Genomic DNA, 72,089 nt, shown 5'->3' on the forward strand with positions numbered 1-72,089 from the left:
CTTTAGTTTTGAAAGTCTTGGTGTTTCGACAAAAATACTTTGTCTTAATTTTTGAATTTCCATGAAAAATACAACCAGTTAATAGAATGCAAGCGCAAATTAAGAGGTTAGCAACAGGCATGTTACTAGTTGACATTTCCACACATTTTCATGTCCGTCCAAACAGTCGTATTTTACCTACACTTTTGTACTTCTTTCTTTTTAGTTTCTTTTACAGTTCCAAGTTCCTAGAAGATAGGTTCCTGCGTACAAGTATCTGTTCCAACGCTTTTGAACTCCACTAATGTGTCTTTAGTTTCTTCTGAAAAAATTTTGTCTTATAAGACTAAACCTTCTTTTTGATCAATTTGAAATTAACAACTGACCTTCATAATGAACTCCTGAAGTGGATGTATCAGTTTGGAGAGAAAAAAGAGCGTAATTTTGTTGAATTACAGGCAAATTAACAGAAGAATCGGTTGTTGCCAACATCCCCAAGATCAGTGTTGGTACAACCCAAAAGTTCAACATAATTCGAGAAAAATTGACGCGATAGTTCTAACTTGAACATCATTCTTTAAGTCAGTTGAATTAGCACCCAAAGCATCTATTTTAGCCAAGGCCGTTTCGAAAATGACTCTTATATCTTCTAGCGCGTGAATTATCCATTTACTTGTCAGCTCAGGATATTTAAATAAACTGGGAATCACGAATAAACTTACATTTTTACATCTTCAATTGCTTTTACAGCCGTTAATAAAACAAATAGGCATATTTTTGCTTTCGAAGCTCAAAGTCAACCTTCAATATATCAAAAAATATCGTCGTCTGCAGTAGAGAAATCTATCTTTCCTATTCGCTAGCCATTTGGCCAATAACGGCGTACGTGCGCCCTTTTCGCGTGACTGTTAAAAAATGGCGCGGCTGCTCTCCTCAATATTAGGGTCAATTAATTAGATTTTAATCGTAATTAGGGAAAGTGTAATTTTTACCTCTCCGAGTGACGTATGTCACGGAGAGGTTCTGTAACGATCGTGTGTGTCTGTCTGTGTGTCTGTGTGTGTCTGTTGTTACACTCACGTGACCGCGTTCGCAGTTTCCAAATCGGAGCAAACGTGTTCGCCATTTCCGAACTGCTTTCACAGTCACGGAAATAGCTCCTCCACTTGAGTTCTCACACCACCATCTTCTGGTCTTTGTCCATCCCACACGGACACCAGTCTGTACTTACTGGCTTCTAATCACCACCATCTTTTGGTCTTCGTCCATCCCACATGGACACCATTCTGTACATACTGGCTTCTAATCACCACCATCTTCTGCTCTTCGTCCATTCCACTTGAACACCAGTCTGTACATACTGGTTTCTAAACACCACCATCTACTGGTGTTCCGTCTATTCCACATAGACACCAATCTGTCTCATTGGCTTCTAACTCCATCGTCATCTTTTGGTTTAAGACATTCGCGGCGATCAGCTACGGTTACGAGAAACGTCTAGCCTCCCTAGGGTGGGTTGTCCACCAAAGGTTTTCGCAATTGCGGTTTGTTCTTGCTCTTAAATGTAGTTCGACACCCTTATATCAAAACTTGCAGAGGTTAACGGTAATAGTTAGTATAGGGCGCTGTAGGTTAGCTGTGGCAAAGGGGCTAGCCACCACCCCTCTATGCATTGTAAAGGGACCCACCTGTAAACAAACCACTGGCTTAGTGTGGAAATCCCTTCATAGACAAAGCTTAGATTATTATTATTATTATTATTATTATTATTATTATTATTATTATTATTATTATTTTTATTATTATTATATACTACCTATTTGAGTAAGGCGAAGCAACCGACGTATGCTTCATTTCAAACGCCAATATTAGTCAAGTCTCTCAAGAAGGTTCAAGTTTAATTGTTCTTTATCAAAACGATGTAACGCTCAATAAGGCGAACAACTAACGAAGAAAATATTTAATATTAATTATATTTATTTTAATATTTAAGATAATCTTGTTTCTCAACTCAAAATTAATACGGAAAGAGTTAAAAAGCAGTCTATGTTTTTGTCTGTGTGTGTCCGTCCATTGTTACACTAGTGCGTCGCGTTAGCAGTTCGCCTTGCGTTGATGTGTTAAGAAATCATACAGAACCTTAATATTCCCTTTTTCCATAATATAAAGTGAATATGTGGAAGTATTTTTCGTAATTACGATGCCTTTAGTAGTTTTGTAACTTAAAGCTCTGTTTCATTTTGATATTCCAAGGACATTTTTTAATATTTAAGCCAGTCGACAGACTGGCTGATATATACGGGTCGTTCGAGTTTCCTGCCTTTCTACGGGCAAATTTTTGGAAAGGGAGAGTAGATAATTTTGACGCCAGAAATGGCAGGCCTATGGCTTCAAGAGAATAAACGCCAATTGGTTTTTAACCGTTGTGCTGCAAACAGGACCCCTCCGCGTAATTTTATTGAGGTGCAGAAATGGCAACGCTACGGCTTCACGCGAATAAACGACAATTCGTTTTTAACCCTCTTTCTGCCTGGAGCGTAGGTCGCGTAAGTCCCGTAGATTTTTCTCGAGGGTGGGCTCTATCTAGCTCTCATCTAGAGGGCTGCAAACTGAAAAAAGTCATTCCCAAAGCCTGCCAACTCCAATGGTAAAATTTTCACAAACGCCACTGCCACCCTAACGCCATTGTTATATTTTCAACTCCTCCCTAACGCCACACTAAAGTTCATTTCATTTTTGAATCCCTGCCAAAGCCAATTGTAAATTTTCACACGAATTCCAATCCCTGCCAAAGCCGATTGACAGATTTAAAAATCTTTCCAATCCCTACCAAAGCCAATTGATAAATTCAATAATATTTCCAATCCGTGCCGAAGCCAATGTGAAATTTGACAATTTTTCCAATCCCTGCCAAAGCCAATGAGAAATCCGACAAGTTTTCTAATAATCCCTGCCAAAGCCAATGAGATATCCGACAAGTTTTCCCATCTCTGCTAAAGCCAATGAGAGCTTCAAAAAAACTTTCTTACTCCAAACACAAAAGCATTTAACCTAACTAATTTTCATTTATATTTACCCCAACGTTTCCCAGCCGGCCGTGTGGTATATTATGAACTTATATATTATGAAGGTTTTCCAACGTTATCCCACTGCGTTTTTTCAATTATTTTTATTATAAACTCAAACATTGTTTATAATTGTAGTTTTCCTTTTTACGTTTAATCTAAAGCGACGGAAAAATTTATGACTCTCTAACTTAAAAAGAACAAATAGTTTTACTTTCGTTTTCTCTCGCACAGCAATGAATTTGGTTTTTATTGCGGAGGGACGGCTGTACCAGCCGCGACCGTCATGTGCCGTCTGTGTGGGGTTGAACTTCATGCATCCCGCTTGCGCCAAACAACCGCGTGGGAAATTCAAAGAGGAAAAATTTACTAATATCAATGCCACCCAACTCCGGTTGAATAAAATAAGGCAGGCTCTCAATGCCACCAACTCCATTTGGATACTATAAATGCCAACGCCAGCCAAAGCCACCTGAATCCAACAATAATCCAGTCCCCACCGACTCCCGTATAATTTTTCGAAATATTTCCACTCCATTCCGACCCCGTTCCATTTCAGAGATAATATTCCCAAAGCCACCCAAAGGCGAATTATTTATTTTACCCAACTCCTACTCCAACTCCGCACGTATCTCTATTATCGACATGCTCGAGTTCAAAATTCTCTTAACTCCAAGGCATTGAGGTTAAAATGCACGTGCCTCCGATTCGTTTATTGAGACTTGGACTCTCTTTGAGTTACAATGCACGTATCTCCGTCGTTATCCGATTCGTTTCATTATCAGTAAGACCAAGCCTTTCATGGATGGGACACATAAATATCCATTCCGTTTGAAATTAATCATTTCATATTTCATTATAAGTAAGACCAAGCCTTTCAAGGAAGGGACACATATTATAAAAAAACCGTTTTACAAACGGAAAAAACCTGATATATACTACATCGTTCATTTTGAGTCGCCACTCACTGTTCTTGTCACGGCTTCTAAGGGACAGATATTACTTATTCTAACCGTTTCATATAACACCACCATTTATTAAAGCGGTAACATTACGTCATGACAATTAATATCACATGTCATGACAGCACCAACTATTAAAGCGGTAATATTACGTCATGACAATTAATTTCACATGTCACAGCCAAAAACTGTCGACTCTTATCAGGGGCGTCAACTTCATTATCTTAACACATTTTCTTTATTTTTTATTTCGGCTGACATTTTTACCATAAATTCGTTGTTATTATAAAAATTATTTATTTTTAGCTTCAAAAACTGTCAGCCGAAATAAAAAGTAAAGAAAATGTGTTAAGATAATGAAGTTGACGCCCCTGATAAAAATCGACAGTTTTAAGCTGTGACATGTGAAATTAATTGTCATGACGTAATATAACCGCTTTAATAGTTGGTGCTGTCATGACACGTGATATTAATTGTCATGACGTAATGTTACCGCTATAATAAATGGTGGTGTTATATGAAACGGTTAGAATAAATAATATCTGTTCCTTAGAAGCCGTGACAAGAACAGTGAGTGGCGACCCAAAATGAACGATGTAGTATACATCAGGTTTTTTCCGTTTGTAAAAACGGTTTTTTTATAATTATTATTTGAAATGGCTGTTTATAAATTACTTAAGCTTTACTACATCTGTATATAGAATAATCCTTGCTTTAGTTATACCAAGAAGAACGCTAAGGATTACACTCTGTCGGTTAAATCAAGTATTACCCGTAATAGGCCTAGTGAACAAAAGAGTAAATAATTGAGGCCCAAGGTGTAGTAAACTATGGGGCTTTGATTTTCGTGTCTGAAATGAAGAGACATCGACGGTTCAGAGTGAGCCGAAAGTTAAATACAAGTTTAAATAATCAGGTGTAGATATTATAATAGAAGAAAAGATCATGGTGGCAATTAGACCAGTGAAAGGGCTAATGGTAAACTGGTATTAGCTACGGAGTTTTCATTCTTTTTATGGTGCGCAAGACTTTCAGTGCGTCTAGCCACAAATCAGCTTTGGTGTTATTTAACCTCAACACGCATGTTGGCAACCTAAGAATATTGTTGAGGTGAGACAAGACGATAGTGTTTACACTGCAAACCAGTTTTGAATGTAGCTATGAGTATATCGGGTAAACAGATGAAGCGTAGACAATTGGGCCTTTACAAACACATAAAGGTTATATCTCTCCAAAATGTTTACACTTCATTTCCTGTTCCTTTCCCCATTGACTGATTTCCATGTGTCCAAGATGTATCCTTGTTTGATGTAAAATGTCGTCTGCTTTACTGTATATTCGCAATGCTTGGAATACTGCTTCAATAATTCGTAAATTTTTACTTCAAAAAAAGAGAAATATTTCCATATCTAGGTAAATAAGTTTGTAGTAGTAGACCTCTTGACTCGGAGAGGTAATATTTTGGTTTTTCCAACTTGTTTATCAATGATTTCGATATCTTCTAAATGAGGCCGTTAATTTAAGGTCTATTGTTAAGTACCCTGAACTTTTCCTTTAAAAAAACGAATGTTTTTATTAAATGACTAATAATTATTGCATCTTTCACTATCACAAATTTGGCTTCTTTATAAAGAGTAGTTGTGGTAATTTTTCTGAGAATTCATCGATGATAATTTGCGTCTGAGTTTCTTTTTAGCCACATCGTATATATACGATGAGGCTATTAGTTTCCTTGGGCCGTAGTAGTAGTGCCACAGTCCCACCTTTGGCAGTATCGTTCGTCATTTTTGAACGACGCTAGAAAAGATTTTCTTCCTTAATGACAATTAAATTTCTAGGTGGACTTCTAAATTTAATTAAATGAAGAATTTTTTTTCGAGGCCGGGTCGGGATTTGAACCCCTTCCCAACCGCCCACACTGCAAGCATGCTATCCAAATAGCCAAGCTTTCATAAAAAATTCAAGATTTTTTCGTTAAGCGAAGAAATGGAGAGAAACCAGTTCTTCGGTACCATAAGTATATGGAGCAGTATATGGTATAAGTTTACATTCGATAATATAAGTAGATTTTACATTCTGTATCATAAGTATATGGTACATGTTTACTTTCGGTATCATAAGTATATGGTATAAGTTTACATTCGGTATCATAAGTATATGGTATAAGTTTACATTCGGTATAATAAGTATATGGTATAGGGAGAGGGCGTTTGTCAGGAAGGGAAAGAACATCCGACGTCATTTTATACCTCTACTTAGGGTAGCTTTTGTAGGCGCGATACTGAAATTCCCCCGCTAGGGGGATGGAATCGAGGTAAGAGATATAAGCCTATGACGTGGCAAGAATGGGTTTGCCCTCTCCCTATAAGTTTACATTCGGTATCATAAGTATATGGTATAAGTTTACATTCGGTATCATAAGTATATGGTATGAGTTTACAATCGGTATCATAAGTATATGGTATAAGTTTACATTCGGTATCATAAGTATATGGTATGAGTTTACAATCGGTATCATAAGTATATGGTATAAATTTACATCCGGTATCATAAGTATATGGTATAAGTTTACATTCGGTATCATAAGTATATGGTATAAGTTTGCATTCGGTATCATAAGTATATGGTATAAGTTTACATTCGGTATCATAAGTATATGGTATAAGTTTACATTCGGCATCATAAGTATATGGTATAAGTTTACATTCGGCATCATAAGTATATGGTATAAATTTACATTCGGTATCATAAGTATATGGTAGAAGTTTACATTCGGTATCATAAGTATATGGTAGAAGTTTACATTCAATATCATAAGTATATGGTAGAAGTTTACATTCGGTATCATAAGTATATGGTAGAAGTTTACATTCGGTATCATAAGTATATGGTATAAGTTTACATCCGGTATCATAAGTATATGGTATAAGTTTATATTCGGTATCATAAGTATATGGTATAAGTTTACATTCGGTATCATAAGTATATGGTATAAGTTTACATTCGGTATCATAAGTATATGGTATAAGTTTACATCCGCTATCATAAGTATATGGTAGAAGTTTACATTCGGTATCATAAGTATATGGTAGAAGTTTACATTCGGTATCATAAGTATATGGTAGAAGTTTACATTCGGTATCATAAGTATATGGTAGAAGTTTACATTCGGTATCATAAGTATATGGTAGAAGTTTACATTCGGTATCATAAGTATATGGTAGAAGTTTACATTCGGTATCATAAGTATATGGTAGAAGTTTACATTCGGTATCATAAGTAGATTTTACATTCAGTATCATAAGTAGATTTTACATTCAGTATCATAAGTAGATTTTACATTCAGTATCATAAGTAGATTTTACATTCAGTATCATAAGTAGATTTTACATTCAGTATCATAAGTAGATTTTACATTCAGTATCATTAGTAGATTTTACATTCAGTATCATAGGTAGATTTTACATTCAGTATCATAAGTAGATTTTACATTCAGTATCATAAGTAGATTTTACATTCAGTATCATAAGTAGATTTTACATTCAGTATCATAAGTAGATTTTACATTCAGTATCATAAGTAGATTTTACATTCAGTATCATAAGTAGATTTTACATTCAGTATCATAAGTAGATTTTACATTCAGTATCATAAGTAGATTTTACATTCAGTATCATAAGTAGATTTTACATTCAGTATCATAAGTAGATTTTACATTCAGTATCATAAGTAGATTTTACATTCAGTATCATAAGTAGATTTTACATTCAGTATCATAAGTATATGGTACAAGTTTATATTCGGTATCATAAGTATATGGTAGAAGTTTACATTCGGTATCATAAGTATATGGTAGAAGTTTACATTCGGTATCATAAGTATATGGTAGAAGTTTACATTCGGTATCATAAGTATATGGTAGAAGTTTACATTCGGTATCATAAGTATATGGTAGAAGTTTACATTCGGTATCATAAGTAGATTTTACATTCAGTATCATAAGTAGATTTTACATTCAGTATCATAAGTAGATTTTACATTCAGTATCATAAGTAGATTTTACATTCAGTATCATAAGTAGATTTTACATTCAGTATCATAAGTAGATTTTACATTCAGTATCATTAGTAGATTTTACATTCAGTATCATAAGTAGATTTTACATTCAGTATCATAAGTAGATTTTACATTCAGTATCATAAGTAGATTTTACATTCAGTATCATAAGTAGATTTTACATTCAGTATCATAAGTAGATTTTACATTCAGTATCATAAGTAGATTTTACATTCAGTATCATAAGTAGATTTTACATTCAGTATCATAAGTAGATTTTACATTCAGTATCATAAGTAGATTTTACATTCAGTATCATAAGTAGATTTTACATTCAGTATCATAAGTAGATTTTACATTCAGTATCATAAGTAGATTTTACATTCAGTATCATAAGTAGATTTTACATTCAGTATCATAAGTAGATTTTACATTCAGTATCATAAGTATATGGTACAAGTTTATATTCGGTATCATAAGTATATTACATTGCTTCCATTTTTTTGTGCCCAATACATTACTTCCATTTTTGTGCCCAATACATGGCTTCCATTTTTTTGTGCCCAATAAATTGCTTCCATTTTTTGTGCCCAAATAAAGAGTGAAAGAAGAAAGCAGTCATTAGTGCTTCAAGTTGGGAAATCGTCCTATGACTCAGAAACATCCACAGTCAACCTTCTCGGTATCTTCCCATTGCGTAGAATTCCATTAGACCGAATCCCGCCAATGTTTTTAATGCATTTAGCCCAACGGCGGGCTAAGTATTTACAATTCAAACGACTCTATTTGTCGTTAACTGCAACCCCAAAGATGCTATTAATTTCTATTAAGGGGGAGGACCACTGACCTAAACTTCGAATATTTTTCAAACGATGGCGCTCAGATCAGCGGGGACAAACACAATTCTATCCCCCGTGTAGTAGGTTTTATAGTGGATATTTAGAAGTTTTCCTTCTATAAACCATCCCTGTACCAGAAATCAACTTACTATTTAGTATGAGTTGACGCTATAGTAACGCCAATGGAAATAACTGTCATGAAGGCTTTAATGTATTGAACATAAGGAAGCCGAAATAAGTTTTAATAACTCGAAAAATTACTTAAGGCATCCTTTCGTTAAATCATTTAAAAGCATTCGTCGCCGAGTTTTGACACCTTATTATAACACTCCAAAGCGTTCGACCCACGGTACATGTTCAACATCGATCCCTAAGGTTTACAACGAAGTACCGGATAAACTGACTAAAAGCGAACTGAAAATAATAGAAGATAATTTTTCAATTACTGAAGCACTACCAGAACTAACCTACCAATTTTATCCTCCGCTTCCAAAGGAAGACAAAAATGCGCAAGAGCTCGAAGGAAGGCGTATTGTGAACATAAAGCACTTCATAAATGAAATCCGAAACCTCGAACTGCATCGTTGCCACAGAGACACTAGAGGCTCTTTCAAGATGGTGACAGAAATAAAAAAAGGATTTTTCTCATATTTTTACTTTGAATGTCCATTTTGTCACGAAAAAACCGAAATTACCACCGACCCCATTAGTCTCAAGCAAAAGGGACCGATAAAAGACTTGACCATTAATGACGCGGTAGTCTGGGGCGCAATGAGCACAGGAGGAGGACACGCAAAAGTGGACGAGCTATTTTCGGTTATCGGCGTTCCAGTAATTTCTAAGAACATTTTCGTGAAATGTGAGGAGAAACTCGCAAAAAACTGGGAACTAGCATTCTACGAAAAAATGTTAGCCGCTGGCAAAGAAGAATTGCGTTTGGCAAGGGAAGCCGGCCACATTCATCAAGGTGTACCATATATTACAGTAATTGTAGACGGCGGATGGTCTCACAGGTGCTATGGCCACCGTTATACTGCTAGCTCTGGAGTAGCTGTAATTATCGGTAAAAGGACCAAAAAACTTTTGTACATCGGAGTTAGAAACAAGTATTGCGCAACTTGTGAGTTTAACAAAAGACACGCTAAAGAATCATCCAATCACGTTTGTTACAAAAACTGGATTGGTCCCTCTGCAAGTATGGAAGGCCACATTCTTGTGGAAGGCTTTCGTCAGAGTGAAGCCATGCACGGATTGCAATATAGAAAGTTTGTTGGTGACGGCAATTCTTCTGTTTACAAGAAAATTTTAGAAAATGTACCATACGGAACCCAGGTGTCAAAAATTGAGTGCTCCAACCACGCTGTAAAATGTTTTACTTCCAATTTATACAAGCACTCTGCCTTGTCTGCTGAGTATAAAAGGGTTTTGAGTGCAGAAAAAATTAGAAAAATGACGATATCGGCAAAAGGTGCTGTTTATCATGCTGCAAAAAATAAGGGAACTGTACAAGACCTGAGACAAGACCTACTCAACATTCCTAGGCACGTCTTTGGAAACCACGAGCGATGCCGAAGCTATTTTTGCAAAAACAAAAATGATAAGAATCCCAAGAAAATTGTGGTTCCACGAAATCTATATATAAAGATTATGTCCGCAATTAATAGTTTGGCGGCGAAGTCGGAAAAACTCATAACTGACGATACAAGCAATCGGGCAGAGAACTATATGTCATTGTTAGCAAAATTCAACGGCGGGAAACAGGCAGACCATGGGAAGAAAAATGGGTTTCAAGGGAGGTGTTTCGGAGCGGCTTGGAGCCAACATCACGGTAGATCATGGCATCGATACCTCTGGAAAAAGCTCACAACCAAGAGTCCGAACTTGTACATGAAAAAGCACATTGCGAAAAACCAAAAAAGTTTAATTACGAAAAAGAGGTGCCTCGCGAAAGAATTCAACCAAGAATCCATAGAGAAAAAGAAAAGAGAAAGAGCTCAAGAAGTTACTCTTGGTCAAGCGGACTACGGCCCTAATTGTGAACAGCCTGATGTTTCCGACGATGAATTTCTAAGGCGGAAGCATGAAATTCTCAAAAGTTTGGAAGTCGATGAAGCCAAGCAAGCCAATATTGAAGAAATTACGAGAGGACAAGCTACGAATGAGACATGGATCGAAGAAAGACGAAATCGGCTTACAGCTTCAAATTTCGGTGCAGTTTGCAAACGAAAAGAAAGTACTGATTGTGACAACCTCGTTAAGCGTCTTTTATACTCTCCACTAGTTAGCACACCAGCTATGGAATACGGAAAGGCTAACGAGGACGTTGCAATCGAGAAGTATATCGAACAAACTGGAATATCCGTTGTTAAAAATGGCATTTTCGTTGATCTGGAGATAGGTTACCTTGCCGCTTCACCTGATGGTCTTATTGGTACAGACGGACTAATTGAAGTTAAGTGTCCCAAGTCCATTGAAAAAATGGAACCAATGGAAGCCCCTGAATTCATCAGTCACTTTTATTGTACTAAAGAAAATAACCAGCTAAAACTGAAGAGGGGGTGTAGTATTTGTTCTCATTACTCTTATGTTTCACTCTATAATTAATAACTCTCTATACTTTTATTAACAATCTTTATTTAGATAAAAACATTACTATCACACTCAAGCTGGAGTCCAAGACTGTCGTTCGCTAGATCCCGATTCCCCACCCCTCTTTAGTTCGATGAATCGGTTCAGTTCAGTTCAAATTTATTATTTCTGATGTCGGCTCACAGAATCCCACATCTCCCCTTCCCCGACTCCTCCAACCACAAACCAGCAATTATTAAATTAAGTGTTTTTTTTTTCTATAATTGTATATATACTAAATATCACGACTTTATACAAGCTAAAATTTTCTATTACTATTTCACGGATATCATTGTGGTTTAGTTCTTGTTCGTCTTGGTCTGTTTGGCAAATTGTCTACGGTGTTGGGTTTTGTACTTCTATACATTTGGTCCGGTTCTCCCACAATGTCTCCTTCATCGGATATGAGTGACTTATATGATAGGTCGGATTCAATTTGTTCCAGTGCTTCTTTTGTTTCCTCTAAAACTTTAAGTTCATCTTCATAATGATCAAGATCGGGCGGTTTAAGCGGTTCTTCTGTTCTTCTCTTATTTGCAAGATCTTGGACTATTCTAGCTTGGCTGGGTGGCGCTGACAAATGTGTCGGGTGTGGAATTCGGCTGCCATTTCTCTTATATTGGCGAGAATTTCCCTGTAGCTGTCGATTACTTGACCGTTCATTCGGGGCTTCTTGTCTACTTATGCTTCCGTTATTCGGACCCGGTTTATCTAGGAGGCTGTGTACATTTTGTGTATTTCTTGCGAGCTCTCTCCTCACTATTCCTAGTGAGGTGCATATTTTGAGGCCTAGGATGGTTAGTGCTGGTATTTTGACAATGTAGAACGTTGTATACACGTAATTCTCTCTAATTCCACACCGTAGCCAGAGTCCTGCACGGGCCGGGCTCAAGCCCGGTCCGGCCCGAGGCCCGGCCCGATCGGGTCGGGCCGAGCCGGGCTTTCCACTTTTGAAAATTGTATCGGGCCGGGCCGGGTCGGGCTTTCAAAATTTTGGAAATTAACGGGCCGGGCCGGGTCGGGCTTTTAAAATTTTGGAAGTTAACGGGCCGGGCCGGGCCGGGCCGAACTTGATTCTCATTTAATCCAAAGTTCAAATGAAAGATTATTTAAATGAGTATAAGCTTCTAAGTACAAATGTGACGAACAATTATCAAAAGAAGTGAATAATACACGACGCTAAAGCAAATATGAATTCAAATCATTGATTTTATGTAAAAAAATATAAAAATTACAACTGAACTACGTGTAACGGGCCGGGCCGGGCCGGGCCGGGCCTGTTCAATTCATTCAATGTGTCGGGCCGGGCCGGGCCGGGCTTGGTTAATGCATGTAACGGGCCGGGCCGGACCGGGCCGAAAAACCAACTATGTACTCGGACTCGGGCCGGGTTTCGGGCTTATTCAAAATTCTAAAACCGGGCCGGGCTTGGGTCGGGCCTGAAAAACTCGGCCCGTGCAGGTCTCTGACCGTAGCTGACATTCTCCGAGCAATTTTAATTCTTCTCCCGTGTAGGTTCTGATCTTAGCTGTGGTGGCCAGTATGGGTGCTCTGTTCTGCTCCGGTATCATTAAATATGTATGATAAGACATTACATTTGCTTGTGCCCCAGTATCAATCTTCACGGGAAGACGTTCCGTTTCAATTTGAATTTCTTCGATCCATTCGTCTAATTCGTTATTGTCCGGGATATTGATGTTAACTTTAAAAAGCGTTCCTAGAAAGAGAGCCTCTTCTTCCACATTAGTGTTTAATTTCATGCTGTGATTTGTTTGGTTCCAGTCTTGTGTTGAAAAAGTCGGGGTCTCCTCAGGTGTGTCTTCTTGTACCAGAAAGTGTACCGATGGAGGTGGCGGGCACATTCTGCTGTAGTGGCCCAATTTACCACAATTATGACATGGTCTACCTTGAGCTGGGCAGAATTGGTGAGGGTGTATTGTGCCGCAGTTAGTACAGCCTTGTATTGTGCCACAGTTAATACAGCCTTGTCTATTATCTTGTTGAGTTGAAAGCCCTCTTCCGATTTCGGTATGCCTTGTCCATGCAGTATTAGGCCTAATTTGAGGCGAATATCCTTGCGATCTTCCACTCTGTCCAAAATATGGTGTTGACTGGAATCTATTTGATTGATGGTACGGCTGTCTTGGCTCTTGTCCTCTATCCCGAACCGTGGGCCTGTAACTCTGACTTGGGTGCTCTTGTTGGTTATGTATGGCGTTAATTACCGGTGTATCTTGTCCATTAACTTGCTGCAAGCCCTTCTTTGAAGATTCCGCTGTTTTACAGATCGAAATTGCCTTCGGTAAATCTAAATCATCCGTGTCAAGCAGTTTCTCCCTTACTGTTTGATCTATAATTCCCAATATTATGCGGTCCATTATCAAACCTTCTTTTAGAGTTCCGAATTCGCAGTTAGCCGCTTTAGTCCTTAGGCTAGTAACATACTCATCGATGGATTGGCTTGGTTCTTGATTCGTTTTATAAAATAAATGTCTTTTGACGGTGAGGCTCATATACGGTTTATAATGGCCGTCGAACGCAGTTAGAACTTCTACTACTGTCGGATTGGTATCGGTCTCAATGTACGCAAAGGAATTGTACAACTCTATTCCTATGTCCCCGATAGTATGGAGTAAAATCGCACGTTGCTGAGCAACTGGTTTAGTATCCAGCCCTATAGCCGCTGCATAGTACTGGAATCGCTGTTTCCAACGACGCCATTCTTGGGCCGGATTATCTTCAGGCGCAAAAGTATGTGGTGGTTGGTAGACAGTTGCCATCATTATGTCGACGTCTGCCGTATGAACAACAGTAATCTGGGCGAGATTTAGTCTTAACCCAGTAATCTGACTCCAAAATCCTCACGTTGACTTCTTAAGCCTCGGTCGGTAGGCGTATTCTTCAAATTATTCTCACTTTACACTGCGTATGACGGGGTTGCTAGGGACTTCTGACACCATGTAGTATTTGTTCTCATTACTCTTATGTTTCACTCTATAATTAATAACTCTCTATACTTTTATTAACAATCTTTATTTAGATAAAAACATTACTATCACACTCAAGCTGGAGTCCAAGACTGTCGTTCGCTAGATCCCGATTCCCCACCCCTCTTTAGTTCGATGAATCGGTTCAGTTCAGTTCAAATTTATTATTTCTGATGTCGGCTCACAGAATCCCACAGGGGGCACGATTATTTTTTCCAAATCCAGGGCCAGCTTCATATAACTCGTAGAAAATACTGCGATTTCATAATCTATAGCCCCAAAGGACTGTCTATTGAGAGGATTTTTGCCGACGAACAGTTTTGGTCAACAAAAATGCGCCCATTTCTTGAACGGTTTTATATTCAGTGCTTGTTGCCAGAAATTATTGATCCACGACAAACCAGAAATATGCCTTATCGAAAACCTGATTATATATTGGAAGCCCAATCAAAGCTAAAGTTGAAGCAGATTTGTAAAAATACCGACGAACCCAGTAAAATCCATTCAAAGAAAAGAAAATGTGAAACCCTTCCAATAACGAAGGATACATTGACAAAGGGCCAAGCAGTATTTAAAAACGAGGCAAAATCAAGCATAAATAATAAAAACATCAAAGAAGTCAAAGACACAAAACCAAATCGAAAACAATTTAAAAACACAAAACCAAATCAAAAACAAGTCAAAAACACAAAACCAAATCAAAAACAAGTCAAAATCACAAAACCAAATCAAAAACAAGTCAAAAACACAAAACCAAAACAAGTCAAAAACACAAAACCAAAACAAGTCAAAATCACAAAAACAAAACAAGTCAAAAACACAAAACCAAAACAAGTCAAAAACACAAAAACAAAGCGAAATCAAGAAAAAGAAATGAAGCCAAAGTGAATGCAAATTAAAAGAAACGAAGCCAAAGTGAAAACGAGTGCCAAAAAACAAATGAAATATTGCAACAAAAAAAAACAAAAAAAAAAACAACTAAACATTGTGCTCTATGAGTCTTAAAAGTCAGATAGTGTAGTCTTCGCACATATTTTAAAATCTTTGTTATTAAATAATTGGGTTTAACTAATAAAATCATAATTTTAAAGGGGAATTTAAATTTATTTATACGCTAGTAATTTATCTAATGAAAATAAATATTGATTCATAAACAAACTTGATAATCTTTGTTAAAAGGGAGAAAAAATTACTAAGCATCCATTTCTTGGCATACATAGTTTCCACTAAAGGGGTATTGCTTTTACCATTGTTGCCAAGCCATTTGTCCGTCAAAGGCTTAGTACAGCCTGTCTAAATAGGAAGATGGACTGCAAAACCGCGTATAGTCAATTCTCACGTCGTTCTCGAACTAGCTCTCATCTCAAGTCTCTTGCATTACGAAGTATAGATAGTGTCAAACTTGTGGAACATAACTTATAAACTTATGTTTAAAGTAATGAAATAACTTCAAATGTATATTAATCTAAATCGATTAAAAATGGCTGCATGACCATTTCAGACAAACTTTAGTCATTAAAAGTCACTTCATACAGTGAATTTTATTGAACTCTACTAATTGAACAGCCAGGAAAGGGTCAGTATAAGGCCTAATTTCAAGCAGGATAAACTAGAAAAACTATAAGTGGGTTCCTGGGCCCTTTCACCTAGACCCGAAATCCACGAGCATCTTCATTCCATTACCGAGGCGAACGAGGTTTTTCTAAATCCCATTCATAGTTTAATCTCACGTAAATATACCTTCCCTTAGTATTGCTGTACAACAAAAGAACTCAAAAATCTCGCCGCGGGAGCCGTACGACCAGTTTACCATTGCCCTTCTATCCGACGGGCTTATATACCAGCATAGGAGGAAAAATTCTACATGATACGAGAGGTTCAGAGTTTAACCTATACCCAGATAGGGCGCCCTCTAGAGATTAAGTATTGAAGCTCGCTAGTTTTTAAGTTTTTCTAGTGCAGCTCTTTTATTAGTGGACGGATTTAATTGAAAATTATTTTAATCGATACAGCTCAAAATTGTCTTTCGAATGACATATTGCACAAAACATTAGGTATTGAATTGTAAAAGTTGGACTCGAATAACTACATCTAAAACTTCACTCGCGGGAAAAAAAATTCTGACTTAAATATTGAGTTAAAAATAATGAAAAATATTTTAATCGTTAGGAGAAGGTTTAAACTATAAGTCAGTAAAATTTTATCCGTCTAGGGCTATTATTTTGGGGACTGGACTCGAACTAAAACGGGCTATTTTGATTAGGCTTCAGTTGTCTTCCCCCTTAAAGTCGTTTTTTAATGAAAGCGTTTTAAATTCATTTTTACTGACTTAGAAACGCCACTATTTCGTTAAGTTAGGTTAGTAATATTTTACATATCTCTTGACAATGTTACGCCTTTTCCAAAATATTGATGTTTATCTTCATAGACTTATGAAGTGATATGCCTTTTCCATAAAAATTACCGTTAGGATAGGTTTGGTTAGGAGGAGCGGTTATACACTTCAATTATATTAAAACGGCTTAAAGTATTTTCATGATGAATATAACATAAAACGCCACTTATTAGTTCAGTATGATTAGTATTTTATGAATCACTTGACAATGTTACGCCTTTTCCATAATATTAATGTTTATCTTCATTGACTTCTCAAATAGTATGCCTTTTCCAAAAAATTACTGTTAAGTTAGGTTTGGCTAGGAGGACGTCTCTTCCTCTTTGGAGCAGTTATACACTTGAAGTATATTAAAACAGCTGGCTTAAAGTATTTTCATGATGAATATAACGTAAAAAAATAAATAAATATAAGCAATTGGTTTTATTATGTCATATTTTGCTGATTTATCACTATTTTGTTCTTACAATCCTTAGTTTTAAAATAATTATTTGGAAAATGTTTGATCTAATGTTTATTTTACGTAGGCCGTAAATGGTTTTAAGTTATTTTCCCGAGATTTTAATTTATTTAAATTCCTTCGGGAAAAACCCGAAGCGCGGGATTTTCGGTGCAATTGGGTTGTCTCATTGGACCGAATCATGAATCCGCCAAAGTGCGGATTTTTCGGTCGAATGGCATTGGGTTCAGTTGATTGGGATTCGGCGCAATGGAAGTGAACCGTTCCGCCAGACACATTGTTCCTGTTATCAATGATAGTATTATTGCTAGTGGAATAATGACCTCCTACACAATGCAAAGAGAAAAATATTTTTTTGAAATGCAAAAAATTCAGTGCGGCCTTTACTTTCGTCCATAAAGCGCAAGTATATCATAATGAGGTATTAAACGGTTATAGTGTACGTGGTAACCATGTGCTATGTGGTGTTATAAGAGGGTTTTTCCTACTATGGCAGATTAAAATTTGAGGGTTTTATGGGGTTCTAATTCTTTAAGGTATGTTGGTAATCCGTAAGGTTGTCTTAAAGATTATATTACTTTCAAAATGGAAGGGCCTATATTTAATTTAATTTTAAATTTAACTGGACATTTGCATCCTCTTTTTAGCCACAAGTCGTTGCAAAAGCACTAGAAGATAGTAACAAGCATTTGCATGCATGCATGAAAGAAATTGAGGAGAAGAGGCGTGATAATATCGCTCGCGATTTTCCCGAAAATACCAGGAACAAATTATGACTTGTATTTAAATAATATAGGCTAAAGCAGTTGCAATGACGAGAACAACGTTCATAGCGATGCTTCCAGTATGTATTTAATTTTGACAAAGAGCCTCTTAAATTAAGAGTGAGAGTATTATTACAGACGCCATATCAAGAGCTCATTCTTGTGAGGATGATGAAAATTACAACCTTGATGGTGAAGAAATATTAGTATGGTTAAAAGATTTATAGAACCATGGGTTTGATGATGGAATTCCTAAATCACTTAAAGGGGTTGCTAAGTAAACAGAGTGAATAATTAATGTAAGACGATAGTTTGGTACATGTTTTTTATTGTGTTTGAAGTGTTGTGAAATCAAAATCGAAAAAGCGTGTCAAAAAGAAATTGAAAGAAATTACACACAGAAAACAACGTTTAGGGTTTAAACACAGCGCAAAAAACTAAACACGCTTCAATTATAAACATTTATTTTAAAGTGTTTAATATTGAAACGATATACTGTTTAAATCCTAAGCACATAAAAGCTGAAAATAAATATATGAAAAAACTCGTCATCATCACGTATAGAACCTAAACACATAGCAAACTAAGCGCACGCTCAACGCTTGTCTAAACAGTGGGGTTTATATAAAATAACTAGAGTGATTTGGAACTGTTTAGATTTTAAATACATGTATATTTTTGGAAAGGAAACAAAGTGCCTTAGAAATAGCAGAAGGCTCTGAGCATTCCTAAATTTTTAAGAAACTTCAACATGAACATCATGTACCATATTTTTATCATACAAATATACATGTTTGACATTTATTATTTAAATATAAAATTTAATTTTTCGTAATTATATATAATGTGTATCTCGCCATGACCTCGCTTTATAGAAATACACAGTTTTCAAACTAGGAGGATTACACCAGGGGGCGTGGTTATTTGGTACTGACCATTGTCCACCAAGTAGCCTGGCCTTCTGGTGTAAATGGTATAAATTCTCCTAGTCTGAAATAACGAAATGCTGGAAATGTAATTTGGCCTAAAATTTTTTTCTTCGAAAATCTATTTTGACACGTGGCATACAAAAAATTGGCCGAAGAGATATATATTAAAAAAAAGTTTTTCCATCTCTGTTCCGTCGTCTTTGTTGCGGTCCCCCATGCTGGTCTGCAACCCCCCCCCCACTCCAATTCCTAAGAACGGGTGAACGAATTAAGGTTCGCGCGCTTCTAGTGGGCAGTAGGAAAAAAAAGGTTCGCGCGCTTTTCCTCTCAAGGAGGGAAAACCCATTGTAGTCGCGCGGTGCCAAGATAATTTGTCGCTATTTTGAAAATTAAGCGTTTTGCAAAGTTTCTGTACGTCAAGTTGGAAGAGAGGCAGTGTCAAGTTCAAGGTAACTCTTTCGCGAAAAAATTCTCCTAAAGAAAGGCTGTCATTCCTGCCTACATTTACACGAGGTCAGGCGACGTGAAGAGTGTAGAAGAATATTAATTGACCAAGGAAGATATTTATTGCTACTTTGGTAAGTAATTATTAATGATAAACCATTAAGTTTAGTAGCATTCTAGATAAGTAAAGGTTACTTTTTAAAATGAAATAGCATCATTTGAATGCTTTTCTGATATTCAAAAACTAAGCCTAACTGGTTTAGTTTAGTCTGGACTCAAGATATTGTTAGATAACTTTTTGTTGAAAAAGAGCTTATCAACGCTAGAAAACTTTAACGAATAGGTAAAATTATTTTTTTTTGTATTTAACGTTATTAAAAATAGATAGTTTTCACTGTTGAGGCTACAGAAAATCCCTCCCCTTCCCGCCCTCTTAGCTTAAAGTCAGTGCAGTGTTGTCAGACCTTTGGTGTAACAGGTTAGTCAAGTACGGAATACTGATTCAATCTGAACTTTTAGCCATCTTTGTTCAGTCTTCTGACTCATCAACGGTCTGGCAACACTGGGGGAAAGGCAAAAATCCCCTTAAGTGGAAACTATGTATATTTTTAAATCAAAAACCTTTCAATTTTAAAATGTTTTTAATTTTCAAATGCTTTTAATATATTCAAAAAAATTTCCTTACAATATTTTGAATGTGTATATTTTTGTAATTTTTCTTAACTTCAAATCTTGGGCATGGAAGGCAGTTGAACAAAAAAGGTAGGATAGTGTATTTATAATTTCATAAAAGATTAAATAGCACAAAGATGTAAGGGTTATTAAAGTGGAAGGTACTCTTGTAAAGGCGGGAAAATTAAAGATTTACGGCAAAGTTGTTAGTCCATACATAGTTTACATACTAGGAGGATTTTACACAGGGAGGCCAGGCTTCAGGGTTTACACAAGGAGGCCTGACTCACTGTGTGAGTCTAAAGCCAGGCCTCCTTGTGTAAATGGTATGGATAATAATAATATAATTCAATAATGATAATTGACTGCTTAATATTATTATTAATATTCACTCCTTCAATTCCACATGATTCCCCAACAACCATTAGCATTCTATTCTAAATGTACAAAAATAGACATACTGGCTTTTAGAGGGAAAATGAAGTTGTAAAGCCAGTAATAGATTAATAAAAACTGTCATTGTACACAAAGACCGGAAAGTGTAAAAGATAAGGCTACAATATTAACTGCCTGAAGTAACAGATATTCAAATTTTCACTTTTGAAGACATGATTATAAAACATCAATTATTTTAAAAAATTCTTATCTTACTTTTTTTCACCGAAATTACTTCGGTAAAGTATTTCAACAATTAGGAACATGCGCGTCATTTAAAAAATACTACGGGCTTACATATTATTTTTTTTCAAAAATTTACAATTAGGTAGTGAATTCAGCCAGATAATCGTTGAGAGCTGATAAAATATAAACCGTATGAAACTTAGCAAAACGCATTCTTCAATTGTAAAGCTTTCGAAGTATTAAATATTAAAGTGCTGTATAGCTCTCAAAGATCACAATCAATCTACAGATCTTTTCGACACAAATAACTAAATCACAATGAAAAGGCCAATGTTATTTTCCGCTTCTCAATATATCCAATTTTAAAATATGAGAATTTAAACTCTTCAAGAGAAATCTTTTCAGATATCCAAGCATTTGAAACTCCTAGAATCAAATCTTAGTCGAAAGTAAAAAGCTAGTATCCCTTAAACCCTTCTAGGTGACATTTTTTCATGAATTACTAATGAGAACAAAATACTTGGGTAAATATTGCTGAAAAATATTTTGGGAAAATTAAATTTTGGTGACAAAAGTAAGATAAGAATTTTTTAAAATAATTGATGTTTTATAATCATGTCTTCAAAAGTGAAAATTTGAATATCTGTTACTTCAGGCAGTTAATATTGTAGCCTTATCTTTTACACTTTCCGGTCTTTGTGTACAATGACAGTTTTTATTAATATCTGTCACTTCAGTCTTCATATTAATAAAAATTGTTTAGAAAATATAGGAGAGAAAAAGTTTTAGGACGTTGCGCGTCCATTGGTAATCTAGCTTAATTACCAGCCGTCGGCAATCCGGCTTAATTACCAGTCGTCGGTAATCCGGCTTAATTACCAGTCGTGGTATTCCTTCTTATTTACCAGCCGTCGGTAATCCGGCTTAATTACCAGCCGTCGGTATTCCTTCTTAATTACCAGCCGTCGGTAATCCGGCTTAATTACCAGCCGTCGGTAATCCGGCTTAATTACCAGCCGTCGGTAATCCGGCTTAATTACCAGCCGTCGGTAATCCGGCTTAATTACCAGCCGTCGATAATCCGGCTAAATTACCAGTCGTCGGTAATCTAGCTTAATTACCAGTCGTCGGTAATCTAGCTTAATTACCAGTCGTCGGTATTCTAGCTTAATTACCAGTCGTCGGTAATCTAGCTTAATTACCAGTCGTCGGTAATCTAGCTTAATTACCAGTGTCGGTAATCTAGTTTAATTACCCTTAATTGGTAATCTAGTGTAATTATCTCTAATTGGTTATCTAGTTTAATAACCTCTAATTGCAGGTCTAGTTTAATTACCTCTAATTGGTAATTTATTTTAAATACGTTTAATTGGTAAACTACTTTAATTACTTCAATTCGTAATCTAGTTTATTGATCTTTAATTGGGAGTCTAGTTTAATTATCTTTAAGTGATAATCTAGTTTAATCATCTTTTATTGGTAATCCAGATTAATTAGCAGGGAAAAGTTAAAATGTCCATTAAGCTAGCTATTTGTTCTATGAATTGGACTATATCCGCGATTATTTCGACCCGGGTGTTTTGACGGCGTCAGTGGCCTCGTTAACGTCACGGCAATATTAAAGCCATCTTATCTCACCATCGATAGGCCATTCCAACCAACAGGCATTAAGAAGAAACAATCGGATTATTATGAGGCAACTATACGTTAAAAAAGGCCAATATTGGTCGCGCTGATATTTCCTAATAAAACATTGTATCCATCTAAATATCGCAGATTGGGGTAGTTTTTAAAATTTAAAATTTAACATACTTAAAATTATTTTTTCTCAAAAACCTTAAAAATGGTCCTAGAAAAAGGTTTAAATTTTGATATAAAACCGTTCCCAAACGTAACAAACGAATATTTCATTTCAAAAGGGTGGCCACAAAATGGCTAAATTTGAAAAAAACTCCATGTTATTTCTATGGGAAAATTTAACTTTTTCACCAAAAGGGCTGAATCATTTTATGCAAATGAAAACCACCCTTAGCAACTTTATTTTTTATAAAATAAACTAATGAGTGGATCTTTTTGAAATTTTAACCACATATTGAGGGCCCGAATTGTAGTTCTGTGGAAATTTTTCAAAGCAGTTAATACGATACAAAAAAGTGATAACCAATCAAAAAACCATCCTTATACATTAAAGTCGGTATGAAGTCTTATCTAAGAGAGCTATCGCTCTCCTAGAAAACTTGGCAGTACTAGGTCACTGAACCTCGCTCTAGCTAGATAAGATACCTAGAGGGGGATCGGAAGACAGGCTGAAATAGCCTCAAACTCAGAAATAAAAAAAAAGAAATACCAGATTGGCGTCAGGGGGCGGAGCTAAGTCCTTATTATAATACCGTTCAGTTAATAAATACAGTACTAGTATTAAAACTGTCTTTAATGCCATTAAGCTAGAGCCTAGGTATTAAAGATTGGGCCCCAACTAAGTTAATCTCATTGATAAACAATAACAAAATAACGTCGAAAAATGTTTTTGTTTAGGCAAATGCCACTTTCTAAATTGTAGAGATGGCACAAATTCTAATTTGTCAATTCTGCAGCTACTACACCCAGGATGATAAACTGCTACTACGACACGTTCTTCGCAGTCACAAACATTCTGCAAAAATATCTTTCCGTTGCAATGCATGTGGGGTAGTGTTCAAAAACCATAACTCTTATCGTACTCATTAGTTCGGAAAACATAAAAATATTGATTTGGGAATTCCGAATAATGTTGAGCAATTTGAAGAGTTTGTACCTAATGATGATGTACCGGTACAAAAGTTTATAGAGGCAAATTATGCTCTAAAACTTAAAGAAAAACACGGTTTCATGATATCATGGCAACTACTGCTGATTTAATTAAAACATACACTATAGAAAACATTAACTTAGACGGTAGACCGTTATTTGATGGGCTTGAAACCGCATATAGGAGGGAAATGTTTTTTAAGACAGAAATGAATTACGTACCTCCCTTACGTATACTGGTGGGACACTACAATCGCAGCAGCCTCACTTAACCAATGGCTAATGCTAATAAAAGTAAAAAAGGCTTTTTCTTATTATGTTCCATTTCTTAAATCATTAAAAAATCCTCTGCAAATGCCAGAACTTGAGGAATATCTATCCAATGTTCCGCTAGAACAGGAAAGTGACATGATGTCAGATATATTTAGTGGGGAAGAAATAACAAGGAAGTGTCCTAATAAGAATAGCGGTAGACCTGAACTTAAAATCATAAACTTGTTAATTACATTATACTTAGATGATTTGGAAATAGCTAATCCGATTGGTGCTCATGCAAAGAAACATAAAGTTACTGTTTTTTACTGGCAAATCCTTAATTTACCTCCTCATTTAAGATCAAAATTAACTTCCATACAGCTACTTGCTGTTGGGAAACAAAAAGACCTTAAAGAATTTGGACTGGATGGTGTGCTCCATGATTTTTTGAAAGAGATGTGCGAATTTAATTTGGGTATTATGTGCGTTGTTAATGGAGTTGAGAAGATAGTAAAGGGTAAATTAGCGTATGTGCTAGGAGACAACCTAGCGGCCCAAGAAATTGGTGGCTATAAAGAAGGTGTTGGTAGCGCTTTCAAGTTTTGCAGAACCTGCGAAATAACTAGACCTAATATAAGACAATGCACCCAAGTAGATTTTCCTTTGCGAAATAACTTAGAACATCATGATAGGCTAGAGTCACTAGATAATTGCTCCAAAAAAACTAGAGTATACTGGTCAAAACAGTGGGGAATTAATAAAAAAAGTCCATTTATTGGAATACCAGACTTTGAAGTCACTAAAGACCTTTTACATGTCCCAATGCACGTACTCCTAGAAGGAGTAGTTAAGTATGAAACGAAACTAATGCTCGACCATTTTATCTATGGATTGAAACTATTTACGCTCGATGAACTTAATTATGCCATTCAATCATTCTCATATCAGAAAAATGAAATGGACGTGAAACCATCTCTAATAGAGAAAAAACATTTAAAGAAGGCAGAATTAAAGCAAACCGCATCGGCTATGAAAACCTTGCTTTTTCTTATGCCTCTGTATATCGGAGAATTAGTGCCGAAACAAAATCCACATTGGAGAAAATTTATAATTTTAACTCAGATAACAAAGATTTGCTTTTCTTCTCTAGCTAATGATAGTACCGCAATGACACTTCAATGTTTAATATCGGAGCACAATGAAAATTTTCAAAAAAATGTTTATCCAGATTCCAACATCATCCCAAAAATGCACTATATGTTACATTTTCCTGATCAAATGATAAAATATGGCCCTTTGAGATTTCATTCGTGTATGCGGATGGAGAGTAAACATTCTTATTTTAAACTTAAACAAGTTGGGAAAACCAAAATATTACCTCTCCGTGTCGAGAAGATTATATAAACAAAATTATCCAATAAAAACACTTTTGCCCTCATCCTTTATATATATAGGAGGCAATGAATGAAATATATCACAATGCACGGGTCTTGATAGATACAGGAGGCAATCAAGGAAATATATCGCATGCACGGGCCTTGGTAGATATAGGAGGCAATGAAGGAAATATATCGCATGCACGGGCCTTGGTTGATACAGGAGGCAGTGATAATCTCTCTTTGTACGAGAGGTTTATCTTTAATATTTAAATAAATATAATTATTTTTAATTATTTTAATCTTCAGTAATTAACATTAATAATAGTTAAATCGTTTAAAATAAAGTTATACCTATTATCATCTCAAACTTTGCTAATATTGACGTTTAATGTGAAGGGTACCCCTCTTGCCCGCTTTCTTCAAATTTTGGGGTATATATACGATTCGATTCCATTATAATAGTAAGGAAAAAGCGCAATAGCCCCTTCCAAAAAGTTTTGAAAAAATGTTCTTAGTCTGAGTCAGTTCAGTTCTTCCTACAAACAGGAAGTAGTTTCCCCGCATAGCCTAGTTCGCAACCTAGATATGACGTTTTTTAGCTCCAAGTGCGCATGCGCGAAGAACTTAAACAACAAGATGCACAAGGCGGTCGAACTTTTTGGAAGGGGCTATTGCGAAAACCTTTGGTGGCGATCCCACCTTAGGGAGGCTAGACGTTTCTCGTAACCCTAGCTGATCGCCGCGTATATCCTAAAACCAAGCGATGATAATGGAGTAGAAGCCAATGATACAGATTGGTGTCTATGTGGAATAGACGGCAGACCAGTGGATGGTGGTGTTAGAAGCCAGTGTAAGTGCAGACTGGTGTCAATGTGGGATTGACAAAGAACAGAAGATGATGGTGTTGGAAGCCAGACAAGTACCAGACTGGTGTTCATGTGGGATGGACAAAGATCAGAAGATGGTGGTGTGAGAACTCAAGTAGAGGAACCATTTCCGTGACTGTGAAAGCAGTTCGGAAATGGCGAACACGTTTGCTCCGTTCCGCAAACTGCGAACGCGGTCACGTGGGTGTAACAACGGACAGACAGACACACACACAGACAGATACGGCCGTTAAAGAACCTCTCCTGGACTACGTCACACGGAGAGGTAAAAATGGAGGTGTTTTAAGGACGTGCCCAAAACTATGGCTTTTAAGCATCAACGTTGGCTTTGCTTACAGCCAAGCAATGGTAGTGGGGGTAAAAATCAAATTTTCTTTGGGGATTTGGATATTGTTAAAGAGGGATATGAGTAGTGGATAAATGCCGGTCCCAGTGCAGGTACAGTGGAAGGCAGGGAGGATTGAGGATTGAGGATCGAGGATATGAGGATTGAGGATTGAGGATATGAGGATTGAGGATTGCAAGATGGCGGGTGAGAAAACGTATGCCTTTTTTGATTGACTCGCCCCTCTCTCAGACCTGCAAGTGGGCGTTTTTTGATTGACTCACCCCTCTCATCCCCGCACCTGCAAGGGGTGTTTTTGATTGACAGGTCAATGAAGCGTGTTCGATTCTCGGATGTAGAAGTACATACATTGGAATATGAAGATAGGGTGAATTATGATTTAAGAAATAAACAGTATTTTAATATGTTAATTAGATTAAAATTTGAACCATTAATTTCCCCGGTATTAATCAAATGGTTAAGGGGCTATGAAACTCCAGATGACGTTGGGGGAAAATAAAGAATCCCCGTAAAAACCCCAGCTCTACCGATTATTCTAGATCATTCTAGAAAAATTAAAATTCGCCCCGTAAAACCCAGGTTAACGTTGTTTAAGGTCATGACGTAAAATGTACAGTCAAAGTTGTAGACTGTTCGAGAATAATCTTCCCGAAAAAACCCACGGCGTAAACACCATTAATGTACAGTCAAAGCTAGGATGATGATCTTATTAAATAGTATAAATAGCCAGGACCCTGAGTTAAACCACCATCACAATCTCTCTAAAGTCCGACGAGGAAGGAAGGACCATCCAACAAGTACAATGTAAGTATAGTTTTTGTGTACTTATTATTTTTTAGAGTTAAAGTTTGAACCGTAAATATCAGTGTTAATGGGAGATTTTTTTACCCTCACCAAGGCTTAAGAAATCTGTGGTCGTTGACTTTGATTTCCTTGACGGGCGCGCTACAAGTGATGGACGGGAAAGAATCGCGAAGGAGGTGGCTGTAACCAGCGTGGAGAAAACCCCGAGAATTGGATCGTGGTCATTCATGGCGCCCTACCCCGAAAAAGAACTAACGCATGATGCCGTACGACAAAACAGGTGGCTTCTAAACAACCTACATGGTCTGGGATGGGATGATGGAGTAACGCCCTACGAAAAACTCGGGGAGTGCCTCCGATCTGCAGTACAAGGCTACGACCGTGTATTTTGTAAGGGAGAGGAAAGGTGTTTATTTTTGCTGAACATTATTAATCGGGAAGTTATAGACTTGAATGGAGTTGGATGCCCAAAAGCTAACGAAATCGATGATGATGGACCGATGATTACATGCATGTTTAATCATAAAAGTGTCCGTAATAGTAGGAAGTATTTATGTGCATTATCTAAATGTATATTATTTTCCGAGTGGATTTATAACCACAAAGAAATTGTAAATACAAATTTAGGAGACGAATAAAAATGAAATTCAAATTGTAACTTTTAATTAATTTACTTTTATTTATTCATAGTTTTTTTTTTAAATTTGGTATGACACTGCGTAATTATCATGTATACTGCGATTGACCGCTATCCCAACATGCTCAATTACCGCCCTGTCGAGCTGGGTGGCGAGCATGTGGTCCTCACCCCCATTATTGCGGGCATCCCGCCTCCTCATCATTAAGGTGAATATGGCGGTTTGAACGCTGATAATAGTAAATAAGAGGAAAAAATTGTTTTAGTGAAAATATACGTATTGTAATTGATGTAAATAGAATTAAATATTTGATAATGTGTCATACCCATATCCATCGCAGTTAGGGGATGGTGATCCCCCGTCCGGGGTGGGGTAAGCCCCATTGGCATCCCTTGTCGGACTAAGCGGAGGGGTAGAAAAATATATTAATAAATAAATGAAATACTAGTAATAATTAATCAATATATTATCTATATCTTCAATACACACCTTGGGCGTATATATCCCGCAATTAAATCCTCTAGTGTAATTAAAAGGTTCCGTATAGAGGGGGTGGCCATGCTGGGGAGTAATAAAACCCGTACGGTATCCATGATGCTAAACGAAATCAATTAGCGCTACAAATGGTGGGGTGTATAAATATGGATGTATTTACCGGTATCCGTCACAGTTTATATTTAAAACTACTTCTTCATCAAAATCACCAAGGTCGGCGCTAATCAAATTAAAACAATCTTAAGTATTGATGCTAAACAACAATAATGGGGGAAAAATGCACTTACATATCCCCGCGATGGATGATTGGGAAAGTGTTTACGGAGTCATCATCACTATCGTTTTCGACGATGAAGTTCATTATCTCATCAGCTCCCTCATCCAACATAAATTCTTCCTCCATTTCCTCAATTATTAGTGGAGGAGTTTCTGGTGCGTAGACCCAAGACATGTCCCCCATAGGGACGCGACCCAGAACCATTTTTTTTATTTTAAATTTAATTTCAAAGTTTTTTAAAAAAATATTTGAACCGACTTGCGTCTTGGACAGAAAAAATCGTTGTGACCAAATTTTAAAAAATTGCCCCTGTACCCACGACCTGGTGTAGTATGAAATCCTCTAACCCTTCCACGGATTTTCACCAAATAAGAATAGAACTTCAAACAGTTAGTATGAATTGTAGGAATAGAAACCATACACACACATGAATCACTGGTTTCATTCGGGATTCCCCCAAAAAACCCAAAAAGCGCGAAGAAATCAAGCCCGATGCTGGGTGGTCAGTTACTAGTTCAAAATGTACTGATAACTTAAAGGACATGGTACATAGAATTAGTACGTATCCGACCCCTCGTTTCGAACCATCTAGAAGGCGAAAACACGAGAGTCTTAACCTAACATGTCAACTTGACGTCTCGGCAAACCCCTCGTGTACGATTGTACCTGCTACTATAGTTTAAGATACCGTTTGGGTTTTCCATCGGAGGAGTAAATTTCTTAGACTCGAGGGAGTCTTCACATCAAAGCGTCATTGTTGACTTTACAATACCTACAATATAAGTCGAATTCGGATGTACAATGAAGTGTCGATCACCTCGGACCATCTAGAATATTCTTTCTGATTCCAGAACATTCCATTGTTTCTAGAAGGTTCTTTTTGGGTCCTCCATATTACACCATCTTAAACCAGGCGCAATTGGATTTATGTACGTTGATGGGTAAACCCCGGAAAATCCAAGTAAAAAGACACCGTTTAAGGCTGACAATATTTTTATCCAATGGTAATCACGGGAAAGGGTGAAACAATATATACGTAGGCCTAAAAATTGTATAAAAGGGAAGGGAAATGGGTGCTATGTCACATTCGATTTCAAGATGTACTCCTGCTCTACTTGTGCCGATGTCTTCACCAACCAGCCGAACCTTAGTCGTCATATGCGGACCAAACACGGTAATATTTCTTTTGCGTGTCCAGTTTGTAATAAGAGTTATGCGCGGAAAGATAATTTAACCCGCCATCAACGGCCGTAAATAAAGTCGTGGAAAATAATACACGTCCAGCGTCCCCGCAACCTGGACCGTCTCACCGCGTCACCCCTCCCAATTCTCCCGTAAAGAAGAAGGGAGAACCGACTACAGAGAAAAGAAAACGAATCAGAGTTGAAAATGGTAAATATTTAGTTTATTGATTTCCCCTGTAAAGTGCCTTACCCGCCGCAAATTGATGTACAGGGTGTAGGTACCCACCAGGGGTTTAGTTGCGCTAGTCGTAAAACTCGACATTTGAATTGGTGTAGGAATTAATTCCTAATTTATATGTAGAAAATGCGCCAATGCCAGATGAGACGTTATCTACCCAAGATATCGAAGGACTTGACGCGTTTATAAAGATGTGGGAGGATAGACACAATCTAGATGGGGGAGGTAGGGAGGACGTAGATGGTGATGTTTTGCTCTCGCAAGATGACGTCGGGTTAAATGAATTTATGGACAATTGGGAGGCCGAACAAAACGCGGTAGAACAACCCGGGAGTCAACAACCGGACATTGAGGAAATTAACGCGCTCGATAACGCGATTTTCTCGGCCAGAATTACCGCCCCAGAAGGTGTGACGGACCCCGTTTTGTTCATAAACAAACACCGGCAAAAACTAGAAACTTACCTCAGAAACAAACTAAGCGTGAAAAAGGGGATTAAATGGTACTTGGTGGTACAAGCGCGGTACACTCGGGAGTTGGCAAATACTGCCACTGAGGCAGAAACTTTACCATTCTTCCGGGGATTTATGCATGTAACAATGACACAGGAAGTTATTCCGGGGCAAATTAACTCGAGTCGGGATAAGATCGCCGAAAGTATGAGCACTTTCGAAGCTATGGGGAGCGGCTGGGTGTTGGATCGAATTATATATTTACAAATTAATATCATCCAATATTTACCCCTCGTTGGAGGTACTTACTTCGAATTGCCGCGTGTGATTGCGAATAAACGGGCTACAGTGAACGTTAACCCGGAAGACCCCCGGGGTAATAAGTGCTTCCTATGGTCGATTTTAGCCAAACTTCACCCGGCATTAATCACGCCAAATCGTGTAACACATTATAGGCCGTACGAGAATGAACTGGATTTATGTGGCATTAAATTCCCCTTTGAACTAGACGCGTTTAAATTAAAACGATTCGAGGAGAAAAACAATTTATCTGTTAATATTTTCGCGTATGAAAAAGGATATTTTCCGCAATATGTAAACGAAAATAAAGTCCACCAATCTAGGGAGATTGATCTCCTCCTAGTCTCAAACGGACAATCAAAACATTTCGTATTAATTCGCCACTTAAGTCGACTGCTTAGCGGTTTCACCAAGCACTTTCATCAATCATTTTACTGTCGGTATTGTTTAAAAAGAAGCGCGTCAATTCGTACCCACGAAGAACACGTGCGTGAGTGTAACGTGCATGACCCGCAGCGAGTTATAATGCCACACGATGAGCCTATTCTGAAATTCAAAAATTTCGGATGGAATCAAATGGTAATTTGTTAACAATATGATAGTTTTGATAGAACTCTATAATAGCTTCTCTTATAGGTTCCATACATAATAGTTGCGGATTTCGAGTCGTTGTTGACAAAGGTGGCAACGTGTCTACCAGAAACCAGACTATCTTCAACCACAACTTTGGCGCTGCATGTAGCTTGTGGGTTCTCCTACACCATTATTGGTCCAACTGGTAAGTTCAAACCCGTGTAGCACTATGATATTCATCTAACAACCAATTATTTTTTTTTAAGGAAATCTCGTTAAGCACAAGACGTATAGGGGTCGTGACGGTGGCATAAAATTTTTAAAAATGCTCATGCATGAATCAAAAATGATAACTGGAAAATTGAAGGAAAATATACCGATGCAACTGACGGAAGAGGAGGAGGCCGCGTTTCAATCTTCTCGTTGCTGTTACGTATGTGAAGAACCTTTCTTGGAAACGTCGGTCAAAACACTGGAGCGTATAGGGGAAGCGCCTGTCAGAGTTGTAATTTAAAATTAAAAGCACCAAAATTCATCCCAGTTGTGATGCACAATTTAAGCAGGTTATTATTACGAAAAACAATAAATAAATAATAATAATAATAATAATAATTCATAGTTTGAGAGAGATGTTAACCGAACATTTATATTTCACAGATATGATGCTCATCTCATCATGCAACATATAGCAACAATAAAAAATACAAAAATAGATTGTATTGCGTCTAATAGCGAGACGTATATTTCTTTCTCGCTGGTAATCTTCGCTTCATAGATAGCATCCGTTTTCTTCCGGCGTCACTAGAAACACTAGTTTCAAATTTAGCTAAGGGGGGAGCCCAAAAATTCCCTCTATTGAGATCGGTTTTTAAACCGGAGGAAGTAAAATTACTTCTACGGAAGGGTGTTTACCCATATACATACATGGATTCAGAAGAGCGTTTTAGGGAGGCACAGCTACCACCAATCGAATGCTTCCATAACGACTTAACCGACGAGCCGCTGAGTGCCGATGATTACACCCATGCCCAGAATGTGTGGGAATCGTTTAATAATAAAAACTTGGGTAATACACACATATACACATATTGTAATAGATTAGATAATTTATTTTATTTTTTTTTTCTCCCTCGCTCAAATAGGTGGCTACCACGATTTGTACGTGTTGTCGGACACACTCCTCCTAGCGGACGTGTTTCAGAATTTTCGTCGAATGTGTGTGAGAAATTACCGTCTAGACCCAGCCCACGCCTATACACTACCCGGTTTCGCCTGGAATGCTGCTTTGTGTATGACAAAGGTGTCGTTGGACCTATTCCTAGACGGGGACATGCACTTGTTTATCGAAAAGGGGATTCGAGGAGGGGTGTCGATGATTAGCCACCGATTTGCAGAGGCTAACAACAAATATCTAGAAACGTATGACAACACGAAATCAGATAGCTATATATGTTATCTAGGTATGAAATTCAAGAAAACATAATTTCGTACAACGTTTTACTAACGAATATTAACAATAGATTGTAACAATCTCTACGGGACCGTAATGTGTGACGCCCTACCGATGAAACAATTTCGGTGGATTGAACCCGCCCACAACTCCGAACGCGAGATTTTGGACTGTCCTGACGTTGCACCGGAGGGATTTATTGTCGAGGTTGATCTAGAGTACCCTGAGAACCTTCACGATACTCACAACTGCTATCCTCTTGCGCCGGAATCAATGAGGATAAAACCGGAATACCTCTCCGAATATTCCAAAGAACAGATGACTTCACTTAAAATCCCCATCAAGGAGTCATTACCCAAACTCGTCCCCAACTTCCTTAAAAAAGAACGATACGTTGTACACTATCGTAATTTGAAATATTACGTAGCAAAAGGGTTGAAAATAACCAATATTCACCGAATATTGAAATTTGAGCAAGGGGCTTGGTTGAAACCCTACATTGAATTCAACACAGAGAAGAGAACCAAGGCGACGGACGATTTTGAAAAGGATCTCTTTAAACTCATGAACAACGCGGTATTCGGTACGTAGTAAAATTAATCACTATTATTTTAAGCTCTCTCATAATATTTCCTTTCTCTCTCTTTTCCAGGCAAAACCATGGAGAACCTTAGGAATCGCCAAGATTTCAAATTGGTGACCACCCCCGAAAAGGCGGTTAAAAAAGCCAGTTCCCCGCCTTTGAGAAATTCACAATTTTCAACAATCTTGTTGGAATTCATTCCACCAAGAAGAAGTTGGTGTTAAACCGTCCAATATACACTGGGTTTGCCATCTTGGATCTCTCAAAACTCCTGATGTATCAATTTCACTACGACGTAATTAGAAAGGAGTATGGTGATAGGGCGAAACTCCTCTTTACCGATACCGGTATGTTTTAGGTCGATATGCAAGGCTTACGTGTACTAACCTTTTGTAAAATTACAGACAGTCTCACCTATCACATTGAGACGGGGGATCTGTACGCGGACTTCGCCGCTCAAGCGGACAAGTACGATTTCTCGGGGTATCCACATGACCATCCTCTCCACAGTGACGTGAATAAAAAGCGTCTAGGGAAATTCAAGGATGAACTAGATGGGACACCGATCCAGGAATTTTGCGGGCTTAGACCGAAAATGTATAGTATTCTGTCGGCCAAAGGAGAAAAGAAGACGTGCAAGGGCGTGTGCAAGCGCGTCGTGAAGAAACGCGCACTACCGCGAGTGTCTCTTCAACCGCGAGCTGACCACCGCGGAAATGGTTAGAATCGTGAGTGCTAAGCACATTTTAAAAACTGTGAGGCAGAGTAAACTCTGTCTCAATCCCTGCGACGATAAGCGTCATATTTTAAATGATGGCATTACCACACTAGCGCACGGGCATATTAAAACAAAATAAAATGAAAAATTATGACAAATTTATTGAGTAATTCTTATACATATATTCAGATATCATACGATCATTAACATTTTTATTTTTAGTAAATCGTTTTATTATATCAAACATTTTAACACCCCTACATCTATACAACGAGAAATAGACACAATACCCACCACAAGTTTGACTTAATTCCCCCTGTAGTTGGCGTGAATTAAAAGTAACAGTTAGGCTGTTTCGCTCTACAAAATCGTTAAATTTAAATAAATCCGGAGGATTTCCATAGCTTTCAAAGAATTCAGTATTCTTTTTCCTCGAAATGTATATAGCCGTCCAATGTTCTCCTCCCCCTTTAGACGTATCAGTGTTCACAATGTACAGCGATGGAAATGTTTTAACAGTTAGTGGTAGTTTATCCGCCGAAAATATTCCCCGGAACAAATTTCTAGTGTATGGATCGCGCCTTAATATTCTCTCAAGTTGTCGAGAGTCCATTATGAGCTTTGATCGAATAAAACGGCTCGGTTTTTGTCAATTTCAATCAAAGATTGGAATTCGGAATAGTAAACGACGGCAATTGTAGCCGGTAGCGCTTCGCCAAATATTAACTCCAATCGGACACTACCGTTCTTTATAAAGTTGAAACTTTCAGTCGAACTGCCATTCAGGTCGGGGGTCAAGTCGAATACGAAAAGAGCATTACCATTGGCGAACTTGTCACGGTCAATGAAATTACCCTCGTCGATATTCCATTGTCCGGTTTGAAGAAAGAGATTGGCGTACGATCTCATACATAGGTTATCCTTAAAGTTGGGGTTTAAGGGTTTATGGGGTACGCTAACCCCATCAACGGATAATGTGATTTGAGTCACCGCTTCATTTTTAAAATTAAAAGGCGGCATTTTATAATCACCCAAAAACGCGTTCTGGTCTACAAATCCAATTACAACTTTATTCGGTTGTTGACCGCTAAATAAGTTGTCATTGACTGCTATTTTACTTCCTTGAGATATGGAAAACGTATTACATTCCGTACGTGTTATGGGGTATTTCATCGTGGCCAATTCCAGGGTTTTGGCGTATATCATAATCTCGGGGGTTAGTTTAACTCTTCTTATGAATAACGAAGCGTGGGTAAATATAACTTTCGCTTTATTTCCATCCGCATGTAAGCAGAATTCGTTGGGACTTTTGATAAATTTAAAATTCACTACGACCAGATTGGGGATAAAGCGATTTTGCTGACATATATCGGCGTGTACGACGCCAATCAAGTCTATAACCCCATTTTGGGCGAATTCACTCCGTTTCAAAAACCCTTCATTTTCGGAAAAGTCGTCAAAATGTCCCGCCGTATATTTGTAGAATAGTGCCCCGGTCAAAAAACTCTTTTTCGCTGGACCACCATGTGTCAATAGCGTTTGAATCATGCTCTTGAATGCGTATTGTTGAGGACATGATGTAACTGATCTATCATTCAACGATACGTGTAGTTCACTTAAAAAGACTGGAGAGTAATAGGTTTTCGGGTCCAACTTTATCCGCCTGAGTAGTTATATCACCATTCGCATCGTACACAGCGGCTTTAGGTAGAGACCCATCAGCTTTAACCACTTTTACTTGTAAATGCAGGAGCGTGTTTTTCAAGTCCATGTATGTCTCGGAGTTCCCGGTGACGGGAAATATAATAGCCTGATTTTCATCCACATTGGAGGTAGAGTTATACTCCACCCATTGACTTCCTACTATCCCAGTTTGGGTATAGGGTACGTGAAAAACATTTAGTTCCGAGCTGACGCTGTTCATAGAGTTTGGGTGTGCGAGCGACATTATGAAAATATATCCGGGTGTAAAGATGACGACCTTCTCTTCTTCTTAGCTCGAACAGAACTGATGATGGGTGACACTTTGCGTTTCCTTTTACGTCCGTTTCCAGTTAGCTTGGTCACTTCTTCGGCGGCCCTTCTCAATGTTTCCTTACCCGCTTCTTTACCCCTAGTTCTCAATGCTTGTTTAATGGGTACACCGCTTGTATAATCCGTCGCAATTTTCGCGCCAGTGTTTAAAAACTTTCGACCTAGGAACGTGGCACCCCTTTTAAGTAATGGCATGGCCGATCTGAACGCCGAGGAGATAATTGACCCCAGGCCATAACCACGTTGCACGGCCAAACCTCTATATACTGGGATGGATCAATGTCCAATTTGATTTAGATAATAGTCCTCATAATCCTTAACAGAAACGTGACCCGTATTATATGGAGACATCCTTACACTTTGACAATCACGTCATAAATGGGGCGGAGATTGAATTCAACGTAGTTCTTATAACAAGTGCCAAGTTCTTCTGGGCCTGAAATGTAGAGTGACGTGAACTTTCCCACGTTCGAACTTAACCGGTTTACCCATTTCACTCATAATGTTTATTTCAATTGTTTGGAAGTTGTTTTTCGCTATGGGCATGTAATGGGGTTTAGCAAACTCTTTTTCCACCGTGTCACTATCTTTCCCGTTGATACTTATAATTCTTAAGAGAGGGACGTCAGAGTCTCCTACCGATCGAGACTGAATTATATCAGAGTATACGAATAAGGAGTGCATTCCAGCATCCATATCACAACTGAATGGGGCCGTCATAGAGGCGACCACAGTGAAGTCATTTTTGGAATTCCTCGTGAACCCTAATATAATGGCAATTTCGCTTGGGATATAAAGTTGGTTCGTCCCTTTTAACTCAACCATCACCCGTCGATTTGGTTTGTTGTATGAAAACTCAATCCTAGATTTTATTTTTTCAGTAGCACCAGCATCGTCGTCGGCTGACAATATTTCGAGTAATTCCTCTACAGAACCGTAATATCCGGGAGGTATAATTATCGATATACCCCGGTTTTCATTCACTCCGTTAATTGTCTGTCCACTTTCACCAAAACCAGATCCCTCTTCTGGGAATTCATCCATTTTATCCGAAGCAACACCTACGAACGAATTATCCCAAATGCGAACTGCGCATTCCCTTTTTACATTATTCCAAGTTCTAGGATAGCTTATTTCAGCCAGAGCAACCTCGTGAGATCCCTCTAGAATTATAGGTTCTGGTAGATACGTTCTGAACTTGCTTATAGTATTTCCTTTGAAATATTGAATTGACGAGTCAGAGGGTAGTGTGATGTAGAAACTCATTTTACGTCGATTTCTTGCACTCAGGAATCAAATTCGGAACTATACCCTCTCCACCGTACGAGGAGTTCTTTAGTACCGTCAGGTTTTTTACGTTTTCGTAATACTTTTTACCTCTCCGTGTGACGTAGTCCAGGAGAGGTTCTGTAACGGCCGTACTGTGTGTGTGTCTGTGTGTGTGTGTGTCTGTGTGACTGTCCGTTGTTATTACCTCTCCGTGTGTCGTAGTCCAGGAGAGGTTCTGTAACGGCCGTGTCTGTGTGTGTGTGTGTTTGTCTGTGTGTGTCCGTCCGTTGATACAATAGTGCGCCGCGTTAGCAGTTCGCCTTGAGTTGATGTGTAAAGAAATCCTACGGAACCTTAATATTCCCTTTGTCCATAATATAAAGTGAACATGTGGAAATATTTTTCGTAAATACGATGCCTTTAGTAGTTTTGTAGCTTTAAATCTCTGTTTCATTTTGATATTCCAAGGATATTTTTTAATATTATTAATTGAAGTGGCTGTTTATGAATTAATGAATGAATGCGTTTATTTTGAAATCCTATATTACAACATGACAAAGTCACTTTTTATGGTAGTACAGGATTTTTTATATAAATCATTTCACCGTACACTTATAGATAAAAATTAAAAATTAAAAACACGAAATATATATCCAAAATCAACATTATAGGGATATCTCTCCAATATCCAAATAACCCGTCACATTAACCATGTCCAGAAGACATACGATGAACATGCAAATACCAACATCCAAATTATAATATACATTAGTGGTCCATATGATATTTAAATTACGTGATTTAAGTGCGCGCCTTCAAGTGGTCATCTATGTCAGTTTAAATATGAAATTATTTAAAAAACTAATTTTCTATTGAATTTATGAATTTATGTGTAATTATAATCAATATTATTATTGACTTAAATTATTATGTAATTTGTTATTATTTTAAATTATCAAGTGAAACCGAAAAGAATTAGTAACTAGGTGGGGTAAAGGCTCAAAAAAAGAACCGCGTGATAACGGGTTTGACGTCACGGGTCTAGGCGAGGCGAGGCGCTTCCAGCAAATTGTTTCGGAAACTCGGAAAGTTTGTCAACGTGTTCAGTTCATCGGTTGATTAGATCGCCCCTCTCTCTCTGCCTCTACGCGCCTTTCATACCGCGCGCCGGGAAAAATTTACGTTCGCCAGTCCACGGCTCCGCGCTTTGCCGCTTTCATTGTTCGACGCCATATTTATTTATTCATCATTAATTATACGTATTTATCCAACTTTAATTATACGTATTTATTCAACTTTAATTATACGTAATTACTCAACTTTAATTATACGTAATTATTCAACTTTAATTGCACTTCGAGGATCTAAAAATTCAGGTAAGAAGTGAATATTTTATACTTATTATTTATATGGTTAAGTCGAAATTGATATGGTGTAGATACACGAGGCTTAACAATTTTTACCGCTGATTCTGGTTCAGGCTCAGTAAATTTTCAAAAGTGTTTTTATTAATTTCAAATGTATTCCTAGATATTTAAATTTCCTATATAAATACTTTAATTCTGCTTACAAGCTAACCGATTTTGATATTTGATCACATATGTAGGACTAGGCCTTAGCCTAAAGCTAAGTGCATAATTTATGAGCGGCTAAATGTGCGCCTGTTTTTGTTATTATAAAGGCATATCAAGGTAATAATAAAATTAAACTACCCTCTTTTCCAAATATTACTAAATTGGGTTGTTTTTACCCCAAAATAATGCTACTTTTCCCAATTATTGTTATTAAGCCTTTCTATTGTCAACGTTTTCCACATTGTTATTTTACTTTATATCTTCTCTAAAAAATGGCGCACTTTTAGCCACTCGTCAAAATTTAGCTGTCTTCAAAGACTATCTAAAGCGACCTTTAACATTTTTAAACATTTAAATACAATGGAAAGGCTTCAGGTTTATGGTGACAATATGTGTTTGTGTTAAGCAGGATTAAAATGCCGAAAGGACGATATAAGCCGTTATCTTCACTGTCTTCTAGACAACGATTCAGACTAATTAATTCGGCAACTAATGGCATTCAATCCGATATATCAGAATGTAACTTGCCTGATGGAGAACCTATTGACAGTGTCGATGCTATGGGGGAGGGAGATGAACATGAGAGTGATGGTGGTGGAAATATAGGGATAGTAGATAACGAGAGACAGATAAACGTTTCAGAACCAGAGTTTAGCAATAACTCTGAAGATGAAAACCACTTTGACGTAGATTTTAATTCTAAAATTGACTTGGAAAGTCTTCAAGGAACGGATGTACAAAATGTTTCAGCTAGTCTAGCTCGGTGGGTTACGTGCCATGGAATCTCTAAAAATGCAGTTAATGGCCTATTGAAAATAATGAGAACGCACAAATGCTTCGAAGAACTTCCAAAAGACTCACGAACCCTCTTACAAACACCTAGATCTTCTGTACTTGAAGAAATCACCCCAGGACACTATTTTCACTTCGGACTTGAAGCAGGCATTAGATTTGCGGCTAGTCGTGAAACTAATCCGGCTGTAGAAGTTCCAGTATTAAAAATTTTAATCAACATTGATGGTTTACCAATCGGAACCAGTAACACAAGCAGCTTTTGGCCTATATTGGGTACAATAGCGTCTTTCGAAAACTCTAAGCCCTTCGTGATTGGATTGTATCATGGATATAGCAAACCAAATTCTTCTGATCAGTACTTGGCCTCATTTGTGACAGAAGCTTCGTATTTGGTAGAAGAAGGACTTTTCATAGATGGGAAAGATAAAATTGTTCAAATTTTCGGATTTATTTGCGACACTCCTGCAAGGGCATTTGTTCGTAAAGTTAAGGGGCATAATGGCTACTTTGGCTGTGACAAGTGTACTCAACCTGGCATAAGGCGAAGGGGACGGTTGTGTTTTCCAGATGTTAATGCACAATTACGAACTGACGAAAACTTTAGAAACAAAAGTCAAGCAGCTCATCATCACGGTACCAGCATATTAGAAACTTTAACAAACATCGATATTATTACTGACTTTCCATTGGATTATATGCATTTAGTTTGCTTGGGCGTTATGAAAAAAACATTGAAATTGTGGATGGGAGCCGAGGGTAAAAATTCAACTTATAAACTTAGAGCTCATGAGATAATGGCAATATCAGAGCGCCTGGAATCGTTATCGTCGGTAACATGTTCGGAATTTGTTAGGAAACCTCGGTCATTGAAAGATGTCGATAGATATAAGGCAACAGAGTTTCGACAGATTGTGCTTTATTCGGGTATTGTTGTTCTACGAGGGATTCTCCCTAAGTCCCATTATGAGCTATTTCGGGCATTGCATGTCGCCATTCGCATTCTCGCTACACCGAAGCAAACAGTGGGAATGATCGAATTTGCAGAGAAGCTCTTAAAGTACTACGTTAAAAAATATGCTGTACACTATGGTCAACATTTAGTTTCTTATAATGTGCACGGTTTAATCCACCTACCCACTGACTGTTTAGAGTATGGACATTTAGATACTTTCAGTGCATTTCAATTTGAAAACTATTTATTTACCTTGAAAAATAAACTATCCAACAGCGGTCATCCTTTGAAACAAGCCATAAACCGTCTTAGTGAAGAAAGAAAATTAGATAGGTCATTTAAGGTGGGAATCGGAGTTTCCTTTCACATGACTCACGAAGATGGGCCCCTCTTAGTGGGCTGTACTGACCCACAATTTAAAAAAATCATAAAATCAGAATCTCAACTAACAGTCGGGAAACGCGACAACTGTTGCTTTTTAAATGATTCATCAATCGTTGTTATTGAAAACTTTGCTACATCAGATGAGGACTCTTCAAGTATTTTGCTAGTAGGAAGAAAATTTACCCGTGTGAACAACTATTTTACTTCGCCATGCCAATCATCATTAACTGGAATTTTCCGCGTATCTAATTTATCTTCCTTAATGAAGTGGCCACTTCAGGAAGTTTTGGGCAAGGCCATGAAATACCCAGTTGACAACGATAACGAATTTGTTATATTCAAACTTCTACACTGTCTTTCTGAGTAAAAGGTAGAGAGTACATTTTGTAATATTGCATTACTGCTAAAGTGACTGTTAATAATCTTGCTATGATGATATTTAATTGCCTGTTGCAGTAGAAGCATGTTTTTAGAAGTAATAACTGTACATGGTTTTAATTATACTAATTTTTTTTCAGTTTAAAATGGACTTCAAGATAGTAGAGTTTATTCATGGTGGAGTAGCTGTAATACCCAGTTCTTGGGTTTATGAAGACTTGGAGAAAACCAAATGTTATTGGCCGGGTGATAAAAATGCAACTCGCCAGGCAAAAAAGCTAACAGCTCCGATGGACGATTGGGAGTCATACGAAATGAACATTCTTCAAAGCTGCAGTACGTATTTTAAGTCTATATTGTAAAATTTTTGGATTCTAAAAGTTTTGTTGCTTTTTCCAGATACTTTTGAAGAAGCATGGAAGAAAATGGTCAAGTACGTAAGAGATACTGATGTATCTAGTAGTGAAAATGAAAAAGGTCGTGGAAAACGGAAGAAAAGGCTAAACAAGGAAGTCAGTTTTCCGGAAAGAATTGACTCAGAATCGGAAAGTGAAAATGATAACCTACCAGTTGAAGATACTACTGAAATTCCTTCGTTATTTAACGTAGCTTCTGTCCAAGGTATACAATCTTTATGTAGCTCATTTATTAAATTACTACTGTTAATTGATTTATGGGGAAAATTTAAAGTAATTTAACTTGTCTTAGGTCCTGGTTTGACCAGCGCACTGAACAAGGAAAAGAATTCACAAAATAATTCATTAAAGAGACTTAATAAAGTTGCCAGCCGTGAATCTTTGATTTTTGATGAATCTTTTGTGAATGATGATCTTTCGGATATTGGTAAATATTTGAATTTCATTTAAGCTTTTAATGAAACATTCAGCCATATTTTATAAAGTTTAATCGATTGGTATTATTTATGAAATGTTTTAAATATAAAAAATAATAGCTTCCATTGATAATTTGTCACCAGAAAGACCCGAAAACCATACAAAGGATGATGATGAAGTTATTGGTAATGATGAACTTGGTAGTAATGATGAAGGTTTGTTTAATTATTGATTAACGTTTTGTAATTTAAAACTGGCATCCTTTCGTTGCAATAATTAATGTGAAGCCCTAGCTCAATTTTATGTTCCATTAGGATTTTATAATACTTAGATATATGTTCAGTATTTATATATATGATTTTAAAAACTTATATTAACAGCAGATGAGGATGAAATGGATAGCTTTTGTGTTGGACCACGCCCCATTTTCAAAAGTAAGAAATGGTCCTTAAATTCTTATTCCTGGAAGCTTTAAACGTTTTACATTTTCAGAGCTATTTGAGAAAACTAAACTGTCATCAGTTGCGGAAAAAAAAATGGCAATATTTCTTCAAGAGGGATAAATACGTCACACGAACGTAATAAAACGTCTGCTCGGCCATGCTCTTTTAACACTTCCAGAAATGGAAGTCCAAGTTCCATTTCAAGGATCAGTCCGTCGTCAAATTTGTCACAGAGAATTAACAGTAAGATTATATTCGTATGTCACTAATATCTAGAAATTCACGTCTTATTTCTACTTCCTTCAGATGAAAGAAATTCATCATTGCGAACAAATAAAGATGGCTCAAATTCAACCTGTAAACTAACTGTACTTTAATTGTAATTCAGCAAAAAATTAAATATGATATTTTTTCAGGTTTAACTCAAGGTTCTGTGAAAACTGCCGGTATAATTTCAATTAGCGAAGGTATGTAATTTTATGCTTTGCTAAAGACCTTTCATCGAATATATTTGTTAAACTATTTGTCTCTTTTTAGCTTGGTACCGCAGTATAAATAGGAATCAGGAAATTATAAAAAGCAATCAAAGACATATGTTGGAGACTTTAGAAGCCTTACTGAAAAATAGTCAAACGAGTGGCCAACGCAATGTATCAACTGAAGAAATTACTGAACTCCAAGACGTTTTTGGCTTCACACTAAATAACGAAGGAGAGCTAAATTTATTAGAAGATTCCCTAAGCAATCTAGAAAACATCACGAAATTAGTACGGTTTATATTTTAATCGAAGTATCACAAATTAATAATATTTCCTTTTTAGAGAGCGTATCTGAAACAATTTGGTGGCTCAACTTTATACGATTGTTTAAAAAGGATTTTAGTCCATATCTTTACGGACAAATTGGCAAGTGAATACAGCTGGGAGGGTAGAAAAGGAAAGAAACCTTTAAGTAATTTACGGTTAATGAAAATAATAATTGGTAAGAAATTCACGGTTTAACACTAGTTTTCAACTTTTCATTGCTCACTAAACTATGTGTCTCTTTTATTCCTTTTACAGAGACTGTTCGTAGCTCAAAAAATTTTAAAGATGCAACTATTGCAGAAATTGAAAAGCGCATAAAATCGTGGTTTACGCATGCTTCTGATAGAATTAAGTCCAAAGAAATGACTGCCGCCAAAAGACAGAAAACGTAGGCTAAAATGTAAAAATTAAGATATTGCGATTTTTTGCTTTTTCAAATTTAAATCATGGCACAAAAGAAAAAAAGGTATTTTTAAAAAATCCATCAAAATATGATATGATAATTAGAAAAAAAAATATATATGACTATTGAATTTTTCAAAATAAAAATTTTTAAAAATCAACTAAACTTTGCTATTTTTCCTACAAATATTAACACATGCTGTAATTAGGGAACAAACGGGTTTTCTATGATGCAACCTCTTAAAAACATTCCATGCATCACAGTTCAAATGTTCCTGGGGTGTCTCTTAGACATTTCAAACTATATAATCTTACATCCCAAGAATATTTTTCGGGTGCAAAATGTTCAGTACGGAATATTCATGGTAGTTGCTTCGGTTGTATTGGACATCTCTAGAATGTCTTTGGAATATACCTAGAATGTTATAAAATAAACTCGTACAAAACTAATGAACACAGGATGTTCAACGGAGGTAATTGGGTTAAAATGGACATTCTTTGAATGTCCATGTTAGGTCCTATGAACATCTTCATGTATATATTTAGAATGTCTTATTGATCAACATAATGGTGACATTTGGTTATCCATGGAACATCTAATATAACTCAAGTCAGGTTATTTGGATATCTTTCGGATCTATTGAATATATATATATATATATATATATATATATATATATATATATATATATATATATATATATATATATATATATATATATATATATATATATATATATATATATACTAGCTTTTAACCCGCGGCGTCGCTCGCGTGTAATAAGAACTCGGCGTTGCCCGTCAGCCCGTCGGGACAGTTTTCATTACTTTTCATGCGGACATTATTCCATATAGAAGGGTTTTTAAATTTTAGGCCACCATTTAAACAGATGGCAACAAATCGAACCCGAAAGACCATTCAGCCCGTCTATAGGTTAATTCGCAGACTGAACATACTGTCGGTGCTATCATATAAGTAGTCCTTTAGACTGTATTGAATATTATTTGCAGCCAAAGGTTCGGTAAATTTAGACTTGAACAATTTGGCAACCTCCAGTGTGTCAGTGATTAGTATATTATTATTATCTAGGACGGTTTGTACTACTACTTTGGGTTTAAGTCGTGGTTTCATATAGTCCCATAACTTGGCCGGTTTGTGAGAGAGGTCAGCAACTATTTTCTTGCCGTAGTCTTTTCGATCACGTGCAAGCAGCTTCTGGCATAATTTTCGTAGGTTTTACAAGTTTTCAAGATCAGCATTGTTTTTAGGTTTTTTAAATTTGCGGTGAAAGTAGTGCTTCCGCGATAGTGCTTTTCTAAGCTCGCAAGAGAACCACGGGGGATATTTTGTGCAGGTCCTGCCCTTCTTTGCAAGTTTTCTAGTGATATAGGTGTCCATACATTTACGCATAATCCGTGATAGAAAATCAACTGCGTCATCAACATTTTTTGTTTTGTCTAAATATGTCCAATCAGTATTCCGTAGTTCGAGGTAGAACTCTCGAAATTTTCCCTCTGAGAAATTGTACTGTGGGTAAGTAGTTGCACCATGGACTTTACGGTTTGTCACTTCAATTTCTCCAAATTGTGTAATTATTAGAGGCGGATGATAAGTGTCAATGGGAACGAGATGCGTATCATCCTTCAGGACTTCCACTTCAGTATTTGCGGTAAGAACTAGATCCAGTACGTTGCCTTTATTGTTTGATAATTTGATGATTTGTGATAGACCCAGATCTGAGGAGAGTTCAATAACAACTGACCCAATTAATTTCCTAGCCGACGTACAATTAGAGGTGTCTTCTAGTTCCCAGTTTATTCCAGGTAGATTGAAGTCTCCTACAATTAATATGTCTTTGTTTCTCAGTATTAGCTTTTGGGAAACGGACACAAGGTATTCTTTGACCGTGTCTAATTTACTCCTTGGCGAGAATATAGTGGTTGCCCACCAGTAAGCTGCGTCCTTTTCCTACCGAAATTTCCAGCCATACGCACTCATCTACAAGTTCGAGGTCATGACGTCTGATGGGTTTAAGCCCATTAGTTCCATTTACAAGTATTAATGACCCTCCACCCCTTCCACAACCATTAATTTGAGGTCTGTCTGCTCTAAAGCATGAGAAACTAGCCGGAATAAAATCCACGTCGAAAAATATTGGACTAAGCCATGTCTCTGTTAGGCAGATTATATCTGCATTGGTTGTTAACAGACCAAAGTGAAGAAGATCCAGCTTGGTCCATAGGCCTCGTACGTTCTGGTACTTAATGATTAGTTTTCTATTATTATGGTTCTTTCTCATAGTTGGATAATGTTGTGTTCATGTTAGAGGTGAAATATTGGAGAGGATCACTAAACGACATTGGTATCGTTGGAACTGGAGGCTCGAGCCTAGCAGATCCACGTTGATCGTGGCATTTTTAGGGTTATTTCCCAGTTCGCTCACTCCATTTATTTCACTCCGATTGGCGCACGGAGAGGCTTCGAAAACTAGATTATCGCCAGCTTCACGCCAGACATGCGAACTATATAGTCTGCCCCGAAATTCCTTAACTATGATGTTGGTTGGCCAAGTACTAGCTTTTAACAGGGTGGGGAATTCCGAACTATTAGCTATTAGTGCCTAACTTTCATTTTGAGGCAGGTGATCGATTTGAGGCCATGCACACTATTTAACCAATTTTGTAGTACGGAAGCTTTGGTGTCCGTGTGAAAGCGAGTCGCAAAGACCGCTTTTTTCTTTAAAATCGTGATTTTGGACCTTTCTACCGCAAGAAATGGTGGAGATTCCAGCGTCCCGGTTAATGGCGTGTTATTACGACTAACAATTTGTGTATTAAGATTTCCGCTTCTACTTGAGTTTTTTTTGGTTTTTCTGACGGCTAACGGGTTTTCCGGACTTGCCAGCAATAGTCCACTCATCATTTCGGTGATTGCTGCCTGCAGCAGGTGTCTGGGGGTTAAGCGCAGGAAAGGCCTCCATAACGCAGGTTTGGGATGTATCAGGAGCGTTGTTTTCTATATTGGGGGCTTTTTGATTGTCAGCCAGTTCTAAGGTGACGTCAGTAAGTCTAGAGTTTTCAACTCGTAAGTCCCTTAGCTCGGTCGCCATGGTGTTTATCGTTGCTTGCATTTCCTCGAGCGCTTTACACATAACGTCAATTATTGAGGTGGAGCCCCGAGTAGCCCCCTCGATATTCATGTATGTTTTTAGCGTTTGCATTAAATTAACTTGATCAGCAACTCTATGGTTTTTAAGAATATTTTCTAGCTCTTTTAGAAATAGGAGCTTGTCCTCAGGATTGTCAAAATTTGTATTTTCACTGGTTGAGGTGTTAAGTTTGGAGTCAATGCTTATCTCCAGCTTAAGTATCTACTCCCTAACGGTACTCAAAATACTAGTTTGCTCACACTTGCAGCTATTTGTCAGTAGGGTTTCCAGCTTATCATTAACTAGAGATATGTGCCCATCAGAGAGATTACTCTTTAAATGTATATTATTAGATAAAACCTCAAACTTCATCTGCATTTTATCGTCAAATGTTGCCATCTCATCCCTTATTAATTTAGCAATTTCTGATTTTAACTCTAAGGTGGTAGGTTTAACAAAAGCAGCGAGATCTAGTTCCTGATCCTCCGATGTGTTATGATCAATGTTCAACAGCTGAGATACGGAGCTTGGGAGAGGACTCGATATCACCGAGTCTTGATTTCTTTTTAATTTGCACAATGAGCACACATGTTTGCTAGTTTTTCTATCCTGTCCGTCCCAAAAAGATTGGCTCTCTACACGAGTAACATTCAAACATTTCCCATGAATTCTACCGAGACACTCTCGACAGGGAATATAGTGCTCTTGTCCATAAAATGGCTTTTCACATTTGTGGCACTTATCTTTACTTGGGGCCATAATTATTTTTAGGCGCAAGCGGTATGAAAACCAGCGGAGGTCGGTGGAAATCCAACGGTAGTCGATAGCGGTTCTTAAGCCTTGGTTACGACTGGGTAATTAATTGCAAACAACGCTCAGTTTTATCCAATTCGCAATGAATACTTTAACTTTAACCAGAAGTTCTTGAATTTGACAATGACGTACGCAACTGGCTTCTTGCGTTACTTGGAACTCGTCAAAATCCGACTTGCAAAAACAAAAATTGTAACCGAAACTAATCGTTACAATTCTTAGGAACCTTGGGCCGTGTTTAACTCTTACATGGAAAAGTATCTTGAATCGCCAAACAAGCGATATGCTAATATCTGTGGATTCAATTCAGCAAAGGTTCCACGCAGAAACGAAGGACGCTAGCCAAGGTGTTATAAAACGTTAAGGCGAAATGGTTTCACTTTTCCCGTTGTTGACACAAATGTCGGCACTAGATGTAGCTGCAACGAATGGACAGGAAACGCCAACGGTCACGCTTCTATTTCTCACTTTCTTACAGTCTGGCAGGGACTGTTTGGAAACTCGAAACTAATGTTTTGCGTTACACGCGGGAACGTGGCGTGGGAACCTTTTTCTGCCAGAGAGAAACATTTCTGGAACACGCGTGGGCCGAGAAAGCTTGGGGGCGCTTGATAAGACCGTCCTGTCCGACTTTTAATTTCCCTTTTTTATATATATATTTCTTAAACTATACTACATCTGTATATAGAATAATCCCAACTTTAATGATCCCAAGAAGAAAGCTAAGGCCTTGACTGTTTCAAATAAATCAAGTATTATCCGTAATAGGCCTAGTGAACCAAATAGTAAATAATTGAGACCTGAGGTGAAGTAAACTATGGGTTTTGATTTTCGTGTCTGTATTGAAAGGACATTAATGGTTCACGTTTAAATAATCAGGTTTAGATTTTATAATAGAAGAAAGCATCATGGTGATAATTAAATCAGTGAAAGGGCTAATCGTAATCGGGTTATAGCTTCGGAGTTTTTATTCTTGTTATGGTGCGCATTAACTTTCAGTGCGTCTAACCACAAGTCAGCTTTTCTGATATTTAACGTTAATACTCATTTTGGCAAGAATATCGTTGAGGTGAAACGAGACATAGTGTTTATACTGTGAACCAGTTGTGAATGTAGCTATGAGAATATAGGTTTAACAATTGAGGCGTAGACAATTAGGCCTTTTCAAACACATAATGGTTATATCTCTCCAAAATTTATACACTTCATTTCCTGTTTTTTCCCCCATTTACTGATTTCCATGTGTCTAAGACATATCTTTATTGGATGTAAATGTCGTCTGCTTTACTGTATATTCGCTATGCTTGGAATACTGCTTTAATAATTCGTAAATTTTTACTTCAAAGAAATATAATTCTATATTTAGGTTAATAAGTTTGTAGTAGTAGTCGACCTCTTGACTCGGAGAGGTAATATTTTGGTTTTTCCAACTTGTTTGAAACTTTAAGTGGACAAAATGAATTGGCTGAAGTTCGGATATTCCAATTTCAACAAGAAAACATCTTAGTTTTTATTAAAAATATTACATTTAAAATGTTTTTGACCTACTTCCAAATTTCATGAAAGCAAAAACCATAGATATAATTGTTTTGTTTATGCTCTAGAGTGGCTAATAAGCCTTTAGCGGATTAGATAAATAAGCGTTCACGATGTGGCAAAAAGGGGAAAGAAATCAGGTTTACTTGGGAGGTAATGGAAATAGTGCAGACACCGGTTAGGTAGCACCTACCTATAAGTTAAGTTCGCCGATTTGTCTTATTCCCCCAAAATTCGTAGGCCAGAAACTAGGTTTACAGGATTGCGCCACACTCGCGACGTTTTCGAAGATAGTTTGTATTCTGCAATTTCAACCTTAGGTATATTTGTTTTGCGATTGGGCATTGTTTCATTCCAAGACTTCACCAGGTTTCTTTTGGGTGACTTCTTGGGTTAATTTCGGGTTACTAGGTCGAAGCTTTACCTCCTGGATCACGCGACTCGCGGACGCAGGCTGCTCGCGCTATAGAAGCCCGCTCAAAGAATTATTTTCCTATGTTAAAGCGCGTATCGAGGATTTTCGCTCGAAAAATCGAGAATTTTAAGCCGAAAATCCAATCCGTCAGCTTTTAACATGGCCGTCTATGGGGGGAACCATGTTTTGGACAAAACTTTATTAGTACGCGCCATCTACTCATTAGTAACGTTCGTGCAAATTTTCAGCCTTCTAGGGCAAGCGGTTTGGGCTTGGGATTATCAGTCAGTCAGGACTTTGATTTATACAGTGTGGAAGAGATCAGAGCAACACCTACCTTTGTGGAAAACCCCCAAAACCCCTGACGGACTACTTCACTGCATTACATTTTCGAGCTCGTATACAGGGTGTGACATGTGTCATTGTATGCAAATGAGAACGTGCAACAAGTATCATAGTGAATATCGTTTAATGATACGCACTTTGAAACGTTAAAGACCTACGATTAAGCTTAGGAACTAAGGCATCACACTACAAATTAAAGGGCTGTTTGGTAAACCCATCAGCGTAAATGTTCGATGTGCCTACCGTCGTGGTGTAGGCACTCTTCAAGACGATTGTCCATTTTTTACGTTTTCTAGCATTTGAGGAGTGATTCCTTATCTAGTAGGCCAAAGCATAAGGGTTCACCTTATGGTTTGGCCTACTTAGATAAGGAATCCATACGAGGTTACGAAGGTCAGAATTATCCGCGGCACTGAGAATTTGGCACATTATTCAATCAAACGTACGCGTCGTTACTAGTAGCTTAGTTCGTATAAACGTTGTAAGTCCTGTGTCGTAGACGAATGGCAGCCTACTCCAACCGAGAAAAATTGGACATGACGTTTATTTTGGGTGAATGTCGCGGTAACGTTCAACAAGCAGCATTGCTTTATGCCAAACGCTTCCCACACCGACGAAGGCCGGTTCGAAGAACCTTCACGAACATTAGAGACAACCTACGAGATTTCGGGAGTTTCGTCGTGCAAGACCGTCAACGTAGAAGAGACCGTATAATTGGTAATCATGATAGGGAAGTCGACATTCTAGCACGTTTTGAAGCCAATCCTCATACTAGTAGTAGAGCGGTCGGAGAAGAGGTTGGTCTAAGCCATTCAACCGTTCTTGCCATTTTACATCGGCATCACTACCGGCCCTATCATATCCACCTCCATCAAGCCTTAACGGACGATGACTACCTAAGACGTCAAGACTTCTGTCTTACCATGCGCGAGTTAATTGAAGCCGATCCATTGTTCTTAAGAAAGGTTCTTTTTTCTGATGAGGCGACATTTCACAGGGATGGTACGGTAAACCGACATAACTTACATTACTGGACCCAACGAAATCCATACTGGTTACATTACCATTAAATTCGATGGAAGATAAATGTTTGGTGTGGCATTCTGGGGAACAGAATCATCGGACCTTTCTTCTTCGAGGACAACATTACTGGTGACAGGTAATTGCACTTCCTGCGCCACGAGTTTAGTGATGCGATAGACGCATTACCATTAGCAGTGATGCGGGACCTGTGGTTTCAGCAGGATGGTGCGCCACCACATTGGGCGGTCAATGTTCGCCAATGGCTAACTGAGCACTTTCCAAACCGTTGGATCGGTAGAGGTGGACCAATTCCGTGGCCAGCAAGATCCCCTGACCTAACCCCACTTGATTTCTTCTTATGGGGATATGTTAAGGGGGAGGTGTATGCAACAGAACCTTTAAATGTAGACAACTTGAAGGGTAGAATTCGAAGCGCAATTGAACGAATCTTTCGTCAACTGCTAGAATACGTAATACAAGGCATGGACAATCGTCTTGAAGAGTGCCTACACCACGACGGTAGGCACATCGAACATTTACGCTGATGGGTTTACCAAACAGCCCTTTAATTTGTAGTGTGATGCCTTAGTTCCTAAGCTTAATCGTAGGTCTTGAACGTTTCAAAGTGCGTATCATTAAACGATATTCACTATGATACTTGTTGCACGTTCTCATTTGCATACAATGACACATGTCACATTCTGTATACGAGCTCGAAAATGTACTGCAGTGAAGTAGTCCGTCAGGGGTTTTGGGGGTTTTCCACAAAGGTAGGTGTTGCTCTGATCTCTTCCACACTGTATAGATATAGATTGAGCTGAGAAACAAGATTATCTTAAATATTAAAACAAATACATAATTAATATTATATATTTTCCTCGTTAATAATTCACCTCATTGCGCGTTACATCGTTTTAAGAAAGAACAATAGCAAAATGTTGAGCTACGAGACTTCAATTGAAGTTGAAAATGCAGCTTATGCCTGTTGTTTCGCCATACAGAATTCGGTAGTATATGAGGGTTTAGAATCCCATAGATGTCTAAGAACAGCGAAATTGCTTGAACCTTTTAGGAATTACAGAGTGACCATCTCTTCGGCATTTGAAGTCAACTACATAATAAAACATCTATTTAAAAGAACTGCGTCATAACACAACAACTATTCAGATTATATAAAAAGTACTTGGCTTGCCCAAGCCTAAAAAACAAAATGATAAGAGTTTTTCCAGTTGACTGAAGCGCGGATATTTTTTTTCTATATAATTTTAAAGACAATCCGTATTTTACTACTCTTTAGAATTTAATTCAATCTCCTGATTTTACTGGTAATGGATTTATTTCCTATAAATTAATTGAAATAAAAAATTACTTATCTCAGATTTTTCAACAACAATTCCATTTTCCTAAAACATTTTATCGGGTCACAAATCCGCTAATTGTCCACACATTTGCGATATATGCAGAAAATGTCAGAAAAGGGGACATATCGCACCCACTTGTTTACGAGATCACGCACGACAATCTACAGAAACAGGTCACACAAATAACAGGGCTATGCCAGTCATCATATCAAGAAGACGTACCTCTGGCACAGAACGAGAACAACACAGAGTATGATTTTCCTGTTTACAACCTTCAGGGTAGCATAAATCATCAATCACAAGACAACGATGACAACACACCCCCGGCGGAGGTCATTCACTGTAAAGTGAACAACACCATCCTTCCTTTCGACTTGGACAATGGTTCAGGAAATTCTATAATTACTGAAAAATGGTTCAACTGTCTCACACCCAAGCCTGCCTTAGAACCTTTCCAAGGTAATTCACTCCGAGCGTACACGGGTCATGATATACCAATTTTGGGTCAATCTAAAGTGACTGTCACGTATCAAGGCAAAACAGCACTTTTAGCGGTCTTAATGGTCGACACACCAGGACCAAATCTCTGCGGTAGGAAATGGCTATACTCAAGTTTGAACACTCTACCATCTATCTACTCTAACGCCACAGTCAACACACTAAATGATACGGCATCTGCTTACCCTCCATCATTGGAAAGCATTTTGGAGGAAAATAAATAACTGTTTACACCGGGATTAGGCAAACTTAAAGGGGTCAAAGTCCACCTCTATTTGAAGAATAACGCTGTCCCAAAATATTGCAAGGCCAGGACTGTTCCTTACGCAGTAAAAGATTAAGTTGAAGAACTACAACGCATGGTAGACGTGGGCATTTTAGAACCTACGTCATATTCGGATTATGACTCGCCCATTGTACCAGTACAGAAGCATGGCACTGAAGTTAAGAAATCTATCAGAATTTGCGGCGATTATAAAACTACGGTCAATCCAAACCTTGACACGGAAATTTATCCACTTCCGAGAGCGTAGGATATTTTCTCCAAATTGGCTGGATGCAAGTATTTTTCTCGCATAGATATAAAGGAAGCCTATAATCAATTGGAGTTAGATGAAGAGTCGCAAAAGTTCACTGTCATTAACACAACCAAGGGATTGTTTCGTTACAAGAGGTTACCTCAGGGTATATCTTCTTCTTCCGCCATTTTTCAACGCCATATCGAAATGATACTCTATGACCACAAACACGTCTCACCATTCCAAGACGATATTCTAATAGGAAGGCAAACGGAAGCAGAACATCTACAATGTCTCAATGCAGTCCTACGCACGCTACTGAAGCACGGACTAAAGTTGAGATTAGCTAAATGCAAATTTTCACAAGCAAGGGTGGAATTTCTGGGTCATTTGCTAGACGCTAACGGGCTACACCCGCAAGAAAGCAAAATGATAGCCATCAAGGAGGCACCAGCTCCAGATAATGTAGAGCAGCTTCGCTCTTTCTTAGGACTGTTAAATTATTATGCGAAGTTTCTCCCTAACAATTCCACTAAACTCGCACCGTTATACGAATGGACTTAGAAGGACGCTCATCAAACAGCTTTCACGGACGCCAAAGCAACACTTCAAACATCCAACGTTCTCGTTCATTACGATGTCAACAAGGAAGTACATTTGGCCACAGACGCATCTCCAGTCGGGTTGGGAGCAGTAATTTCCCACATAGTTAATGGTATTGAGCAACCTATCTCTTTTGCGTCACGCAGTCTAACCGCTGCTGAACGTAACTACTCCCAATTGGATAAAGAAGCTTTGGGACTCATCTTCGGCATCACAAAATTCCGGGACTACCTGTATGGAAAAAATTTATCCTGCACACATCATCAACCATTGGTCACACTCTTGGCACCACACAAGCCGATACCACCAATGGCAACCGCTAGAATTCAGAGGTGGGCTCTTCTGCTGTCAGCTTACACATACGAAATCAAATTCCGCAAAGGAAGCAATAACAGTAATGCTGATGCTCTGAGTAGACTTCCTCTCCCTCACGCTAATACAACCACACCAGTACCCATGGAGTATGTATTGGTCATCAACGCTTTGAACGATGGTCCGGTTACTGTTCCACAAATGGACAAACACACCACACAGGATCCAATTCTATCCAGAATTTTCCGACACATGCGGAACGGATGGCCTGCCAGAAAAGTTGCACCAGAATTGGAACCATACCATCGAGCACGAAATGAACTTTCCAACTTTGACAACATTCTTTTTCGAGGAAACAAAGTTATTGTCCCACAAGCATGTCAACGAGCTATTTTGGAAGAACTACATAGCTCTCACCAGGGTATAAACGGCATGAAAGCCACTGCCAGATCAAACGTTTGGTGGCCAAGAATCAACGCAGATGTCGAAGCATTAGCCCAAACGTGCGCTATCTGTCAAGAAGCGGCAACAATGCTAAAATCGCAATATCATGCATGGCCAACCGCAACTGAGCCCTGGACCCGAGTCCACGTAGACTTTGCCGGCCCAATAGAAAACAAGTATATCTTGGTAATAGTGGACGCGGTCTCTAAATGGATCGAATTAGAAGTAACATCAAGTACATCTACAGAAGCTGTCATACGGGCTTTACGTCAGAACATCGCTCTATACGGTATAATGACTACCTTAGTCACGGGCAATGGTACCTGTTTTACGAGCGGCAGTTTCCAAGAATCCATCAGACTAAACGGTATAAATCACCTACGAACAGCTCCACATCACCCAGCTAGCAACGGCCAAGCGGAAAGACCCGTACGCACGGTAAAAACCACGCTCAAGAAGATCTCGGGAGGCACAAACGAAGCCATTGACAATATCAATACAGGCCTCCACACTTTCTCAACGGGACATTTAGAAACCAGATTAGCAAGTATCTTGCTAAATTACAGAAGAACACCCAATCACACTGGAAAATCACCCGCTGAACTTATGCTAGGACGCACAATAAGAACAAGGTTAGACGTCTTCAACCCAAGACAAGGAGCAGTAAGCTTCTCCAAGCCCGACCAACGTCTTTGCAAACCACCAAATCTCACGGACTACCAAGTATCAGACTTAGTCTACGCTAGAAATTTTGGTATAGGAGAAAAATGGCTAGAGGCGCAATAACTGCAATACTTGGCAACACCATGTACCAGGTCCAAACAAAACTTGGTATCCTTCGACGTCACGGCAATCAACTTAGACAACGAAAACCGTTCGACACACCGACGGCATTGAACCCTTTAACAACGACCACGTTGCCTCTATTGCCTACCGTACCTGAACCGACAGCAGTATCACTCAATGATTCCGAACAGACCTCCACACCAATGAATGACTTATTGATCTCAGAAGACCCAACCTTCGTTGTTCCTTCAAATAATGTTCCTACAGAATCCAACGTCATTCCCACAAACATTGTTCCTGCACCGATACTACCTCGCTCAATTACTCCAAGTATACCAGCTTCAAGCACAGCACCTACAGCTGAACACGTAACAAGCAAGCACTCACCACAACCAACCAGAAAACAACCTGACCGGGAAAAGAAACTACCTGCTCGCTACCGACACTAAAAAAAGGTATTGTTATACACATAACACAACAACTATTCAAATTACCCGCTCAAACAATACTCAATTCACTAACCGATAGAGGTCGCCACCTCCTTTGTCAATATTCTAGAAAATCAATATTAACGCTAGATAGCAAGGAGGAAAAGCTCCCTCTAATCACTTGTTAGCCTGATCTCAAGCTGTAACCACCGTATTATCATTTTAACCCTTTTATGAATAAATCAACCTGTTATGTTAAGAAATAATAGTTGTTAATTATAGATTAAGCTAAGTCTAATTGACAATAATTAAGTACACAACACGCGCCAAATCTGGAAACAAATGCTGTGATATGAAAATGTACTACGTTTCATACTGTTGTGTATTTAAGTGAGATACATTTACATTTGGTAAAACTAATTTTAATTACACTTATGGCTAGTTCTATTTTACAATTACTACTGTCATTATGCTTCTACTGTCGAGATCCCAAGTGATCCCGCGTTATTCCCGCCGACACTTATATATGTATAAGTCTTGTTTTTAGCCACATCGTAGTATACGATGAGGCTCTTAGTTTGATCCGAGCCGTCGTCGTAGTAGTAGTGGCCGGGGTTGTCGCTTCGTTATCGTTAGATTTTAGCTTAAAAGGAATTCGATAGTACCTCAAACTACCCATAGGGGTAACTGAGCTTGGCTAGAGATTTTATTTTCATTAAAACATTTTTTGGTCGCAGTTGGGATTCGAACCCGGGTCGTTCACGCAGCAGTAAGACACTCTACCACTATACCACGAGGGCTTGTAAATTGGAGCGAGTTTTCTTCCTTTAATTTTTCTCTAAAGGGTCGGGAATGAGGGAGGGCCCTACTTATTTCTGGGGTCGGATACTTATGTATTTTTGAGGTTGGATACTTCTGAATTTGTTTCTTTTGGTCTTTATATTTCTTTTCTTTATATTTTCTGAATCTGTATCTTTGGGGTTTCTGAATTTGTATATTTGGGGTTTCTGCATTGGTATCTTTCGGGTCGGATACTTTCGAATTTGTATCTTTCGGGTCGGATACTTCCGAATTGTATCTTTGGGGTCGTATACTCCACCAGACTTCATTAAAGTGGAAGTGGCGACTTTAATTCTTAAAATAACCATTAATAATCTAAATTTTTTAAAGGTAAATGGAAAGAAAGGTATAGCTTCTTATATTTCCCTTTCGCGCGAGCGCCTTGACTGGCTGAGGCTCCGCTCTGCCTCTACCGGTATTACGGTTATCACTGTTTAGGGTAGGGCATCACTCAGATTTTTATGTACGGTAAATCTAAATCATTTAAGCATTGTAAAAGATAGAGCTTTTTCACTCATTATGGTATGGTATAGAGGGGTTATCCACTCATTAGGGTAGGGTATAGAGTGGCTATTCACTCGTATGATGTGGCTACTATTACGAGCCCTTGGGCCGTCTTGTTTTATCTATTTTATCGCATCTTATCTAGCTCTATTATTGGCCTACTAGATACACAACATTACTTTCCCCTTTTTTTGAAAATGATTTGTGGGAACTCCATCTCATATCTCAGCGGTTCTCTTCGGGTTCTTTTCGGACGTTGATCTTTCAACCTTGTCGCTGCGCTATCTTCATGCGTATCCCGTGTTGATCGTGAATTACTTTCGTCTGGTTGCGTTTGCATTAGGAAACGCTTTGTTGACCAGGTTCCGCTGGTGCTGTTTCTGGCTCGACTGGGTTGGGAGATGCGATGAGGGTTGGTTAGACCGGATTCGCCTTTTGAGAACTGCTGGACTGGATTACGTGTTCTGATGTCGTTTGAACAGGATTCGTCATCTGTGACTTGCTCGACTGGTCTACGTGTTCTGCCGTCGATTGAACAGGATTCGTCATCTGTGACTCGCTCGACGGGTCTACGTGTTCTGCCGTCGATTGAACAGGATTCGTCATCTGTGACTTGCTCGACTGGTCTACGTGTTCTGCTGTCGTCATCTGTGACTTGCTCGACTGTGCTAATTGAATATCTGGAGTCCATGTCAAATCTCTCTTCCTTGTTGTAGTTGCTGGCGTGGTATTTGTCTCCTTCACCAGCAAAGACCGGGGTCGTACTTGATTGCGATGTCTATGAATCGTCGTTGTGGGTGTTCTAATGGCAAACATTTCTTGTCCCTTTTTGGATGCGATGGTTCCTGGCAACCACTTTGGACCATTCCCAAAATTCCTTGCATATACGGCGTCGTTGACTTGATATGACTGCTTAGATTTACTGCCTCGTCTAGTTTCCTCAATGGTTGCTGATTCGGAAATATCTGGACTATGTTGAAATCGACTCCTTGGATGGCATAGATCAATCCGCGATATGATGGATCGTCCAAACGTCATTTCCGCAGGAGATAGACATGTTGCTGTTAGAGTTCTCCGATGATTCATGAGAATTCGTGACAATCTTGTGTGAAGGTTTCCTTTGCGAAAAGTGACCATTCCTTCATTGATAGTGTCTATGGCCGCGCTTGAACCTCCACCGATCTTCTTTAGGCTTGTTTTTATGGTGCGGACTGACCTCTCCGCTTGGCCATTGGACGCTGGGTGGTATGGCGCTGTGCGAAGGTGTTCTATTCCGTTCTGTTTGGTGAACTCTTGAAAGTCGTGGCTTGTAAAACAAGGGCCGTTGTCGGTTACGAGGACCTGCATGATACCATATCTTGCAATATTCTCTCTTAGAGCCGTCGTGGCCGCCTCAGTTGATGTGGTCGATGTTATTTGAACCTCTATCCATTTTGTGAATGAATCAACTATAATGAGCAGGAACTTTCCTTCGACTGGGCCGGCGAAGTCTGCGTGAAACCTCTGCCATGGTTTTGTTGATTCTGGCCACGGTTGATGTTGGGATCGAGGCATGGGAGCCGCTTTTTGGTAGATTGTACATCCCTTGACCATTCTTTCTATGTCATCATTGATCTCAGGCCACCATATTCTTGACCTTGCGACTGCTTTCATCCTAACGATCCCCTGATGAGAACTATGCATCTCTCTCAACTATTCTTGTCGACAAGCACTCGGGACTACAACTCTGTTCCCTCGTAATATGGCTCCATTGTAGTTAGATAGTTCCGAACTCAGCTTCCTGTAGACTTCCAACTCGGGTGACATTTTTCGTGTAGGCCAACCGCTAGACATGTGTTCCCGGACTTGTCGTAGAGCTGCATCCATTCTGGTATGCTGTTCTAATTTTTCCACTGTGATTGGACCATCGTTTAATTCCTTTACTAACAAGGCGTACTCGAAAGGTACAGGCGTTCTTTCAACTGAGCGCGTCAGCATTTCCGTTCAAATTCCCTTTCCGGAAACGTATCTCGTAATTGTATGCCGATACTAGTAACGACCATCGCTGGATTCTTGCTGCCGCGGTCTGGGGAATTGGCTTGCCATTTCCCATCAGCGTTAACAGTGTCTGGTGATCTGTGATAAGGAAGAATTTCTTTCCATATAAGTAGTCCTTAAATTTAGATACCCCAAATATAAAAGCTAGGGCCTCTTTTTTCAGTTGGGAGTAATTCCTTTCTGCCTTTGTGAGACTTCTCGATACAAATGCTATTGGTTTCTCTTCTCCATCTTGCACATGGGAAATGACTGCCCCTATGCCAATTGGTGATGCATCGCAGGCCAGGTGCACATCTTTGGCTACGCCGTAGTGGGTTTGTACTCGTGATTGCAGAATGGATTATTTCGCATCTCTGAATACCGTCTTCTTTGATTCGCCCCATCTCCATGGTGTTGCTTGCTGGAGGAAATCGTAAAGTGGTGTTAACATAGTGGCGTTGTTAGGTAGAAATCGCTGATAATAGTTTAAGAGACCAATGAAAGAGCGCAGCTGAGCGACGTTTTCTGGGTCGGGCGCGTTTCTGATGGCATCCATTTTGTCTTCGAGAGGATGTAGGCCAAGGGCATCTAGCTTGTGTCCCAAGAACTCAACTTCATATTGGAGAAATTTACATTTTTCTTTCCTTAGCTTTAGTCCATTTAAGCAGAGGATACCCAGGACTGAGTCCAAGGTTCGTAAGTTTTCTTCCTTGTCTTTTCCACCCAATAGAATGTCATCCTGGAATGATGATACCCTCTTGTGTCGGCTTAATAACATTTCCATATGTCTTTGGAATATCGCTTATGATGATGAGATTCCCGTTGGAAGACGTTCGTATTGGAACAACCCTTTTGTTGAGTTTATGACTGTCATTTTCTTTGATTCTTCGTCGAGCACTAATTGGTTGTACACCTCCTTCAAATCCAACTGGGAAAACACTGTACAGCCCGCCACCTTGGAGAAAATGTCTTCTGCCCGTGGTAAAGGAAATATCTCTGTGTTGACGACTGGGTTAGCTGTAGTCTTGAAATCTCCGCAGATGCGGATTTCGCCGTTGCTTTTCTTTACCGGTACAATCGGGGATGCAAACTCCGAGAATGGTATACTCTTGATGATTTCTGCTTTATCCATACGTTCTATTTTTGCCTCCACTTTGTCCTTCATGTGGAACGGTAAGCTTCTTGGTTTGCAGAATTTCGGGACAGCATTCTTCTAGTAGTATAGACCCACACTTCGTACCTCCGTAGGTGTAGAATGTCAAGGTCACTGTGTCAATGACCTATGACGTCATTATGCCACGCCCCCCGGGGAAACCCGCGCGCCACCTGGCGGCAGCGCGCCCCCTCGCGGGAAAACTTGCGCGCCCCCTGGCGGGAAAACACTGCGCGGGAATCTGGCAGTCCTGTCTCTTCTACAACTGTATCTGTGACGTCATTGGCGGGAAAACACCGTGCGCCGTCTATTGGGAAACTCCTATCTTCTACAACTGTATCTGTGACGTCATTGAAGAGACGATTGGATAGCTTTAAACGTACATTGACAAGGGTTAAATCTTCTACAATTGTGACGTCATTCGAAGAATTGTTGTATTGCGTAACGTATATTAAGGGGTGGCGGTAAAGTTTTATCATTGTTAAATGAAGATGTGTCAAGTTTATAGCGTAGCGGATAAAGTAGAGGTTTGGATCGATAACGTCTTATCCCCGGAGGTTTACTAAAAAAGGACTGATACGGGTGTAGAGTTATGCTTACAAAAGGAACTATGGTGTAAAGCCGCGTTTTCAAAGCAGCGGGTAGCGGGTAAAATACCAGTGATAGCGCAAAAAAGTTCATAAATCGCGCTCTCGCTTTTGACACTACTGTTTTCATGGAAGCGATTTTAGGCAGCGATAGCTCAAAATCAGTAAAGATCAAGCGCAAAATCGAATATCGCACCCGTCTATCTCAGTTTGATTTTATCGCTCCGTTTTAAAAAATCGCTTGACGTCATTCATTTTTCAGCGAATGAGAAGAAGTCTTCGGTCAATTTTCATTTTTAGATTCTGATATCTGTGAAAGTCGTAAGGCGTATACGCCAAGGCTTAACAACCATGCCTCCAAAATCAAAAATGCTTAATTCCTAGAGACAATTAAAAGTCGAGCGTTTCTGGGTGTATCGTCTTTTAGCGATTCCATAATATTTCAACAAAATATATATACATATTTGTATTAAAAGCAATTTTTAAACTTTAATAACAGGCGCCTTCGCTTGCCTATTACCACCATCTTGATACAAATCGGTCAAACCGCACTGGGCCTATAGAGCAATCGCTTCTTAGAAAACCTTTCAGCGAGAAACAAGGCTTGATTTTTTAGTCGATAGCGACAAACCAATAAATCGCTCCAGCTTTGAAAAATCGCTCGCTCGCATTTTTTTGGCTGAAACCCGCTGCTTTGAAAACGAGGCTTTATATCTTTAAGTATGCCAACGAGATTGATACCTTCTTCGAGGGTAATTCGCCGCGTTTTTCCGCCTGGTTATATCCTTCTACTTCAAATTTGAAATTGGAATGTTTTACCCGTGGAAAGAAACGTATATTGGACATAAGAAAATACACTAGAGGGAAATGTGAAAAATATAACGTCATGTACGCTACTGGCGAGGGAATTTCCCTTAATCATGGTGCTTGGGAACACTTAAAAAAAAATAAGAGGACTGCTTGACAATGAGTTGGTGGAGAAAACGAGAGCCGTGGAATCCATGAGAGAAGCTGTTCTTAAGAATCTGACTGAAATATTATTGGAAATAACCAAATATTGTCAAAACGAGGCCTGTCAAAACCAGATTGCACACGACGTGCAATGTGAATTAGAAGAAAGTGATTGGAATGAAAGAGTGCAAAAAAAACCTCATTAAAGCCTTGAAAAAAATTGATTATGAAAAAGTTTTGGAAAATTATAGAAATTATTTTGGTTCTAACCAGCCAATTGACGAGCCATTTCTTTTTAATTGTATCATAAACGATATTGACTTCTTCAAAACTAAGTTAATCTATACTTGATATTCAAGTAATCTCAATGTTATTTGTTTATGATCTGTATAATTGCTCATTTAAATAAAAAATGTACAAACAACAGACGTACAAGCGTAAATTCATACGCAAAGATAAATTATCACTATGCAGACAAAGGTAGAAAAAACTAGTTGGTTTATATTGAACTAACATTGGGAGAAAAATGTTCAAAAATGATTAATTCATACACCTACTGTTTCAGTTTTGTCGAGACAGATGTTCGTAGAAATGGTAAGTTGATTCAAACGAAAATATCGTAATAATATTGGAGTGAATGTAGGTAAGGAAATTTATTTCGTTTTACTTTAATGTTATAAATACACAATATATAAATTAACTAATAATAATAAACTAAATAAACTAATAATAATAATAAACTAAATAAACTAATAATAATAATAAACTAAATACTTTGTTCCACGTATTATTATGTTCGATATGATATTGAGTCTTACAGAAACTTTGTGAAAATACACATGTACACTACGTATTACGTGATATAGGGAATATTTACAAAAAAAGGATTTTTTTAAATTACACGGGAAATTGGGGGGGGGTAAAGTTTAAATTTATACATTAAAAGTAATATTACAAACGAGGGTATTTTAAGATTTTGAATTCAACGTCTGTTTCATCGAATATTAGGGGACGTTTAACGGCGTGGTAAATATTTTTAAATGTTTCTTTACAAATGGTTTCCGTAAAAATAGTGAATAAGGGGGTAGTGTAACAATTGTTACACCAATTGTTACCCTTATCCAGAACGATATTGTCGTAAATATCGTCCCTTTCCATAATTGAATGATATTTTACACGGGCCACTTGATGAAAGTCTTTCTCAATATTCATATCGATATCATAATAACACGTGAAACAAAGTTTTAATATACGTTTTGAATCGTTTTCGTGACACCTTAAGCAATGTAGGTTTTTGTTGGGGCACGCAAAAACATTTTCTAATTTAAAATAGTCTTTTACAACGTGATTACCGTTACACCATTCGGGAATATTGTGTGGAAATTGTGAGGGGCGCGTTATAACATAATTGTATTGTAGAAATGAAAGTTTATAATGCGCTTTAACTTGAGTGTCGAAACATCTTGTGCCGAAAGATAGTTTAAAATGTTTGAATCGAGACACTGACCGGCGGTAGCGAGTGATTCTTCAAGTTCAGTAGCGATATGATGGGTAAACAACCCGAATAAAGGTCATGCCGAGAAGCGAGTTCATACTCGTATAGTATATTAAAAGTTTCGCGTGACGCTTCTTTAGCCAAGGTATACAGAGAAGGTATATTCGATAAAGACATGACTATTATTATGGCGGGGAGAATTTGATAGTTTTTAGATCTGAATACAGTAACTTATGGCTAGTAGCGAACTTGATTATCCAGCAGATATACTTTTCGTAACGGAGGGGGAAAGAATCATATTATATTAATAAATCCACGGTACTATAGTCATCAACCGAATACACCCTCAAGTAACATTGGCTCGCTCGTTAACGTATCTGCCTTTAAACTCGTTGTTCTATGTATCACGAGTTCGAATACCCTTATCGAGAGTCCTTAACAAACGAACCAAGGTTACTTTTGTAAAGGATATATTTTTATCTCTTATAATAAACAGTTGCTTTTATAAAGCGAAAACAAGGTTGGTTGACGTCAAAGATAATTCGAAATATATTTTTCTCTCTTATAACAGTTGCTTTTATAAAGCAAAGACAAGGTTGGTTGATGTCAAATATAATTTGAAATATACGTATGACGTCAAGGTTAGCCATGATAAAAATTTATTTTGCTCCTTTATAACGAACAGTTGTTGGTTATAGACTTCGTTCCATAAAATACTATCAAACTAGCTAGGACCCGAGGATTCGTTGTACCTGAAGGTGAATAATAAAGCGCCTATACCGTGATAAAAATATATTTTGCTTCGTTATAACTAACAGCTGTTTTTATAAAGCGAAAACAAGGTTGGTTGGCGTCAAAGATAATTTGAAATATACGTATGACGTCAAGGTTATTGACTTCGTTCTACAAAAATCTATGAACCTCGGTTCAGCATACCTTAAAGGACGAGAATCATTCGGACCGAAAAATACTTTACTAACAACTTGCTATAACAAATTTCTATAAAAAGGTGAGTACTTTATACTTTTCAAATGGACTAGAAAATTTAGTAAGAGGGAAATAGTTATTTTATACAGCGAATCAAAGTAAGAGACACGCTCTTGGAAGAAGAAAATATAATAGAATCTCCGAGAAAAAAACAAAAAATAGAAGACGTTAAAGTAACGTCTTTACAAGATATCGCTATAAAAAATTTGATGCATGTTTTTAAATATAAGTTTCATAATGAAAGATATTTTAATTTTAACGACGTAAAAAATTTTATAACGAAAACTTTTTGGTGGCAAATAGGATCAGTCTTTTTTAAAGCCGCCGAAGTAGAGAAACATCGACCACCTGGAACTTTCGAAGATTTGGATATAAGTATATCAAAATCGTCTATAGAGAGAGAAATAGTGTTCGACGAATTCAGTCCCTTAACATTCGAAGAATTTGAACTGGTGCATCGCAATCGGATAGAAACGCCACCATTTATCTTAACAAATGAACAATATCATTTACATTACCAAATATTACGTAAAAATTTGCTATTGTGGTTGCCCACAAAATTATAGACGAATATGTCCCGGTTGCTATTTTCATCATAGTTTAAACGATTGTTTAAACGCTAAATATGAACAGTTAACTGATCACTATCAGGTTAATAGTAAAGACGCGCTACGCTATTATATCTGGAACTATAACAAAAGTTGGTGTTCCAACTGCATTTTACAACCATTATTATCATTAAAAGATGCTGACGATTGCGAACAAACTACTGTCCGTCAAATAATTATCCCTTCGAACACGGTTTTATGGGGGAAGACATTAACCGTAACACTGTTCCAAGACCTACAATAGAAGACGCGTTCTAACAGTTAATTACGTACAGGTGCCGCTACAACTGAATTTTACCATAAATTCTAAATTTCCCCAAGTTTTTTGTCAATTATTTATTTGCCTTAGTTTTCCCAGTTTCCCAGGTTTGTACGAACCCTGAATTCAACCTCGTTCAGATAGGCAGTTCAGCGTTATTATGAAAACTACAGAAATAATGTCCTAATAACTTAATTGATCGGTTAAGAAAATTAAGATTAATAATAAAAAAGTTTAATGGTAACATTTATTTTCTGTTTTTCTTTACAATTAATTGACAAGAGATATTTCATTAAGAGTTTGTTTTTTAAAATGAAGAGCTATTGTTGTTATTTATTTGTCTTTGATATTTCTTTTTTCGTTCCTTTTATTTTTTAATAAAATGAGGGGGCAGGGACTGAAGAAACTATTTCATCTGTTTCTGAGGTTTATTTCAAGTAACGTATTCTAGTCCCTAGATGCACGGACGCGCTGCTGTTTTTCAATTAAATGCAATTTTTGACAATTACTTCTTAACTTCTTCAACGTAATTCGCGGTGAAATATTAACCCTTTTGAAACACTCAACCTCAAACTATACTCCTAATCTAACCTCAAATGCCAACCCGTAACTCGAACTCAAACCCCACCCGTAACCCAAACCCTAACCGTATCCAACCTCAAACCCCACCCGTAACCCAAACCCTAACCGTATCCAACCTCAAACCCTATACCTTACCCGAACTCAACCCTAAGAGATGTTTCATTAAGAGTTTGTTTTTTAAATGAAGAGCTATTGTTGTTATTTATTTGTTTTTGATATTTCTTTTTTCCTTCCTTTTATTTTTTAATAAAATGAAGGGGCAGGGACCCAAGAAACGATTTCATCTGTTTCTGAGGTTTATTTCAAGTAACGTACTCTAGTCTCTAGATGCACACACGCGCTGCTGTTTTTCAATTAATCGCAATTTTTGACAATTACTTCTTAACTTCTTCAACGTAATTCAACGTAATTCGCGGGATAATGGTCCATGCGGTCGTCTGTACGCTCTTTGCACCAAACTTGCTCGTATGTGTACATTAGCGCTTTTCTAAAAAAAGGTTTTATTCACTTATTATAAATTATGGCATGCAGATTAAAATTTATTCATCCGTATCAAATGGTTTGCTCCGGACCAACTATGTCGGGAAAATCGACATTTGTATTTAGATTGTTGGAAAATAGTCGATTAATGATTGAGCCACCTCCAGATCGTATAGTTTATTGTTATTCTATGTATCAACCAAAATTTGACGAATTAAAAAGAAAAATTGGAAATATCGATTTTATAAAAGGTTTACCGCCTAATGACGAAGAATTCTTCGATAGGACTAAAAATAATCTGTTGATTTTCGACGATCTATCATCCGAGTGTAATAGTAGTAGTAAAATTTCTGACTGGTTTGTCAAGGGGTCTCATCATCTCAATACCTCGTTGATTTTAATTACTCAGAACCTCTTCGCTAAGGGGAAAGAGGCCAGGACAATAAGTCTTAATTGTTCTTATATAATTATCTATAAGTCTCCAAGAGATTCGTCCGCTGTTGAATACCTAGGACGGCAAACGTTTCCCAAAAAGAAACATTTTTTAGCTAAAGCCTATGAAATGGCTACGGAGAAACCGCATAGTTATATATTAATTGATTGTAAAAAGGACCAAGATGATAAACTACGTTTAAGGAGCAATGTCCTTCCTTCTGATGGTCTTATGATAGTTTTTGTCGAGGATTAAATTAACGCGAACTTGCCAAAATAAATTATTTACCATAACGATGGTACCCCGATCATTTCGTCCACACTATCCCTTCTTACACGTTTTAAAACATAGTAAACAAAGAAAAAAATTCTTAAAAATAGTAGCAATGCTCAGATAAAAGCTATTTGCAATATTTGTCATAATATTACAACTGGAGGCTTGCCAATCACCAAGGCACAAAAGGCAAAACTTAGGAGTCATAGAATGGTTATAAGAAGATTAGCTCTGAAATCTTTGTCATTAAAAAAGAAACGTCGTTTGATGACGAATCAAACAGGAGGATTCTGGCCTTTACTACTAGGAACATTGGTACCTAGTGTAATTTCGGCGATTAACGCTGCACAATGAAAAAAATGATACTAGTTCCGGCTTCGACAGTTGTGTCGGCCGTAGACAGAGAATTATCTGATTTAGACAAAGAAATGAGTGAAATTCTTGAAAAACCAGGAACATCCGAAACAAAATTGAGAGAATATTTGACAACGTTACAAAAGTTTCTAAACGTTAAGAAATTAGTTGAACCACCGACCGTAAAATTAAGTCAACCCTCTATTGTACAACCATTGTCAGTTCCAATGGTCCCCACATCGACACCAAATCTAATACCTACAATGCCTCCAAATATAATACCATCAACACCTACAAATGTGATGTCACCGGCAGCAACAGCAGCAGCAGCTCCGGCATTTACATTTACTGCTCCTGTATTACCAAATCCTGAAAGGCTTAAAAATAATAGGAAAAACAGTATGGCCCAAGTAATTCACGAATATAAAGAACTGAAAAAATTGTACTCGCCGCTTGAACTAAGAAAGAAAACTAAGACAAAATCCAAACCAAAAGAAGAAGAATCAAACATAACTGAAAGACGACAAAACAAAAAACGAAAGACGGAAAATAAATGGATGGATTTATACGCATAAAGTTTATTGATTACAATACATGTCTTTATGATTTAATAAATGATTACACATAAACAAAAGTACCATTGCTTCGTTATACATTAAATCATGAGGATTATATAAGTCGTGAATAATCATATCTAGGGTATAGCCTTTACACATGTTAAATAAATAGAAAATACAATGTAGTCCACACGTTTCGGACAAAGGATATTGTATAGGTACGTGGTTAAAATACCATTTACTAGCGTAAAGGTTAAGGTCTACAAGATTGTAGTAAAAAGGATCATTTCCGTAAGAATCAAAAAAGGTACCTATTCCATTATCTACGTAGATTGCTAACCAGTGAACGCCTCGGCTTGATTTTGGTTCCGTATTCAAACAAAAACAATATTTTTTCTGTCTGGGTGGTAATGGTTTTTGGTCAAAGGCATAAACACCGAGAAAAAATGGTTTTGTGACGGATTCACACTTTAAAAATTCGTTTATTTCTACGGTGTTCATTCTCCGGAGGGATTGTAAATCACGGTACGATCTTTTGAAATTATTATTTCCGATTCAAATTCCGCGTAAACAACAGCCGTTACATTATGAATCAACGGAGACTTAAATTTCATTGATATTCTCAAGTTTCCTTGTTTATTCCGAGATAGATGGTCAGCACGAGCTTTTTCTTCCAGGGTTAAATCCAATCCGTAGAGAACGTTACCTTCTTTATATTCTTCGTAAAAAATAAAATTTCCTTTATTTTTTTTGAACAAGTCCAAGGCCGTATAATTTGAAAGATACTCTCGGGAATACTCATTAACGTTATAGTTTGGCGTAAGCGGAGGGTTGGGAAATGTTTGGATCCCTATTGTTAACGCCAAGTAGTTTAAATTGAAATGAGCAAATTCGAAACCATTTAAACTCAGATCGCCGTTAAAGGCTGCCGTTCTAACTAAACCAATAATTACCCGGGCTGGCATTTTGTTCATAAATACATTTTCGCGTGTAATATCCGTTAAACCACTGCTAATAGAAAAGTATTTTAACACGGTCCGGTTAATAGGGTAAATAACGTTATGTTTTTCATGAACCATAGCGTGAGCTAACATTATTTCCGCATTTACCTTAACCTTTTTAATTAGTAAAGTTACGTCTAATATTTTAAATATTAAATTTTTGATTTGCTATTGTTGAGATAATAGCAAATTCGTTTACTGACTTTATGAATCGAAACCTAACATCTACGTTATTTAAAAGAAACTTGTCCATTCGACACACATCAAGATGTAAATCACCGATCATATCAACGGGGTTTGAGAGGGCTACGCGATTTTTCCTTTTCAACATACCATTGTTATCATTTTTATTCGCAGCTAAAAACATTTTTGCGGCGTCTACTGGATTATCTTTGTAGTACATTTTTGCAGATAGATAGGAATTTTTTGCACTGTCACCGTAATTTAGATGCGTTTCAAAGAATGCCAAATACGGATAAGCGTTTGTCGAAGTATTAACTTGAGTTTCTCCGAAAAACACATCTACTTGATTAAACAGAGCAGCGTGTAACAAATTCACAGGACCCACATCCGTTTCTAGAGCAGTTAATGCAGAACCATCATCTTTGAGTAATTTTACTCTAACTTGTAACAATGTTTTAGCCAAGTCCGTATAGAGATCATTAGATCCTGGAACAAAGAACTCAATAGGGCCTTGATCCGAAATTGATGCCAAAGGCTTGTAAATTACGTAGTCACTATTTTCAACATTGTAATTCGCCGGTGGTACCGCGAATAAATCCAGTTCTGACATCATACCCTCAACCATGTTTATTGTTTTTTAGTCCAAAAAGTCAGTCTTGGTTCGTTTTTTCTTTATGCTTCGATTTCTAGTCTTCAGCTTTCTACGGCGACCCGAACCAGTTTGCGGTTGTGACAAGTGTTGACTCGCTTTTTGTAATAAATTGGCTCCAGCTTCGCTCAAATTAGATTTCAGAGACTCTTTTAGGTTTCTACCCGCAATGTTATCACCAGCTATTTTGGACCCAGTTCTTAGGGCTTCTCTTCCTAATGCTTTTCCAACGGGCTTAAAAACTGGTGTTATAAATCTTATTAAGCTTTTAAAAATGCTCCCAAGACCATTTCCTCTCTGAAATACTGGTCCACGGAAGTGACTAAGACCACTTCCGGTAAGACCACTTCCGGTTTGGTTCAAGTAGTATTTTAGGTATATGTTACTTCGTGTCATGTTTGAGTATGAAATGAAGTTTTATGACTGATTTGTTTAACTTAAACATAATATTCTCTCCATAATCAGTTCTCATGTCTATTTCTATCATTTCAAATGACGGACATCTTAATGGGTAATAGTCAATGTTTTGAAACCGATGGACGGCTAACGTTGTTGATTTATCATTGACTATAGGCACAACCCTTAGTAACGGAGCATAGACATCACCAACTACTTGAGGTAGTATTAAATTTGTATAAATATATAAAATGGCAGTGCCCTTGTCAATATCCGCTATACTCTTGCTAGTTGAATTTCTAAGAGGATAGTCCATTTGATCCTCGTGAAACCCTAACAATCTTCCAAGACCCGACTTTCCTTTCGTGAACAGTAGATAATAATCATTTACACATTTGATATTTACTTTTCCGTCGGGATTCAGGTTTATTTTAATCATAGATCTATGTTCCGTAGGAATTTCATTGGTCATAGCTTCGATGACGTTTTCAATGCTTGTATATTGCCCCGGTTGTATTTGTAATATCAACTCTCGAGCATTTTTATGACCTATTCTCTTCCTGATGTAGAAAAAATTATTGGAACTATCTAGGACGAGAGGGTCCTCTTTCTTTCTTTTAACGAGTTCTTCGGGAAACGTAAATCTTTCTTTTATCCATTCCATGGAACTCAATCCTAGGATTTTACCCATCTCCTCAGGTATTTGAACTTCATACCCATTTTTAGCCCTCAGGGCGCAAAAAGCTTTTTCATTATCGTCACTATATGCTACAAACATGTATACCGAAGATCGTATTTCCGGTGGTATGGTATTGTTCATAGTTTTTAATAAATTTTTGTACGCGTCGTAACCATCTCCACGTAAAGTTCCGCCGGTAAATTGCACCTTAAATTGATCCCAAATATTGTCCGTATAATCGTAGACTCCGGCCCTAAAATAAAGATAGTCTGCAGACACATTATCCCAAGCTTTAGGTAAAAATGCTTCGGCTAAACCCACATGCCAGTTTCCATTCAAATTCAATGGAGCTGGTAATTGAACTTTAAAATGAGATTGCGTGTTTCCCGGAAACACGTTCATAGAAGCCGTACTCACGAGAGTTACGTAAAATGAATCGTTCGACATGACTCGTTAACTTTAAATGTTTTTTATTTTTCAATTACTATTCTATATATTTTACAAGATAACTTTTTGAAGTTCACATTCGTAAAAAGCCCCCCTTATTTCTTCATCATAAAGTCCTTCACAATATAACAAACGGGGTTTCTGTACAGAATTTTTGAAATGATAAATATTTCCTTGGTCCAGTACCCTTTGTAACCCTTTTCGAACAAAGGTTTGCTTTTTGATAGCCTAACAAGATCACCGGTCTTTAACATTGGTGGTTTTGCACTAGATTGTTTACCATACAGACGTTTCCACACTAAATGCTCATTTTGCATATTGACATCAACAGGAGCGAAACCAGTACTTGAATGTACAGTTGAATTGTAGGCTTTCATTATTTTGGGT

The 72,089-nt window shown here is 37.8% G+C and overlaps 6 protein-coding genes across 6 annotated transcripts; 3 read left to right on the forward strand and 3 right to left on the reverse strand.

The window, feature by feature from the left end:
* Nucleotides 1-32,340: 32,340 nt before the first annotated feature.
* LOC149632448 (uncharacterized) lies at nt 32,341-34,173 on the forward strand. The gene is made up of 5 exons (XM_089851119.1): nt 32,341-32,482; nt 32,559-32,876; nt 32,937-33,449; nt 33,519-33,662; nt 33,854-34,173. Exons 1-5 carry the CDS (start codon nt 32,341-32,343, stop codon nt 34,171-34,173), a joined length of 1,437 nt encoding a protein of 478 aa, XP_089707245.1.
* A 606-nt stretch (nt 34,174-34,779) lies between these two features.
* Nucleotides 34,780-35,715, reverse strand: LOC149632449 (uncharacterized protein F54H12.2-like). The gene has a single exon (XM_089851120.1). It carries the CDS (start codon nt 35,713-35,715, stop codon nt 34,780-34,782), a length of 936 nt encoding a protein of 311 aa, XP_089707246.1.
* Nucleotides 35,716-35,779: 64 nt separating this feature from the next.
* LOC149632450 (uncharacterized) lies at nt 35,780-36,786 on the reverse strand. The gene is made up of 2 exons (XM_089851121.1): nt 36,559-36,786; nt 35,780-36,467 (listed from the first exon to the last, which is right to left on the reverse strand). The coding sequence occupies exon 2, from the start codon at nt 36,113-36,115 to the stop codon at nt 35,780-35,782; it is 336 nt and encodes a 111-aa protein (XP_089707247.1). The 5' UTR covers nt 36,116-36,467; nt 36,559-36,786.
* Nucleotides 36,787-41,421: 4,635 nt separating this feature from the next.
* Nucleotides 41,422-42,861, forward strand: LOC149632451 (uncharacterized). Its single transcript, XM_089851122.1, has 6 exons — nt 41,422-41,545; nt 41,694-41,889; nt 41,953-42,174; nt 42,262-42,396; nt 42,506-42,601; nt 42,770-42,861. The coding sequence occupies exons 2-6, from the start codon at nt 41,700-41,702 to the stop codon at nt 42,859-42,861; spliced, it is 735 nt and encodes a 244-aa protein (XP_089707248.1). The 5' UTR covers nt 41,422-41,545; nt 41,694-41,699.
* Nucleotides 42,862-42,905: 44 nt separating this feature from the next.
* LOC149632452 (uncharacterized) lies at nt 42,906-44,203 on the forward strand. Its single transcript, XM_089851071.1, has 6 exons — nt 42,906-43,072; nt 43,136-43,186; nt 43,246-43,296; nt 43,367-43,596; nt 43,651-43,810; nt 43,891-44,203. Exons 4-6 carry the CDS (start codon nt 43,423-43,425, stop codon nt 44,025-44,027), a joined length of 471 nt encoding a protein of 156 aa, XP_089707197.1. The 5' UTR covers nt 42,906-43,072; nt 43,136-43,186; nt 43,246-43,296; nt 43,367-43,422; the 3' UTR covers nt 44,028-44,203.
* A 24,641-nt stretch (nt 44,204-68,844) lies between these two features.
* On the reverse strand, nt 68,845-70,156 carry LOC149632453 (uncharacterized protein F54H12.2-like). Its single transcript, XM_089851123.1, has 2 exons — nt 69,552-70,156; nt 68,845-69,358 (listed from the first exon to the last, which is right to left on the reverse strand). The coding sequence occupies exons 1-2, from the start codon at nt 70,154-70,156 to the stop codon at nt 68,845-68,847; spliced, it is 1,119 nt and encodes a 372-aa protein (XP_089707249.1).
* Nucleotides 70,157-72,089: the final 1,933 nt, after the last annotated feature.

Source organism: Phalangium opilio, unplaced genomic scaffold, assembly GCF_054372755.1.
Source record: "Phalangium opilio isolate 3A_F unplaced genomic scaffold, DU_Popi_V2 ptg000100l_1, whole genome shotgun sequence".
NCBI classification, from domain to species: Eukaryota; Metazoa; Arthropoda; class Arachnida; order Opiliones; family Phalangiidae; genus Phalangium; species Phalangium opilio.

Excerpts from the sequence above, each read along its gene's own strand:
- LOC149632453 (XM_089851123.1), bottom strand. The coding sequence starts at position 70,156 with ATGGTTGAGGGTATGATGTCAGAACTGGATTTATTCGCGGTACCACCG. Across the intron at positions 69,359-69,551 it reads GTTAGGTTTCGATTCATAAA|CAGTGGTTTAACGGATATTA; the intron begins GTCAGTAAACGA and ends CTTTTCTATTAG.
- LOC149632448 (XM_089851119.1), top strand. The coding sequence starts at position 32,341 with ATGGATTCAGAAGAGCGTTTTAGGGAGGCACAGCTACCACCAATCGAA. Across the intron at positions 32,877-32,936 it reads TAGCTATATATGTTATCTAG|ATTGTAACAATCTCTACGGG; the intron begins GTATGAAATTCA and ends TATTAACAATAG. Across the intron at positions 33,663-33,853 it reads ATTCATTCCACCAAGAAGAA|ACAGTCTCACCTATCACATT; the intron begins GTTGGTGTTAAA and ends GTAAAATTACAG.
- LOC149632452 (XM_089851071.1), top strand. The coding sequence starts at position 43,423 with ATGTTGGAGACTTTAGAAGCCTTACTGAAAAATAGTCAAACGAGTGGC. Across the intron at positions 43,597-43,650 it reads TAGAAAACATCACGAAATTA|AGAGCGTATCTGAAACAATT; the intron begins GTACGGTTTATA and ends TTTCCTTTTTAG. Across the intron at positions 43,811-43,890 it reads GTTAATGAAAATAATAATTG|AGACTGTTCGTAGCTCAAAA; the intron begins GTAAGAAATTCA and ends TTCCTTTTACAG.
- LOC149632450 (XM_089851121.1), bottom strand. The coding sequence starts at position 36,115 with ATGTCGCTCGCACACCCAAACTCTATGAACAGCGTCAGCTCGGAACTA.
- LOC149632451 (XM_089851122.1), top strand. The coding sequence starts at position 41,700 with ATGGACTTCAAGATAGTAGAGTTTATTCATGGTGGAGTAGCTGTAATA. Across the intron at positions 42,175-42,261 it reads TAACGTAGCTTCTGTCCAAG|GTCCTGGTTTGACCAGCGCA; the intron begins GTATACAATCTT and ends AACTTGTCTTAG. Across the intron at positions 42,602-42,769 it reads ACTTGGTAGTAATGATGAAG|ATGAGGATGAAATGGATAGC; the intron begins GTTTGTTTAATT and ends TATTAACAGCAG.
- LOC149632449 (XM_089851120.1), bottom strand. The coding sequence starts at position 35,715 with ATGATTCAAACGCTATTGACACATGGTGGTCCAGCGAAAAAGAGTTTT.